Below are 55,368 nucleotides of genomic sequence, written 5' to 3' on the forward strand. Positions count from 1 at the left end.
TTGCCACTTACGGTGCAGTATTAACAAAACCTAAGCACACACTACACGAAGTGCCCCTTCTCATACCCGATGACTCCTGGCCTTGGGCTCTAGGTAAGCCGCTCATAAGGCTTTGGTACAAAGTTCGAAGTTGAGCCTTGACCGTTGCGACACAAGGAAATGCTCAGGAGCCAGAAGCCGGAAACGCAAGGAGAAAAGGAGATTTCTAGTCAGGTCAAGTTCCAACGAAACAAACACCCGCAACCAGGAATTGAACTAGCCGCAAAGTAGAGGCTGAATACCCTGGAGCTTGTGGAAGTGACGTAAGAACCAGCGGCCGGAGGAGGCGGGGCCGCAGAGGGAGGGCACCCTATTGGGGCCCGGGAGAGGCGGGGGTGTGGCAGCGGCGGCAGCGAGGCGGCGGCCAGGGCGCACGGGAGGGCGGGGCCTGGGCGCCCTAAGCGCGCCGCCCGGCTTCTTTCAGGGGTTGGAGGCGTTATTTGTGCTAGGCTGGGGTCCGGAGGCGAGCGAGGGGTCCGTGCGGACGGAGAGGGAGTCCAAAGCCCGCAGCCTCACATTCCTCCCTCAAGCGGCGGCGACTAGGTGGCCGGTAGAGTAACCGCTGCCTTTGTTCCGAGCGCCTGTTCCTCCTGTCACCTCAGCCCCTCACGCCGCCGCGCTCCGGCTGGCCCGCCTTGGTCCCCAAAGCCTCATTCGGCTCGTGCCGCGCGGATGCGGCTGCCGGGCCTGAGTGTGGGCTTTGAGCGGGAGGAGGAGGAGCAGCGGCGCCTGGGCGGCATGCGATGGGGAACTGCTGCTGGACGCAGTGCTTCGGGCTCCTCCGCAAGGAAGCGGGGAGGCTGCAACGTGTAGGAGGCGGTGGAGGGTAAGCCCGCTGGGGGAAGGGCCGGGCTCCTACTGGCTCCTCCTCTCCGGCCCCTTGCGGGGAACCCCCTTCACTGTCTTGGCTGCGACGGCTTGGAGTAGGCCGGGAGCCCCTCTGCCCTCACCACTTAACGGGCGTCGAGCTGGTGGTCATAGTGGAGGCCCTGGTCGAGAGGGGCCTCCCAGGGAAAGAGGTAGGGAAGGGGGCGGGCGTCGCTCTTGTCGCTTCCAGCAAGACTCCCTCCCTCAGGTCGCCCTGTCACGCGGGGTAAGAGTCATGGAAGGCATCATCTCTGGGAAGCATGAGGCACCCTCCCACGAAAGGGCAGTAGAACGGGCTCCACAACAACCCGGACACACCCTACGTTGAGTTTGGGCTTGATGCCAAAGGTTGTAGCTCTGTGTTTGACCCTCCCTTTGGCTCTGACAGAGCCGCTGAGAATCTGGTTCCAAAAAGTTGATGCCTCAGAGGGAATTTTAGTAAAAGTCATTTGGATGTTGTAGTAAAATAAGTAAGGTTCCAGACATTGAATAACTCTTTGACATGTACGAAGACTTGCCGAATTGCTGGGTTTCTAGTGGGCTTTCGGATTCTTGGTATAGATAATAAGAGAAGCAGTGTGTAGCTTTTCCGTATTAATATTTTCGTTATTTCCGGAAAAATGTTGTACTCTGAGTGCTACCCATAAACTCTGTAATACGAGAGAAATAACAGTCCTTCTGAACCTTACTTCTCTTGATTAAAACTGGTGTATGTAAAACTGACATGCATAGGTTTTTCTACTCAGACCACCGATAGAATTATAGAATTTCATAATATTCCATTTTTGTGTTTTTTTTATTTCTTAGGGTATTGAAAAAATTAGAACAAATTCCTTTGAAGTTGGCTTTGTTGTTGTAAAATATTTCCCAGGAAATCAAACTTAGAATAAAAAATCTGAACCAAGCCACTTTATGTACGGAATAAGACTTTTTGCGCTTTATGGAACAGATTGCCAAGCTTTCAGGATCTCTCTCATTTAACCAACATTATCAGGTCATAAGGCGTTCTGAATACATAAACTGAAGCCACATGATTTATAATTTGGATCTCTTGGTGATAGAGATCTTATATATGATTCACTCATTGGTTCATCAGGCAGATTTATTGTTTTCATTGAGTCATCTCTCTGATACAAAGTAGCCAAGATTGTATACTAAGTATCCCTAAATGGAAAAGTAATGAATTAAAGATTTTGTGCCTAGTTTAGTATTTTGATTTCCCTGACTTAAGGACTATTACTGTCAAAGGGGAACATGACAGCTGTTTTTATCATGTCAGAGAGAATCATCTAATTTACTTTTAATTTTTGTGTGCAGGTGCACCTATGTAATCAAGTATGCGTAAATAGGTTTGCCTAAGGACTAGATGCCACAAAGTTCTGGCTTTGCTAATATTTTATTTGTAGTTGTGTTGTAGCATGTTAAATTCTAATTGTAGAAATCGGGTCTTACACTCTAATTGGGTAAGCGAAAATCACTTGTATTTGATTTTGGACTATACTGTGGTATCTGGGATTTTTGTTTTGTTCTTTCATTGTGATTTAAAAACTAATTATGTTTTCCTTTGAGGGTAGCATTCTAATTGTAGATTTTATTCCCGGAGCAAGTGAGGTTGGCAGCACAGGGAAGGGGCTCAGAGAAATCAGTGAGTTAGGGTGTTAATTGTCTATAGATATGCCATAAAAACGTAATAGTTGGATCTGTGTTCTGTTATGGGCAAAACTTGAACAACCAAATCTTGTTGAAGCAATGAATGTCTGTGGGTGTAGACACTGTCATCTAAAACCTTGTAATGGTGATATTGATACTGTTTATTTCAGATGATAAACATAGGTTTGGACAGTTCCCTTACTTGAATATTCTGAATAACTTATTGTTTTACATTAATTTTCACATTGTTTTAGGAGCTTCTAGTGTGCATGCAGAGACAGGTGGATATAGTTAATTGCTATTTACAGAATAAAGTTAAACTTTGCCTCTCATTTTAGTTGCTTTTTTTTTAAATCACCTGGTAATTCTGATTTTCTTTTAAGTGTAGGTCTAGATAATTAACTAATAGTTCATCTAAGGGCAAAAATTTAGGGGTGATCACAAAGACTTGATCTGATTTATATTTGTCACTATAGTGGCCACAGGTAGAATAATCCTGGGCTTTCTTAGACTGTTTTAAGCTGGACATCACAAGGGTGCTTTATGATCTAGGGCCTTAGCCTGATAGATTTCTCAAGGGCATCTCAAAAGTCAGATCACTCAGTTTTCATTATCCAGTTTCAAAACCAGAATTACTAATGTTTTAGTTTATAAAATATTAGCAAATTCTAGATTTTATGTTCTAGAATATCTGTCAATAGTCAAAATATTAATATCAGTGTTGAGATACGTCAGAAACCTTGCTACTAATAAAGTTATTTGGGGATTAAAGCAGAGGGAGTTAACTATCTTTAAGGAATAAAATTTAGACATCCTAATGAGTCATCCTTTTTTTTTTTTTTTTTTTTTTTAACCGTAGGGAGTTTTGTTTACCAGCACATTCTAGAGGGCTCCACCTGCTGGTCGGTTCTTGGGCAGTACTAGAAATCTTTTGTATAGATAATTTTCGTGTTTTTTTCTCAAACTGAAGACCCATTTATGTTTGTTGTGTTGTATATTCCCATTTTTATCTTGCCATATAATTCCACACAGTGGTTCTAGTTAAAATGTACTATAGTTTTATATAAAGGTATGGTCATGTTTTGTATCCTTGATATTTAACATTTGTTGGCTTTTTTGGCTCCAGCAGCGAAGTTGCCTTCAGGCAATAGTTTACGGTGATTTGCTATTTTCTTTCCTAGTAAAAAATATTTTAGTAATAGCTGCCAACATTTGATTACTTCCTATATGTGCTGGCTCTGTTATAAGTACTTTACATTATCCCACTTACTCCTCACCACAATCCTGTGAGGAAGATAAGTACTATTACATACATTACAGATTGAAAACTGACGCATGGAAAGTTTAACTTGTTCAAGGTAGCTGAACTGGCATTGAGCCCAGGTCCCTCGAATGCATAGCCTTTACCCTTAACCACTAATGACTCATGGCTTTTTATTTTGTAGGTAACGTATACATACATCTGAAAAACTTGACTCTATTCTGTGTGATAAAACTGTTCTTTTCTTGAAACTGCACTTGACCTCTGCAACATTACTTTTATTATTTTCCTGTTTCTCTACTGACTAGTTCTTACTCTATCTGCCTATTAAGTACAAAATTTTTCTCTGTCTTGTCTTTGCTTTATTTAGTTCCCTTCATATGTATACCCAACCCTGAGGAAATTTCATCCATTCCTATGATTTCAACTACCATGACTTCCAAATCTCATGTCTTCTAAACAGACCTCTTTTCAAAGGTTTAGCACTGTATTTTCAGTTGCTAACTGAAGGGATACACTTGGATATATAAAGGCTCCTCAAATCAACCTATCTAAAATACCTAACAAATATCTAGAGTAGATATTTCTTTCCCCCAAGATTACTTCTTCCTCTGCTTCAGGTATTCTCTCATTCCCTTAACAGCTGCATTCACAGTTTTCCAAGCTACAAACTCAACTTCATAGTCCTCTCTCTCATCAATTTAGTCTCTTCTTAATACATACTGAACCCGTTTCCTTTGTTGGTACTTGTGCCTTGAACTTTGTCTTTCAAATCGCCAGGTCTCTCCCCTTCTTCTCGACTATTCTCCCCTCTTGTATCTCTCATACTTCAGTCCCATCTTCCCTTTCTGTCATTGGAGCTAGGCTTTCTAAAACTCATACTGGATCATACCATGCCCTTGCTTAACCACTTTCTCTGTGTCCTATTACCTGCAGCTAACTTGCTCAGCCTTTTTCCCTTCTGTGACAGATGATGAGTTGCACCACATTCAGAAGTGCAACATAACATCTATTTGTGTGCTTGGGGTTTTATGCAGTTTCTGCGTTTGGGGGTAAAGAGTGTAATCTTACTCTTTGTTCTCTCATTCAGAAAATCATGTCAGAATACAAATCAGTGAGAATAACATTAAAAGGAAAACAATGAATCTATTCTAATTTCAAAAAACTTATTCATAAACCTTAATATTTTAACTTTTTTGATAAATGATAACCTTCCATTCATTGAGAGTAGTATCAAATTTAAACTCCTGACAAGGGATCCCCGGGTTGCTCAGTCAGTAAGTGTCTGGCTCTTGATTTCAGCTCAGGTCATGATCTCAGAGTCATGGGATAGAACCCCATCTGATTCTTTCTCTCCCTCCAGTCTGTTCCCCCACCCCCTGCATGTGTGGTCTAAATAAATAAATAAACAAACTCCCAACAAGATAACCATAATCCATTTTACCAGCCTAATTGTGTTTTCTAATTATATTTTCCTTAGAGTATACCATTAAAATTGTAGATTTTACTTCCTGCCCACATGAGCTTGGCAGCATAGGCAGGGAAGATCAGTGAAAGTATTCTCTGCCATTCTTTCACTTACCACATCCCCAATATGCTATATACTAGATGGACTATACACATTCCTGTTTTCCTAAAATACAGTGTTCTCTCGTCCTTACCTTTGTGTGTGATATTTCTTCATTTCCTGTTCTTGGTGAGCTTTTACTTATCCTTAAGTATTGTTTTTTCTGTGAAACCTGCTCCAGCACCCTGAGACAATATTATCTCCTTGAGGAAATAATATTTTCTATAGGCTTAAATCTGCTTTATAACAGGGATTGGCAAGCTTTTTCTGTAATGGGACAGATAATATATATTTTAGGCTTTGCAGGCCATTAAGGTTGCAGCTTTGTTGCAACTACTCAACTTTGCTGTATTAGTACAAAAACATAGACAATATGTAAACAAATGCATGTGACTGTTACAATAAAACTTTGCCTTTCAGAAACAGGCATTGGGCCAGATTTGGCCCATGGACCACAGTGCGCTTTTAGTATCTTCCGTGGTATGGGTTGAGAGCTCCTCAAGGGTCAGGGACTATGCTTTATCTTTATCTCTCTCTATTCTCAGTGTCTCATGTTTGTTGAATGAATAGCCAGAGAGTATTATTTTTGAACTTGTAAGATTTAGAAAACAGAGTTTTCTCTTATCCTTCTTTTTCTTTTAGACGATTGTCTAACTTTGGCAAAAACATCACTCCTTCACAGAGTTAAACGCATATCCTACTAGTTTTACGTTGATTTACTTTTTTAAAAAAAATCATATAGAGTACCAATGAGCATTTAATATTTTATCATAACGTATGTTGCTAAAATGGTAATCAGTAGTGTCATTATTGAGAGATTCAGTTTAGTTTTCTGCATGTTTGTCAGCTTTGAAAAATATACAACTATAAAATGTTTCTCTTGTTTCAGAAATTAGGAAGGAAAATAATAGTAGATTTAAATGGATATGAATTTCCTGAATATTCTGTATTTTACCTTAAAGACTCCCCAGGGCCATGTTCTGAACCTCACTCTATTCTTCCTTAATATATTTTTTCTTCTTTAATGTACTTTTCCTGGGTGATGGCATGAAAACACATGGCTTTACCTATTATGTGCATACTAATGAGCCTGGTCATCTCAGTGTTAGCTCTGAAATATCATATTGCCCACCTAGTATTTCCATTTGGGTATCAAACATAACTTCAAAATCAGTTTGCAAAGCCAGCCTCATCTTTCTTTTCTTCTCATAGGCCTTTCCTCATTTTTTTTTTCTTTTGTAAAGCCGCAATCATTTCTGTTACTTTGTGCCCTACCTTGTAAGTGGTAAACAATATATAGTCACCTAAGCCACGAACCTGAGAATCATGTTAAACTCCTTCCTTTCAATCACCCTCCAAATCCAGGTTGTCAAGTTCTGTAGATTATACTGCCTGAATGGCCCCTACATCCTTCCAACTTCTACATCTTCCCTGCCTTAGTACAGACCCTTCCATCTTCTATATATTTGTAGCTCTACCCTCTTGCTGATACCTTTTTGAGCTTATGTCTCTCTAATCTGAAAACCAAAAAGAAAGAAACACTAAACCTTACTTAGACTCCTGCATCTCCCTCTAGCTACTACCCTATTTCCTGTCCTTTTCCTTTAACAACCTAAAGAATTGCCTTGATATCTCCATTTCCTCACTTCTTACTCAGTCTTCAAGGCAAGCTAATGTTCATTATCCCTGCTACTGCTGCCTTTGTTGCCCCCCACCAGCATAATATCAGAATCGCCGTCATAATCCAGTGGATATTAGTAATCCTTACTCTACTTGATCTTTTAGCTGCATTTGATGCTGTTGGCTCTCCCTTCACTCCTGTAATTTCATACTTAACCATATTTTCTATCTACCTCCCTGGGTACTGGATTTATTTTTTTTTTAATTTTTTATTGTTATGTTAATCACCATATATTACATCATTAGTTTTTGATGTAGTGTTCCATGATTCATTGTTTGTGCATAACACCCAATGCTCCATGCAGAATGTGCCCTCTTTAATACCCATCACCAGGCTAACCCATCCCCCTACATTCCTCCCCTCTAGAACCCTGTTTGTTTTTCAGAGTCTTTCGTCTCTCATGGTTCGTCTCCCCGTCCGACTTACTCCCCTTCATTCTTCCCCTCCTGCTATCTTCTTCTTTTTCTTTTTTCTTAACATATGTTACATTATTTGTTTCAGAAGTACAGATCTGATTCAACAGTCTTGAACACTTCACAACGCTCACCTGGGTAGTGGATTTAAATTGACCTATCTTGGGACGCCTGGGTGGCTCAGTCGGTTAAACATCTGCCTTCAGCTCAGGTCATGATCTCAGGGTCCTGGGATTGAGCCCCGCCTCGGGCTCCCCGCTAAGCAGGGAGCCTGCCTCTCCCTCTTCTGCTCCCCCTGCTCTCTCTCTCTCTCTTTATTTATTTATGTGTCACATAAATAAATAAAATCTTAAAAAATATATATTGAACTATCTTCCCTATCTTCTATGAATGTTCATTTTCATCACTTCAGTCAATAAATGTTAGAGTCCTTCAAAACTGAATTAGACTCTTCTACTGTACTTTCCTTAAAGCATAGTATGCATGTAGTCACTAATCCAGGAGCATCTTTGACCCTGTTCCCCATCATCCCACATTTCTTAGTCCATCCCCAAAACCAGATTTTTTTTGTACCTCCTAGTTTTTCAGTCTACCCATTTCTTTCACCACTGCCACTTTAGTCCAGGCTGTCCTCTCATTTCTTGCCTAGATTTCCAATACCCTGTGTTAAAATAACACCCTTCTTCATTCACCATTTTCTGACAGTGCTTTATTCCCTCACAGCACGTACCACTCCATGACTTTATAAACTCTATTTGTTGTCTGTTCCCCTTTAATACGGTATAAATTTCATGAGGCCAGGGACTTTTATTTGTTTATTCCTATATATCCAGTATAGCAACAGTGCTTGCCAATATTAGGCACTCAATAAATATTTGTTGACTGAGTGGGTAGACTACCAGTGGGTCTGCCTACATCTATTCCTGACCTTTTCCAGTTGATCCTGTATTTTGGAGTCAAAGTAATCATAAATGCAAATCTGTGATACAAACACAGCTTAAAATTCTTCAGTGGCTTATTGTACTTTTAGAATAAACACTGAAATCTTTAATGTAGGTTTCAAGGCTTTGCATTATCTCTTCCTTGCCTTCCTTTCTTTTGGGGGGGGGGCGGGTCTTATCTGTGTCACATTCTTCCTTGAATCCATTTCTTCTCTTTTTACTTAGGTAACTCCAACTCATCTTTTAGATGCCAGCTCAAGGATTATTTCCCACAGAAGTCTTCTCAAACCACCTCCTACTCTCAGGGTTTAAGTCCTCACACCATTATGGAATCCTCTTCCTTTTCTTTTGAACACTTTTTCAGGTTTTTTATTATACCTGAAATAGTGTGATGATTTGGTTAATATGTGTTTTCTGCTTTCAATGTAAAGGAGGGAGTCCATGCCTGTTTTTGCTGACCATTGAATACTCAGCTCCAGGTTATATGCCTAATGCGTAGTATTTAGGCAATAAATACTTGTTCACAGAATTAATGTTTCTTAAATGTATGTTGCTCTTTTCATTCCCCCTTGCCTTTGGTACCTGCTGCTCCCTGAAACATTTTTTCTCACTACTTGGGAACTGGCTAATTCCTCCTCCATCTGATTTTGATGCCCCTCATCTGAACATATGGCACTCAGAGCACGGTAGTTGTTAATTTACCTGTGTATCTACCCCATTAGACCCTAAGCCTCTTGGGTACATGGGTCAGTTTTTATTCACTTCTGTATTTTAACTACAAAGCTATATATGTCTGTCATTCAGTAATCCAGGGAACTTCAGTTAGAATTAGAGAGTTCAATATCATAGATACATAAGTAGCAACCGTTTCTAAAAGAAGGTGGTCAACAATTTCAGATGCTGCACACAGATTACAGGTGATGAATGAGAAAGAACCAAAAGACCTCTAAGGTCCCTTCTAGTTCCTAGTTTCCTCTAAATCAGGCCCCTTTTAAACAATAGTGACCTTCATACCATGCATCTTTTTTGGACACAATGCTGTGAAGCTAGAAATCAACCACAAGAAAAAGTCTGGAAAGACCACAAATACATGGAGGTTAAATAACATGCTACTGAACAGTGGATGAGTGAAGCAAGAAATGAAAGACATAAAAAACTACATGGAAACAAATGAAAATGAAACATTACAGTCCAAAACTTATGAGATGCAGCAAAAGCAGTTTTAAGAGAGAAGTTTATAGAAATATAGGCCTACCTCAAGAGCAAGAAAAATCTCAAACAACCTAACCTTGCACCTAAAGGAGCTAGAAAAAGAACAACAAACAAAACCCAAAACCAGCACAAGGAAGGATTAATAAAAATTAGAGCAGAAATAAATGATAGAGAAACTTAAAAAAAATAGAACAGATATCACTGGAACCAGGAGATGGTTCTTTGAAAAAAATCAACAAAATTGATAGGCCTTTAGCTAGACTCATCAAGAAAAAAACAGAAAAGGGGCGCCTGGGTGGCTCAGATGGTGAAGCATCTGCCTTCAGCTCAGGTCATGATCCCAGGGTCCCGGGATTGAGCCCCGCATCGGGCTTCCTGCTTGATGGGGAGCCTGCTTCTCCCTCTCCCTCTACTGTTCCCCCTGCTTGTGCTCTCTCGCTCTCTCTGTCAAATAAATAAAGTCTTAAAAAAAAAAAAGAAAGGACTCAAATAAAATCACAAATGATAGAGAATTAACAGAAGTACAAACAGTTGTAAGAGAATATTATAAAAAATTATATGCCAATAAATTGGACAACCCAGAAGAAATGGATAAGTTTCTGGAAACGTGTAATTTACCAAAGCTGAAGCAGGAAGATAAAGAGAATTTGAACAGACCAATTATCAGGGAAGAAATTAATCAGTAATAAAATGAAACTCCCAATAAACGAAAGTCCAGACGGCTTCACGGGGCAATCCTACCAAACATTTAAAGAAGAGTTAACACAACACCTCTTCTCTAACTAGTCCAAAAAACTAGAAAGGAAGGAAAACTTCCAAATTCATTCTATGAGGCCAGCATTAACCTGATATCAAAACCAGATAAAGGCGCCACCAAAAAAAAGAACTATAGGCCAATATCTCTGATAAACATAGATGCAAAAGCCCTCAACAAAATACTAGCAAACTGAATTCAACAATACATTAAAAAAAAAAAATCATTCACCACAATCAACTGGGATTTATTCCTGGGTTGCAAGGGTGGTTCAGTAGTCACAAATCAATCATTGTGATACATCATATCAGGAGGAGAAATGATAAAAACCATATGGTCATTTCAATAGATGCAGAAAAGGCATTTCACAAAGTATAACATCCATTCATGATAAAAGCCCTTAACAAAGTAGAGTGAGAGGGAACATCAAAATAGTAAAGGCCATATATGAAAAACCCACAGCAAACAACATACTCATTGGGGAGAAACAGAGCTTTTCCCCTATGGTCAGGAACAAGACAAGACCACCTTTATTCAATGTAGTACTGGAAGTCGTAGCCACAGAAGTCAGACAATAAAAAGAAATAGACTCCAAATTGGTAAGGAAGAAGTAAAACTTTCATTATTTGCAGATGACATGATACTATATATAGAAAATCTTAAAGACTCCACCAAAAAAACTAAAACTGATAAATGAATTCAGTAAAGTCTTAGGATACAAAATCAATGTACAGAAATCTCTTGCATTTCTACGTACTAAAAATGAAGCAACAGAAAGATAAATTAAGAAAACAATCTCATTTACAATTGCACCAAAAATAATAAAGTATCTATGAATAACCTTAACCAAAGAGGTGAAAGACCTGTACTCTAAAAACTATAAAACACTGATGAAAGAAATTCAAGAAGAACCAAATAAATGGAAAGATATTCTATGCTCATGGATTGGAAGAACAAATATTGTTAAAATGTCTAGACTACCCAAAGCAATCTACACATTTAATGCAATCACTATCAAAATACCAACAGCATTTTTCACAGAACTGGAGCAAATAATCCTAAACTTTGTATGGAATCACAAAAGACCCTGAATAGCCAAAGCAACCTTGAAAAGCAAAGCTGCGGGCATCACAATTCCAGACCTCATGTTACATTACAAAGCTGTAATCATCAAGACAGTATGGTACTGGCACAAAAACAGACATATAGATCAATGGAACAGAATAGAGAACCCAGAAATGGACCCTCAACTCTAAGGTCAACTAATCTTTGACAAAGCAGGAAAGAATATCCAATGGAAAAAGGACAATCTCTTCAACAAATGATGTTGGGAAAATTAGACAGCCACCTATAGAAGAATGAAAGCAAAAATAGACTACAAAACTACAATGAGATATCACCTCACATGTGTCAGAATGGCTAAAATCAACAACACAAGAAACAACAGGTTAGTGAGGATGTGGGAAAAAAGGAACCCTCGTGCACTGTTGGTAGGAATGCAAACTGGTGCAGCCACCGAGAAAAACAGTATGGAAGTTTCTCAGAAAGTTAAAAATAGAACTACCCTACAATCCAGCACTACTGGGTCACTACTCAAAAAATACAAAAACACTAATTCAAAAAGATGCATGTGCCCCTATGTTTATAGCAGCATTATTCACAATAGCCAAATCACAGAAGCAGCCCAAGTGTCCATCTATAGATGAATGGATAAAGAAGGTGTGGTGTATATATTCAGCTATATAAAAGAATGAAATTTTTCTATTTGCAATGGTATGTGTGGGGTTAGAGAGTATAATACTAAGTGAAATAAGGCAGTCAGAGAAAGACAAATGCCGAAAGATTTCACTCATGTGGAATTTAAGAAACAAGCAAAGGAAAAAAAGAGACAAAGCAAGAAACAGACTCTTAACTATAGAGAACAAACTAACTGATGGTTACCAGAGGGGAAGTGGGGGGGGATGGGTGGCATAGATGATGGGGATTAATAAGGGCACTTGTCCTGATGAGCACTGGGCGATGTATGGAATGTTGAATCACTATATTGTACACCTGAAATTAATATAACACTGTATGTTAACTGTTCTGGAACTAAAAATTTTTTAAAAAGGGCAGTAACCTTTTTTTAACCCATGTTTTCTCTCTTAAACATGTTTAGCAGAAAGAGTTCTCTTTCTTTTTTTTAATTTGATTTTATTGTATTATGTTAATCACCATACATTACATCATTAGTTTTTGATGTAGCGTTCCATGATTCATTGTTTGCGTATAACACCCAGTGCTCCATTCAGTACGTGCCCTCTTTAATACCCATCACCAGGCTAACCCATCCCCCCATCCCCCTCCCCTCTGGAACCCTCAGTTTGTTTCTCAGAGTCCAAGGAGTTGTCTTTCTCTTCCAAGTCATAAAATAAATTTTCTGAACATCCATTCTTCCTAAATATGCCTTCATTAGTGAGGGACTTAATAAACCATGAATATTATTACTTTATTAAAATCACCTATGTTGGGATGCCTGGGTGGCTCAGTCAGTTAAGCGTCTGCCTTCGGCTCAGGTCATGATCCCAGGGTCCTGGGGTCGAGTCCTGCATCAGGCTCCCTGCCCAGCAAGGAGCCTGCTTCTCCTTCCCCCTGCTTGTGCGCTCTCTCTCTGACAAATACATAAATAAAAATCTTTTTTTAAAAAAGATTTTATTTATTTGACAGAAAGAGACACAGCAAGAGCGGGAACACAAGCAGGGGGAGTAGGAGAGGAAGAAGCAAGCTTCCTGCTGAGCAGGGAGCCCAATGCGGGGCTTGATCCCAGTACCCTGGGATCATGACCTGAGCTGAAGGCAGACACTTAACGACTGAGCCACCCAGGTGCCCCAGTAAAAATCTTTAAATAAAAAAAAATCACCTATGTTGATACTATCCCTACCTGGAAAATCTATTGATAGATCATCCCTTCAGATTTGAATTATTAAACCTCCATTGAAATATTTGATAATAATTGAAAAATGATATGTCTATCATCTTTATTGTAATAGTTTTTGTGGGACATCTGATTTATAACCTTTCCAATCTTTTGTTCAGAAAAAAGAAGTCTTGGGAAGCTTTTAATTTTTAATATACTTTGGAACAATTTACCATGGTTCTTCATTATTTATTTATAATGTTAAACAGAAGATGTAAGGAAAAACTATCCTATTTTAACATATAGAAGAGTATGAAAAAAAAGGAACAATACCAACATAGGATTTGTGAAAATTTTCAGTTATCTTTTAGTTAAGTCACTTTGGTGTAAAAGAGTACCTGTAGAAGCATAAAAAACTGCATTTTGGGGAATGAGACTGATTTTATTAATAAAATCTTTATGAGACTTATTAATAAAAGATTATCTTGATATCTGCTTTGATAACATTGATAAATATATATGCAAGAATCTTCACTTCTGGGGTGCCTGAGTGGCTCAGTCGTTAAGTGTCTGCCTTCGGCTCAGGTCATGATCCCAGGGTCCTGGGATAGAGCCCCTCATCGGGCTCCCTGCTCCACGGGAAGCCTGCTTCTCCCTCTCCCACTCCCCCTGCTTGTGTTCCCTCTCTTGCTGTCTCTCTCTCTGTCAAATAAAAAAAAAAAAAAAAAAGAATCTTCACTTGTGTAATACATTTACTTTTAAACTCTTCCAAATCTTTTAAAAAGATTTACTTATTTTGGAGGGAGAGAGCACAGTGGGGAGATGGAGAGAGAATCTCAAGCAGACTCCCTGCTGAGCATGGAGCCTGTCACAGGCCTCGATTCCACGACCCTGAGATTATGACCTGAGCCGAAATCAAGAGTTGGAACCAACTTGACCAACTGAGCCACCCAGGTGCCCTACTCTTCCAAATTTTTTAAGTGCCACCATCATTCAGAGTACGTTAGCCTGTCTTTTCTCCCTCCTTAATGTTCTTTACATGTTTGAGTCCACTTACACATTTTTGACGGTAGTAGAATGAATATACAGAAACTTACTTTAGTTTGTTTAGAGACATAAGGGATATAAGGATTATGTACAAATGAATGTCCATGGATGACCTTGGGGAGCTCTAGACTGTTATGGAAGAAGAAAAATAACCTACTATTTTCTTTAAATCATTGTTTTTGGAGCCACTTTGTTTCAGCTTTCGCCATAATTATACACCTGAATATATATGCTCTTAAATAGAATAGTGGATTGTTGGGCTCCTGGGTGGCTCAGTCATTAGGCGTCTGCCTTCAGCTCAGGTCGTGATCCCGGGATCCTGGGATTGAGTCCTGCGTCGGCTCCTTGGTCCATGGGAGGCCTGCTTCTCCCTCTCCCGCTCCCCCACTTGTGTTCCCTCTCTGGCTGTGTCTCTCTCTGTCAAATAAATAAATGAAATCTTTAAAAAAAAAAGAATATTGGATTGTTGCCCACATTATTTCTAACTTCCCCTTTCCTTCCAGGGCATATGGCTGAACTGATAAAAATTAAATGCACTCATGTTGTGAGTTTTACCATTTTCTTTACAGCACAGCTTCATTTTTTGTGATACTGGTGTATTCCTAGAGGACTCTTCCAGCTTCTCACTTAGTTCTTTATTCTTTTCACCCCTGGCACATAAGTCTTATGCCTTGGATTTGCCACATTTATTTTTTGTCTCTTATACTGGTGTATTCCTAGAGGACTCTTCCAGCTTCTCACTTAGTTCTTTATTCTTTTCACCCCTGGCACATAAGTCTTATGCCTTGGATTTGCCACATTTATTTTTTTTCTCTTGTACCTTCATTCTTGACTCCTGCTTCTTTCATATTATGTCCCCATTAGGATTCTGACTTTCCTCTCCATAATGTCATTTTCCAGTCCGTCCCCCACCCAGATGATTTTTATTTTCTAAATGTTTCTTTATCCATTTCTCTCACTGACTCCACTGTAGTCCAACCTATCATCATTTCTTACCTAGACTCAAATTTAATTGCAAACGTTATTCATGCATTCCCTTATTCTTTCTGCATTTGTCTCCACTCATTTCTCTGGGAGTCACATGGTTCCTGACACTTGCAGGAGCAACTTCTTATGTGGGCCTGAGTTTACCCCTAACTTGAAGGGAAGAGTGGTGTTTTTATTTCCCTGTAGTCACTCTGAATATAGTAAACATTGATTGATTAGTTCTTTGATTGGTTTTTACTTTGATTATTTATTCAAAATTTCCACTTTTATACATGCAGTTCTGGTTCATTCATTCATTTATGCTCCTGTGTAATGTGTCGTATAAATAGGCTATAATTAATTTATCCATTCTCTTGTTGATGGGCATTTAGATTATTTTGAGGTTTTTTTGCTATTACAAACTACTTCAGTTAACGTTCTTATAAATGATTCTTTGTATATGTGTATAAGAGATTCTTTAAAAAAAAAGATTTTATTTATTTGACAGAGAGACACAGCGAGAGAGGGAACACAAGCAGGGGGAGTGGGAGAGGGAGAAGCAGGTTTCCCGTTGAACAGGGAGCCCGATGTGGGGTTTGATCCCAGGACCCTGGGATCATGACCTGAGCCGAAGACAGATGCTTAATGACTGAGCCACCCAGGCACCCCTAAAAATCTTAAGTTGTTCCATACTGATGTACTTCAAGTTTTTTAGGGAGGTTTGTACAACATGACCCACTTACATGCTAACAATAGGTCTAAAAAAGTAGGATGGCTATTCTTTATTTTTAGATTCTTAAGAAGTTAAAGTATTACACCAGATTTTCTTATAATTTTAAATGTCATCAGGTTTATTTACCCCTGATATTTAGTGAAGAATTTTTATGAATAATAAAACAAATGCTTTATGAATAATTCTAAAAGCATATATTGTAAGCAGTGTTACATATAAAATCAATATACTTTTAGATTCCTAAGCTGTACGCATAGTATTGGAACATGCCCATAAGTGTTTTCTTTTTTTTTCCATTTTTTTAAAATTTTGTTATGTTAATCACCATACATTACATCACTAGTTTTTGATGTAGTGTTCCATGATTCATTGTTTGCGTATAACACCCAGTGCTCCATTCAGTACATGCCCTCTTTAATACCTATCACCAGGCTAACCCATTCCCCCACCTCCCTCCCCTCTAGAACCCTCAGTTTGTTTCTCAGAGTCCATTGTCTCTCATGGCTCGTCTCCCCCTCTGGTTTCCCCCCCTTCATTTTTCCCTTCCTACTATCTTCTTTTTTTTTTTTTTTTTAACATATAATGTATTGTTTCAGAGGTACAGGTCTATGATTCAACAGTCTTACACAATTCATAGCGCTCACCATAGCACATACCCTCCCCAATGTCTATCACCCAGCCACCCCATCCCTCCCATCCCCCACCACTCCAGCAACCTTCAGTTTATTTCCTGAGATTACGAATTCCTCATATCAGTGAGATCATATGATACTTGTCTTTCTCTGATTGACTGACTTCACTCAGCATAATATCCTCCAGTTCCATCCACATCATTGCAAATGGCAAGGTTTCATTCCTTTTGATGGCTGCATAATATTCCATTGTGCATACACACACACACACACACACACACACACCACATCTTCTTTATCCATTCATTGTCGTCCCATAAGTGTTTTCAACTGAAGAACTATGATCAATTGAACTTGGAGGGAGGAGGAATTGAGGAAGATCTAAAAGATATGTATGTTTGATCGTGGATATATATTGAAAAGAGCTTAGTTATTGGAGTTAGATCATTTTACTTTTTTTGTTTTGTTTTGTTTTTGGTTTGGTAATGTCTTCAAAATCCAGTGTCTATTTGAAATATTCAGACTGAATTCTTAATTCAGACTAGCCACATTTCAAGTACTCAGTAGCCACACCTGGCTAGTGGCTATCATATTGAACAGTGCAGATTCATAAGATTATAGTACCTCATAGAATTATTGTGGAGAGGAAATGTATGTAAAAATACATATAAAAACTAAGTTCATTTAAAAAAAAAAAAACCCTAAGTTCCTACATACATTGTAATACCTGGCCCATTGTAGGTACTCAATAAATGTAAATCCCTCTTTGCTCTCCATTACAGTAATAGCTTGTTATACTTTGGTTTTTTAACATCATGTATACTAGGAAGCTTCAAGTCAATAAAACACTCTTTTCAAATTGAAGAAAGCAAAATGTTACTTCTCTAAGAACAAAGTAACAGTAATCAAGAGTCAGGCCTTTGGAATAGACATTGCTACTTTTAGTCATTTTGTTTTTTATCTTTCCTTCTAAGATTTAACTTTGATCAAAGGTTGTTGGAAATGTAGTTTAATTAGTTGATACTAAATTTCTGGTTTTAGACTGATCCAGTTTCTTTTTATCTCATTTTCCTCTGTTTGCTTTTAATGGTACCACTTATACACAACTAAAACTTCATTCTTGAGGAAAATATTCTCAACAGGACCTATATACTATAATGAAATATACTGCACAGGACTTGGGAGACCTGAATAAGACAAGTCCTGTGATTTTTCCTATGGCTAGTTTTGTTGTTCCATTAACATATAATAATTTTGTTTGAACAATCACATCAGTGGTTTCTCCTTGTCCCAGGCTCTTGCCCTCAGCTTTATAAACGGTCAAATAGAGAAAACCAGAAGGCATATTTGGCAATTAAAAATGTGAAATATAACTGTCCAGGAACTGCATAGTACTTGTATCTTCAGTTAAGGACATTCTTTCACTGTGAGTGAAGAATAATGGGGTAGAAGTTCTTAGTATAGATTCAGAATAAGTTAGTTAGGCAATTCAAATAACCCATCACCTGGGAGCACTACCTGCCACTGGAGCCAGACAGATCAATTCCTTGAACCAGGGACTCTACAGATAGGCTTTGGATTAACTCTGCTAACATTTGCTTCTGTTTCCCATACTTCCATTTCCTCTACTTTAACATATTCTTTTATTTTTTTTTAAGATTTTATTTATTTATTTGACAGAGAGAGACATAACAAGAGCAGGAACACAAGCAGGGGGAGTGGGAGAGGGAGAAGCAGGCTTCCCGCCAAGCAGGGAGCCTGATGCGGGGCTCAATCCCAGGACCCTGGGATCATGACCTGAGTCAAAGGCAGACACTTAACGACTGAGCCACCCAGGTGCCCCTAACATCTTCTTTTAGGTGTTAACTAATTCTCTTTAAGTCTCAAAACCCAGGAGCCATTCTGTTTCTTTAAGGTAATTTAACTTGTCAAGTTAACAGGTGCATTAATGTTATATTGCTTTTATAGTTTTAATTTTTGTTTCTTGTATTTCCACTTTTTGGGAAATAACTCATTCTTCCTCTCTTTCCCAGGAATAAGCTATACTTCTATTTCTCCATAGTGATTGGAAGTAAAATTCTTAAAAACAATAGCCATGTGTATGTACTAGTAATAACAAGAAGCAGATGTATGGGAGAGGAAAAATTACTGACATTGCATCTTTGTTTACAAGAAACCTTCCTTGAGTTGGGAAAACAAAGATGAATTCCCTGGGTTTTAAGCCAAGAATAAAACTGTGGTGTTCTTAAATATCTGGAATTGAGAAGTATCCCCAGTGTCAATTATAGAAAGTATAAAGGGGTTTTGGCCTGATGTTTATCTTAATGTGCTAGACTTGGAATTTGAATAGAAGACTCTCATCCAGCTTCTTAACTATGTGTGGATGTCTAGCTTAAGGCATCTAAAAACACCAATCCGCTCCTTTCCTAGCCTTTTTCATCTCAGTAAATGGCAACTTCTCACTAGTTGTTCGAGTCAAAAACTTAGGAGACATTCTTGATTCTTCCTTTTTACATACACTCCTACAACTAATTCATTAGCAAATTCTGTCAATATTTTCTTCAGAACTGTTTCTTATAACTTCAACTTGATGATCCAAGCTACCATCATTTCTCTGTTGTACTATTACAAAAGATTCCTAATTGGCCTCTTAAAACTTAGGTTGTCTGTTCAGGATCTTCCAGTGAGGTTCTTATACAGCTAATAAATTCTTTTTTTTTTAAGATTTTATTTATTTATTTGAGAGAGAGAATGAGAGATAGAGAGCACGAGAGGGAAGAGGGTCAGAGAGAGAAGCAGACTCCCTGCTGAACAAGGAGCCCGACATGGGACTCGATCCCGGGACTCCAGGATCATGACCTGAGCCGAAGGCAGTCGCTTAACCAACTGAGCCACCCAGGTGCCCCAGCTAATAAATTCTTAAGGAATGGTAGATTTAGAAAATCATGATTGTGTACCTTCTCATGAAATAATGGAACTAAGCAATGATTAACAGTGGATGCTGAAACCATTTGGTAAAAGGTTGATGGGAAGCTTTATAATGGATGAATTAGGCTGACAATACCTGAACCTACAGATCATTCTTAGCGTCAGTAAAAGAAAGACAAAAATAAAATTCCTCATAATTTAGTTCAATAGCAAGTACCACATATTAAGATTATTGCCTTAAAAAAAAAAAACTGCACTCATTTAAATCAAATTGTCAATACATAGGAAATACAGAGAATAGAGGAAGAAAACAACACCAAGAGGAAAAAAAGTCAGCCAAACCTAGGAACTGAGAAATTCTACAGGACAAATGACACAATTTCTCCAACAAATCAGGGCATGAAAAAAGGTGATGGTGCAGCAAGGAAGGCTGTTATGGACTAAAAGAGACTTATGGAGCCTAACAAGCAAATGCAGTGTGTAGACCTTGTTGGAATCTGATTTGAACAAATCATGTATAAAAAGATAGGGAGATTGAAATATAGACTGACTATTAGATGATATTAAGAAATGATTTTTAATTTTGTTAGGTGGTAATGTGGTTAGGTTGAAAAAAAAAAGGTTATTTTAACAAATAAAGATACTAACTGAGGTAAGGATAAAATAACATGTCTGGATTTGCTTTAAGATACTCTACCAAAACAAAAGAAGGGAGTTGTAGGAATAAGATTGGGAAAATGGTAACTTTTTAAGTAGGGTGATGGGTACAGGGTTTATGATGCTTTCCTCATTACTTTGGTGTGTATTTGAAATTTTTCATAATAAAACCTAAAAAAAAGGTGAATGCCAAAGACTGAAATCTCTTTTGTGAATTCTCAACTATTGAGAATAAACTCCAAACCCTTCCCATGGCCAACAAAGACCCAAAGATCCTGGTTGTTTCTCAGACCTTATCTCTTTCTCCTCCACTCCAGCCAGTCAGGTCCTTCACTTACTTAGAGTATGCCAAGCACAATTTTGCCTCAGAGCTTTTGTGTTTGTCTTTCTTCTGCTCAGAATTCTTTTCCTCCAGTTATCTAGCTAGCTGGCTTTGTCATAGCCTTGGGAGCCTTTGTTCCAATTTTGCTTTAACAGAAAGACCTGCCCTGTCCACCCTATATAAAATAACCTCCCTCCCCTGGTCACTATCTTTGCTTACTCTGAGGTATTTATTTTTTCATAGCATTTCCCACCACGTGATCATTTTTGTACTTGCTTATTGTCATTCATTCCCAAGAATCTTAGCTGCAAGGTGGCAGGTCCTTTACCTGTTTTATTGACAGTTGTATTGCCAGCACTTTAGAGCTGTACCAGGCACTTAGTTAGGTATTCAATAAATATTTATGAAATTAAAATATAAACACTTGATGCCACATTTAATAAACAAGTACTTTTTTACCCTCTCCTCCGTTGTTCTACTGACCTTTCAGTTGTATTCTCATCTATACCTAGAAGTAAGTAGGAGAGGGTTGCCAAGAGCCTCACTCCTTACTCTACTCTACAACTGTGAGGTAGAAAATACAAAACATCAGGGCAGTTTATTACAGGAAACACTGAAAAAGTTAAATTCCAAATTATTAGGATTTTAAGCATCTCATACTATGAAAAGATTTTAGTTTTAATTTCTTTCATTTATTGCTTAAGTAAGAGAGCTCTGTGAAATCTGAAATGCTACTTTCAAACAGCTGGCTTTCTAATTACTTTTAAAATCTGTGTCACAATATTTCTCAACTTCTTTTCAGATAAATCCCAGGATAAAGCTCTTCTAATAAAAAAAAATGTTGCCCCTGAGTTTGCCAAATTGAGTATTTACTTTAATCTATTAATATAATCTTGGCATTTATGATAGTAGGAGCCAATAAATGCCCTTTGTGAATAATAAGATCTCAATCTAATCTATCTAAAAAAGGAAAGCTTAAATATTTTTTTGCTTATTTTGCTTTTCTGTTTACCTTCCATTTTAATTGTTTTGGTTTTCATTTTTTTTCTATTAATTTGCTTTTTTACCATTCTATCATATAGACTTATGTTTATTTATTAATCAGGACTTTGGTTGTGGGGACAGAAACCCAGATCAAACTATTTTAGGCAAAAGGTAGAGTTTCTTATAAGGATACTAGGTTTCTCGACTACTAACCAAACTGTGGGCAAAGTAGGATGTAGCTGGTTCTTAGGAATGACTTCAGCACTTCAGAACATTCATTTGATTGATTTCAATCCTCTCTTAGCAGATTTTCAGAAGCTTAACTCCTAGCACCACCCTAGAGCACTCAGGAAAATATTGTCTCTCTCTTTTTCCATATAACCCTGAATCAATCAAATGAGGTCTGGGGGTTGGCTCTAGTCTAGTTTGGTCAGATAACCAGAGAGTCAGAGTCATGCAAGAGCATGATCATCCTCACTATAGTTAGATGTGGATAAAAGGGACACAAAAGTAAGACATTTACCACAGCCAACAGCTTGGGCTTCTAAGGTTAGGCATGTATCTGTGTATAATTGGAATAGAACCCAGTGCTCTGCCATCTAATGTAAGTACAGTGCAATAATTAACTTCCCTTGGTTTGGACGGTGTACCACTTGGCTTTAGGTTTTGCTTCAGCAGTGAAATCACACTGATGGTTTATACTGAGATAATATTACTGAACTTTATTTCATTATTCAGCTACATCACTCAGTAAACCTGGAAGGAGAAATAGATTAATCAGAGACAGATTCTTCATTCAAGGAAGAGAGTGATGGTTACAGGGAGAGAGCATAGTACTTTAAACATGAATCCTAATGCCAGAACACAGTGCTGTTTGAAGGCTCAACTCATTTCTGTTTTTGTGTGAGAAATTGGGAAAATAGAAGAATGGGACAAATAGATGCTTAGAGAATTAAGGGTATTTTGTTTGTACTGGATATGTTCCATAAAATATTAGATCTGTGAAATGACAGTACTTAAGTCCTTTGTTTTTTACTAATGACCTCTTAATGGGCAATAAAGCTGCTTTGCATCTGTTAGCAAATAAAGATTGTACTAAAAATGGGACCTATGATTTTTGTTCTTTATAATAATAAAAATCTAATCATGATAATATAGCATTCTCTTTCACTAAACCTGTATGCCCCTCCACACATACATATACACATAATACAAAGCATTCTGAACTCTCCCAACCCTGGGATTCTTCTCATGTCTTAAAGAGGTACTTTCTGTCCAAGGATCCTGACACATCAGGAACCCTCAGTGTGACTTTTGATCTCTGTGGAGGCATGGAAGACCTTTCCTCCATCAATTTAAGCAGCTATAACAGGAACCACATTATAAGTTAAAGTCTTATAATCTCCTGGCACTTCCAGTAGTAAAGGAGTTTGGGTGCTTCTGCCCTATAACCAACTTTTATACTATAATAGAGGAGATGTATGTATATCCAGTGTGGACATGTCTTTGGAGCAGCTGTAACAAAGGAGATTCTTATTGATTACATGTAAATTTCACTAATAGGCACAGAAGAGAATGATTAAAATGTGTATGGGCATGGAAAGAATAAAAAGCACCTCATTTTGTATAAACATGGGATTCTACCATCTGGAGATAACCACTCTTAACATATTGGCATATATCTTTTCAGATTTTTATTGTTTTGCATATGTTTAAGAAAATTGGAAACATACTCTTACATATTATTTAACACGTCGGTATTTTAACATGATACTTTCCTTGATACAGTAAAAATAATGAGATAATTTTAAAACTTAATTCTTTTCTGTTCTATGTAGTAAAAATAAATTTATTATTACAGGTTTAGTAAATATTAGTATCAGTAGAAGAATATTGGTTGAATACTTTTAAACTCATAACTTAGTTTGAAACTCTGGAAAATGTTTTTGTGGAAACGTTTTTATCCTTCTATATTGGCTCAGTTTTAGTATTAATTGTGATTTTTTTTTAAAGTTTTTCTGTTTTTCTTCCCAGATCCAAGTATTTTAGAACATGCTCAAGAGGTGAGCACTTAACTATAGAGGTGAGTAGAGTCATGAATCTATTTGGATAAAAGTACCTTCAGGAAGGCAGAAAGGACATTTTTCTTTTCATTAAATTAGTATGGACTTTTTATATTTCAGTATTATTGATGCTAGTGAAGAGGGAAAGAATTGGGGTGATGAGGGGAGGGGTGAACAGGGAAAAGTTTATAGACTAGGTCCTGTTCTTCTAATAGAATTGCTATTTCTATTTAAGAAGTGGTGTTTTTGTTTTTGTCTTTTTTTCACCCTGCACAATTCAGAGGGGGTATGCTTCTAGCAGTTATAATGGCTCAGTAGGCAGTGATTCTAGAGATAGATGGTTGGCCTGGGTCAATAGAGGGGTGTAGCAGAATCAAAGCAGAAAGCTGATTTTAAGCAACTCTACAGTACAAATCACTGAATTGCTTATTCTTTGTATGTAAAATAGATAATAGAATCTATTCAGCTCCTGCTTTATACCACCTACTCCACCATACAGTTTATAAATGTCATCAACATAATTCTTAATACAGTTGTGTTGAATGGGTGGCAGTCATCCCATTTTATGGAAGAGAATCGGAGGCTTAGTTAGACAGGTGATGAAGAGGTTGGGCTTTGTTACATGGCCCCTTAAGTGGTAGAACCTAATTCCAGTCCCAAACTGCCTGGCTTCAAAGATTGAACACTGTACTTCACTGCCTTCTATATTAAATAAAGAAGCATATAAACCAGAAACTAGTTTCTTTAAATCACCAATCAAAAAAAAGTTCAAGATAATAATTTTAAGTCATTTCTTTGAATTCTTATCTTTCTAAACCTTTGAATTCACTGTTTTCTTGATTTTTATAAAACAATGTTAACAATAAAACTTTTCTTCCATGGTTATTTATCAAATTATAGCTAAAATACACATATTTTAGTAATATAATTTAGTAGTAATGACTTTCATCCAGTCATTTTACATAATAGTGTTTATCACATCATCATCAAATTGTTTACATTCCTATCTGTAGAAAGACACTGTGTTTGGGAGTAGTGACTACCATCTGGCAGATTTTCAGTAAATAGTTAAATGAATGAGTAGATGAATAAATATAAATATTATAAGATAAACTCTTATTTGAGTATCTTTGAAGTCCCTGGTTTTTTTTTTTAAGATTTTATTTATTTGAGAGAGAGAGAGAATGAGAGAGAGAACACGAGAGGGGGGAGGGTCAGAGGGAGAAGCAGACTCCCCGCTGAGCAGGGAGCCCGATGTGGGGCTCAATCCTGGGACTCCAGGATCATGACGTGAGCCGAAGGCAGTCGCTTAACCAACTGAGCCACCCAGGTGCCCCGAAGTCCCTGTTTCTTGAGCAAATTCTCCTTCTTATGACATTAAATTTGTTCTGAACTCAAATGGAAACTGGTAATGTGGTTTTAAAACACCCATATGAAATAATTCAGGGGAAAGTTTTAGTTTATAAGTTTTAAAAAGTTTCTGATTTATGAAGAAAATTGCTGTAATTCTCCTTTTTCTCACATAAAATCATAAATAATAGTATATGCTTATCTTAGCTATCTTATCGGAATGTTGGATATATCAAATGAACTAGTGTATAAAGGGACACATGACTCATCTTAAAAATATAAAGGTATAAAGGGGAGGGGGGTGGGGGATGGGTCAGCCTGGTGATGGGTATTAAAGAGGGCACGTTCTGCATGGAGCACTGGGTGTTATACGCAAACAATGAATCATGGAACACTACATCAAAAACTAATGATGTAATGTATGGTGATTAACATAACATAATAAAATTAAAGAAATATAAAGGTATATTATTTTCAAAGTGAAAAAAGTGACAATTTTTTCTGATATATGTACCTTAGACAAATATCCCTCCTAACACTTACTTTCTTGTTCTTCCAGTTTGAGAATCTAGTGGAAAGTGATGAAGTAAGTATTTCCACCATAGTACAAAACCCATATTTATTCTCATGAGTCATTAATTCTAGCAATTATTTTTAAAATTTTTATTTTATTGTCTTTTATTTTAGAATTTTTATCTTCTGGTTTTTATTTTTACTTTTTAGTTTCTTATACTAATTTGCTTATTTATATTAGCATATAATTCAGAATTTTCTCATATATAATGTATATAATACTGTACATATGGTATATAGTTTTGTATATTAGTTTCATGTATTTTATATATATATATACATGTATATGTATCATATTTTAAAGCATGCTGTAGAACTCAAGGAACTTTAAAAAAGGAATATTTCTAACCTCTTGCCATTAGGTAGGTAAGATTCCTCAACAATCCAGGGTAGATCTGTTCTTTAACCATAGTTTTCATAGATTTCTCAGGGTGGAATTTATACATGGTCCATTCTACAATCACTTTATCTGACATTAGCCATTATCTTTTTTAACAGTTATTCTTTTTGTTGATTTTTTGCATTTCATCTCATCTAAAACTTAAATATAAGATGCATTCCAAGTACAGATATATGAAAACAGGGAAAAAAGCAGTTTAGAATTAGTGAAATGCATATTTCCAAGGCACTGGTTGTAGTTAGAAGAGTTTTAGTCTGTGAGCTAAGTTTCAACTTCACTAAACTAATTATATGAGTTTGTACAAGTTACTTAGCCCCCCTTAGGCCTACTTCATACAACTCTAAAATGAGTTCTACTGGAACAACACTGCAAGCTCTGACCTTTTGTAACTTTTTGATTTCCTAAGGAAAGAGGAAAATGTATCAAACAAATTTAAATTATTCTTTAGCCCAACATTTCCCACAGTGTGTACAGAATACTAGTCTCAAGAGTGTAAATTAGCACAATAAGGCTTCTAAGAAGAACTATTAAAGAAACCGTTAAGGAACTGTTAAGAAAATTATTTAAACCTATTCAAGTTAACATTTCCCAAATTAATTTGAGTATAAATCCTTTTTTAAAACAATAATACATATTTATTATCATCTGGTAGAACACATTTGAGAAACTAGCTTACTCTTTTTTTCCCAGTAAAATTTCTGCCAAATATTTAATGTTTCCTAGAACCTAATTTCTTTCCCATTTCAAAGGTTACTTTAATTCCATATATTTTTTTAAAACAAGAGTCTTTTCCTCTTTCCTATCATATTTTGTGTTTGGTTTAGTTGAATATCATCTTGTTTTGTAGTGTTGTTTCCTATCATTCTGAGTTTTATTCCTGCTGTTACTTGGCCATATATTTTAACTATCACATATGAATAGCTTACGTGTCTAAGAAAGATACGTAAATCCCAATCAGGCTTAAAAGTAGTTATGGTTTACTTTGGAGAAAAAAAATATAGGTAATTTCATAACCATGTGAAAAAAAACAAAAACAATTGATTCTCATTGTTTGTGGTAGTTATGTTCTATAAAGTTGCCATAAATGCTGAATTACTGAATACCAACTGGACCATTACTCTCAGGGGGAATAGAAAGTTAGATTCCTGTAAGCTTCTAGTCACAACATTTTCATCAACCAATCAGTAAGTTACCTTGTTTTAGGTGTCTGTTTGACAACTAATTTTAATATATATTATTGATTCATTAACTTTGAACAGCACTATAAGTCATGCCTGAACCGAAGCCTGTCCAACACACACATTTTCTCCCTAAGGCTCGCTCCATCCTCCTTGGAACTAGGAACATTAGACAGCACTTCAACACCACACATGGGAGTCATTTTATTTTTTCTTAAATTTTTTTAAAGATTTTTTAAAATTTATTTATTTGACACAGAGAGAGAGAGCACAAGCAGGGGGAGAGGCAGGCAGAGGGAGAGGAAGAAGCAGGCTCCCTGCTGAGCAAGGAGTCTGATGATCCCAGGAGGCTCAATCCCAGGACCCCGGGACCATGACCCGAGCTGAAGGCAGACACCCAACTGGCTGAGCTACCCAGGCACCCCAGGAGTCATTTTAAACAGTGAAATCACCAACAAAAAAGCACAAACATGAAAAAAAAACCTGGTACTCAATAGACTGTAAAGAGGACAGTATGAAAACTGAAACAAAAAGGCAGAGCATCACCATGTTCTGCTGCCATTGGGAATATGCATTTTGGGTAATTCAGAGTTTTTGTTGTTCTGTGGAAGTCTGTTCATGATTACAAAAGCACAGGAATTATTAGTTTTGATGTTACATAGGTGAATTTACAAATATGGAATCTATAAATAATGAGGATCAACTGTAAATGATGAGGGCATAGAAGATATGTTGTCTAGTACCATCCTGACCCAGAAGTTCATTTGGTGTAGAATATATTTGTTAAAATAAATTAAGAAATGTCCAATAATTAGTTGATACATAATTAAGCTAGATAATAAATTTTGCTTTTGAGAAGTTGTAAAATTTTAAAGCTTTTTGTTTAAGACACTTTAATAATAAAATTTGTTTACTATGATAAAAATAGATAAGCAGAAAATATTTTGATTAAATAAAAATTTTATTGACTTACCTTACATAGAGTTCAGCTAGTGAAGTTTCTTTAATTGTTTAATTTTTGTACAGGGGGAAAGCCCAGGAAGCAGTCATAGGTAAGGCTTTTTTTTTTTTTTTTTTTTAAACAATGTCTGTGTGAACCATGAAAAACTCTCTTAAGAATCAAGGCTCTGTCATTTGCTTGCTTTGAGGCATTGAATAGTTTACATTTCAGGACCTTTGTTTTCTCTTTCTAGAAGTTTGAGGCAAATAATAACATCTCAAAGTATTGTTTTGAACATTAAGGAATTTAATGTACAGTAGTACTAGTGTTCTCCTATTGAACCTAAGTCATGTATTTTTTAGTTTTTAAAAAACTATTTAATATCAATAAATACACTTCCTTGAATTTTTAAAATATCCCCCTTTTCCTTCCTCATGACATTCTAAAACTTGTTTTACTAACAGGTTAACTAGAACCTTGATACTCTTATTTAAGCAGCCTTTTTAGATTCTTTTGAAATTGTATGAGCTACTTGAAGAAGAACTATCTGTCTTTAACTTGAGAGTTCTTAATATCAAGAGAATATTTTCATACACTTTCATGTTTTTAATGCATATTCTTTACCTTTTTTAGTTTAGCAAACATTTATTAGGCAATTATGTGGCACTGTGCTAGGCACTGGAATTAAAAAATCAAACATGTTTCTCTACTTTAGAAGAAAGAATATCCTGGTCTGGGAGGTAGTTTGTGTAAATGACCAATTTCGACATAAGATGGAAAAAGAGATTAAATAGCAGTTATAAAATATGCATGGAAAACCTAAAGGAGAGACCATTTGCCCAAAATGTGTGAGAAGAGGTGTGTCCAGGTAGACTTCGTTAAGGAGATGACACTTAAGTTGATCCTGAAGTGTTGGCTAGTGATAACTATCCAGAGGAGGAGAGCATTTCAGACAGAAGAAATTGCATGAACAAAGTGGGTTGACTGAAAAGAGGCACAAGAGGATTTTTGTGGAGGAATGGATATGTTTGTATCTTGCTTTGTGTGGCAGTTACACAAGTGTATACAATTGTCAAAACTTAATGAACTGAATACTTAAAATTTTTATTTTATTTTATTTAAGTTATACCCCCCCCAAAAAAAAAAAAGCTTTAAAAAAAAGCCCTAGGCAGAAGTTAGGGCTAGAGGAACAGAAGTAGGAGACATTACCTTATACTGGTGGTTAAAACCATTTTAATTATCAAGATCACCTACCTGAGACTGGGAACAGAAGGAAGTGGGGTGCTTGGAGTATAGAGAGAGAGCAGTGGTCTGAGGGTTGAATAGGCAAATACTATAAGAGGATTCTGAAGACAAGCAAGATTCAGTGAACAAAAAGAAGTAAGAGAGCATAGAAAGCCAAGGGAAGACAGAAACAGACTGGCAGACAGATGGAATGGAGAGAACGGCCAACACCGTTTCATCAAACTGAAGTAAGAAGATAAAGACTCAAAAATGACTACTGTATTTGACAACATAGAAGCCACCTTTGCTAGAGTTATTAGGGATGAAAGCAAAGATAGATTGCCATGAGGTAGTGAGAGAATGGGAGGTAAGGACAGAGAAGGTAAGATAAACACAGCAGTTAAGAGCAAGGAGCTAGACTACCTGGATTCAGATCCTAGCTTTGTCACATACTATTTGATTTATTTGGACATAATCTGTCTTCATCTCATTTTCCTTATGTGTATTATCTCTATATCTACCTGATAGTGTTGGTGTGAGGATTAAAATTAGTTAATATATGTAAAGTACATGGAAGAGAGCCTGACACAGTAAGTGCTAGATGCACTATCAGTGTACATTAGTTTCACGAATTTTAGCGGAAATGGGAAGGAGAGAGGGAGTGGCTAAAGATAAATATAGATCACATGAAGGTTTTTCCTTTTTTTCTCCTTTTTTTCTTTCTTCCCTTCTCCCTTCACATGGAAGAGAGGTGAAGACAGATTTTAAAAAGTAGGCTAAGATGTGGGGCACCTGGGTGGCTCAGTTGGTTAAAAGACTGCCTTCGGCTCAGGTCATGATCCTGGAGTCCCAAGATCGAGTCCCACATCGGTCTCCCTGCTCGGCGGGGAGTCTGCTTCTCCCTCTGACCCCTCCCCCTCATGTGCTCTCTCTCTCTCATTCTCTCTCTCAAACAAATAAATAAAATCTTTAAAAAAATAAAATAAAATAAAATAAAAAGTAGGCTAAGATGAAAGAGAGGTGCTAATTGATAGAGCAACGTCCCAGAGAATTCCCTGGAGTAGGGGAGCAAGGGTGGCATCAGTGGTGAATGAATCAAGAGTATAAGTGTAGCAGATGACCTTGAACAAGTTAAGGAATGCCACCTCTTCAGAGGATGGAGGGAAGAATAGAGAGGATAGACTCAACTAAGAGGAGGAGTGGAAAGAAGTTGAAGGAGTTGCTGGTTGGTGCTTCCCATGTCTCAGAGTGGGGTGGAATTGACTTCCAAGAGAAAAGAGTTTGAATGAGGAACTTAAAGAGTACTTGAAGATTTGAAGTAGTTAAGATGTGAGAGGGAGTTGACCATGTCTAAGAAAAGGGTTATTGGTAATGTTAGATTTTCTCTAGCAGCTCTCAGGAGAAAGGGCTAATAATGGAATTGATCCAAGTCAGAAAGTAAGCTGGGTGAATAAGGTATCATGACAGGAGTGCAAGAAGGTGAGTATGTTGGTAAGAAAGTACGTCAGATTTGCCATTGGTGTCCATATTGGTTGTATGTGAAGGTTGGCAAGGTAATTAGGATAGATAGACAGGAGAAAAGGGAGGAAAGGGAAGAGATCAAGACCCTGGAGTAGCCAGAGTGATTGAGCAGGATAAATAGGAGGGTAGTGGGTATGTGAGTTAAGAGTTCCGGAATGGTAAGAGGGCTATCAGAGCGTAGCGTACTGAAGTTTTTACTTTATGATGTACATTTTGGGATATGGTCGGAAGGCTGAAGCAGAGCCAAAGTGAAGGTAAATGGAGTCCACATTTCTTAAAAGTGGTTGTAGTGCTAAAAAATACTCCGATGATATATATCATCCTATTCAACATATATACCAGATTATAGCAAGTGTTAGAATATATGCCTTTTTATTCATAACCATTGAAATTATAGCATCAAATTGTTTTAATACTTTGACAGTACAATTTTAGTATTTCTGTGGTTGATGAGTGTTTTATTTTGACTTGTACTCATCAAAAATATTTTTTCTTTTCTTTCTTTTTTCTCCCTCATTTTTCTCTGTAGGCCTCTTACTGAGGAAGAAATTGTCAACCTAAGAGAGAGGCATTATGATTCTATTGCTGAAAAACAGAAGGATCTTGATATGAAAATTCAAAAAGAGGTAAATAGTCTTTATGTTGCTTAAGTATGTTATCATAAGACCTCTGTTTATACTATAGAGAAAGTTGAGATTAACTAATATGGTGCATATGAATAGTCACTGGATCTATATTTAGATATTATACAGATGAAGATTTTAAAAGTAAGAAAAAATTCTAGTCTATTATAGTTTGTTTTATTTCATTTTAATTTATCAGAAATCATATGCTGCCAAAAATGAAGATAATACATTCTTCTAAAAACTAATTTCTTAATTCACAAGTAGAGACTCTGGCAAGATACATGTATTTTTGTTTTTAAAACCAACTTTTAGAAAGTCTGTTTCACAATAAATGTTTTTTAAGTCTTTTTGTTTGTCTTGGACTTGTTTATTCTTAGTAAGTGAACCATAAACTATAATCATAAATGTTATATTTACTTTAATGTGTTTATGGGAATGGCCTGTAATTATAGTTTTGCTATTCGCTAAATGGAATTAGTCATATTCTATTATAGATTTAAGAATAGTCTTTTAAGTACCAGTTAGTTATTTCAACAGCATTAATTTAAGCTATGCAATAGATGCTAATTATTAGGCTAAAGAAAAAAAAATTGAAATTTTATTTTTAAGTTTGACATGCAATAGATTATCACTAAGGCAGTTTGTATGCTATTATGAATGGCAAAACTTAAATTTGAAAGTAATTTTTGAATAGCTTGATAGCACAATTCAGGACACATATGCATCAATGAGACATGAACTTTGTGAAAGCTTACTTTACTTTGATAGATGGTGAAATGATTGGCCTTAGTTTAAAGACCTTGGACTAATGAAAGCCAAACCTTTAAACTAGTCAGGGTGATAGGCATTGGAACAATTGTTGAGAATGAAGATCACTGCATATTCTAAAGGAAGAAGCAATTTTGTATTTCTGCAAATTAAATGCTACTACTTCATAATTCAACTTCTAAAGAGTTCTATAATATGTTTGATATCATTTGAATTATTTTATAAAAGGAGAAATTGAAATGAGAAATCACAAAAATTTCAATTCTACTATGCTTTGTAGAGATTGTTTATTTTTTAATAATTTATTTTTAATTTTACAAACAAACATTTTATTTTTAGAGCAGTTAGACAGGTTCTGATTTTTGTTAATCCTTATTGTTTTGTTCATATACAGTTAGCCTTACAAGAAGAGAAGTTAAGACTAGAAGAAGAAGCTTTATACGCTGCACAGCGTGAAGCAGCCAGGGCAGCAAAGCAGCGAAAGCTCTTGGAGGTGAGGGGAAAAGACCCCAACATATATTAGGGCTGCTTTTCTCCTGATTTTCTCTGACAAATCTTAGTTGAGACTCTTTCCCCACCCTAGAATCAAGGGCTTCTTATTTAACAACAAATGTATTTATGTATATATTTTTAAGAATTTTAAAGGCAAATTAGCTTGTCTTTAACAACTAGAAAGAACATCAAAGTATATGCTTGATATTGAATATTGTTTAGCTTTAAATTAGCAGAAGCTAATTCTTATTTATCCCAAAGATGAAATGTAGTTTTCTGAAATCCAGTATTCTTTTGGAAAAATAAATATACTCTTAGGTGGAAACATTACAAAACTAGTCTTTAAATATAATTTCTGCAGCATTTTTTAGTTTATTTTTGTATTTTTTTAAACAATTCCTTGAACTGCTGGAATTTCTTATACTTCTTTGAATCTGGTAAGCTGGGCAATTTGCCTCATTTTCAAATATTGTATATTTCTCATCTTTATTCTTGTGTCTTTGGGAGATTTAGAGTTTGAATCTTGAGAAATCTTTGGCATATTATCAGAGAAGGCAACAGATTTATTATATCTCACCATGCTATATGCTAATATGGCATTACTATAAAGCCAGACCACTATTAATAACAGGCATTTATGGTATTACTGTTTTAAATAGTTTACATGTTTTACTTTGTTTAATCCTCACAACAATCCTTGGAGATAGGTAGCGTTTTCAATCCTCATTTTATAGATGAGGAAGCCAAGGGACAGAAATGTTAAATAACTTGCTTAATAAAATCCTACAGTTAATAAATGGTAGAGCCAGCATTCAAGCACAGCAGTGCTTAGCCAGTTATCCTACTTAGTATCTTCCTCCATATTTTGCCTATGTGAACTCTCTACTGTAATATTAACTGAAGTAGTACAAAGATCATGTCACATAATTACTGTAACTTAGAGAAACTGAAAAATCATGTGTCATATTGCTATGAGTTTATATGTGACCTGTGTCCTTTTTCTCTCTCTCTTTCTCCCCCTGCTCCCCTATCATTTTGATTAATCTGTTTCAGCAGACTAATTAGATTATATGGGAGAGTGGGGGGTTTTGTTTTTGTTTTTTCGTAAGTTCTAACTAGTGGAAAGTTTAAAAATTAACTCATCTTCTATAAAGAAATAAAAATATTTTTCTGGCTATAATTTACATAAGTCTTTTTACTATAATAAATTCTCTACTGCTCACCTTTTAAAGACAAAAGCATTCCATATGCAGCATCTATTTGGGTTCTCTGAGCATTTTTCCAGAGTTCTCGGAGTTTTTTCTTCCCTAAATACTGATACAGGAACACGTAGCAGTGTGTACAACATACACTGGCACACAAAGATAACACAGATATATGCAAGTTCATTTGATTTTCACAATAGCCCTATGAGTTTGCTAGAGCAGTATTATAGCCATCTATAATTTACAGATGAAAAAAAACAGAAAGTAAAGGACATGCCATGGACACAAAGCTAGTAACTGTCAGAGCCTTAACTATCTGACAGGTCTTTTAAATCCTTTGTTTTTATTATTTCTGAGTCAGCTCAGCCAGGTCTTCTAGATCGTTTGTTCAATTGCTACTTATTTCAGCCAGAATAGAACTTCATCTACTGTTTTAACTATTTTTTTTCTTACCCTTCATCCTTCCAGTTATTAGAAGTTCTTAGGTGTAATAAGAATGTTCAGTACACCAATATATATATATGTTTTAAAATTTGTTTTTAATAACACTGAATATTCTGACCCCTCAAGGATTATACACTGAAAGATTGAGAGAAATTCCAGCCATAAATAAGAGGATATAGAAATGAACAGTGATACATTTAAGGAAAAAGACTTCAATAGAATAACTTTTAAAGTTTTTTTTTTTTTTAGGAACTAGAAAAAATATCTTTGGGTGTTGTATGAATGATTTTTTAAAGTATAATTTTACAACAGAGTGATTTTGTATTGCATTATGTTTCCAAAGCAAGAAAGTCAGAGAGTTGTGCAGCGATACCATCCTTCAAACAATGGAGAATATCAGAGGTAAATAGTGAAACATACTACTTCCCTTAGTGGTAGAAAATGTATTTTCCAAAGAGCACAGTTCAGCTCTGGGTATTTGTATACATATTATGTATGTGTGTTCCCTAAAAAAAAAAAGACACTATCTTGTAAGAATACTGAGAACATTTGCTTTCTTTACATTGGAAAGTGATCATTATTTATTTGAATTGATTTCATTGCATTTTTAAGAGTGGTCATATCTTCCATATGGAAATGATGCAAAAGAAAAAAAAAGAAACAAAATGATGCAGTAACACACTGAATGCTTTTGGATAAATTGCTTATGTCTTGCCCTGCTTGTTTGTGTTTTCCTTAACACATCTCTTTTTCTTATAATAAAGTTTATGTGTGATCATTTTTTAGAAGACACATTCCAGAGTCATATTTTCCACTCATTCAAAGTATCTTTTTCATGATTCATTATTGTAAATTATGAAGATGGACTTATTACTAAGCTTTGACTTTAATACTAACCAAAATCTTAACCATTTTCAGTTTATTGCTAGCATTAAGAAAATTAAGACCTATTTTCATTAGGTTACTCTAATTGTATAGTAATTATAAATTTGTGTGGGATAGACCTTCAAACTAAAATGCCATAAATTAACTTAAGCATGCATTATGTTGCATCTATTATGAATATATTTCTTTTACTTTAATTACAGTTCAGGACCAGAAGACGACTTTGAATCTTGTTTGAGAAATATAAAGTCACAGTATGAAGTTTTTCGAAGTAGTAGTAAGTCTTTTAAAAAAGATACATACTGGGTGCCTGGGTGGCTCAGTTGGTTAAGCGACTCCCTTCAGCTCAGGTCATGATCCTGGAGTCCCGGGATCGAGTCCCACATCGGGCTCCCTGCTCAGCGGGGAGTCTGCTTCTCCCTCTGACCCTCTTCCCTCTCGTGCTCTCTCTCTCACTCTTTCTCTCAAATAAATAAATAAAATCTTTAAAAAAAAAAAGATACATACTTTTTAACTTTATGCCACAGTAAACAGATAATTGGAGATCTTGGCTCTGTTTCTATAGAACTTTCTGCCCTTTAAATTTATATTTTCCAGATAGGTCAGTTAACTAGTCCTTAATTATACAATTTATCTTTCCTTTTTATTTTTTATTTTATTTTTTTTAAGTAGGCTCCACACCCAGCGTGGAGCACAACATGGGGCCTAAATTCATGACCCAAGATCAAGACCTGAGCTGAGATTAAGAGTTGGACGCACAACCGACTGAGCCACCCAATCACCCCTTATCTTTCCTTTTAAAAAGGAGTTGGAGCAAGGTGCCTGGATGGCTCAGTCCATTAAGCTTCTGCCTTCTGCTCAGGTCATGATCCGAGGGTCCTGGTATCGAGTCCTGCATCAGGCTCCCTGCTTGGTGTGGAGCCTGTTTCTCCCTCTGCCTGCTTCTCCCCCTGCTTGTGCTCTCTCTCTCTCTCTGACAAATAAGTAAATTAAAAAAAAAAAAAAAGGAAGTTGGAGCAAAGAAAAATCTCAGGCTATTACTGTAGATCTGGAAGGAGAGTCAAGCACTCGTTTTTCCATTTCTACTGTGGTGTTACTTCTCCCCCTCCCAGGAAAAGGGAAGGTGGGAAGAAGTAGTACAAAAGTGTACTTATTTTACTTATTACAAATTTATTTATAAGATTAAAGTGTTTTTCTCTAAGTTTCAATAGTCAGAACTCCTGTACTTCCAATAATGGAAGCATAGTAGTGGTTCCTTTTGAAAACAGACTGCTTTCATTTTTATTTTTTCACTTATTTTTTGTCCCTCTTTGTAATTATTATCTAAAGTTCATTGTATTGGAAAAGTTTATAATTCATTTAAATTTTCATGTTTATCATGCTGCATGGCAAAAAAAAAAAGGAAAGGAAAAGGAAAAAAGCCATATGTTGTTCCTAACAAAAACTTACCAATGTGATGATTTCAATAATTGTTTCATATGATGTTGAAAGGAATAATAATATTTGGAGAAAGATAATATTACAAAATAAATGGTTGTGGTAAAAGAGTACAAATGATCACATTATATTTGGTGTATATTCTAGGACTCTCATCAGATGCCACAGTGTTGACGCCAAATACAGAAAGTAGTTGTGATTTAATGACCAAAACTAAATCAACAAGTGGAAATGATGACAGTACATCCCTAGATCTAGAGTGGGAAGATGAAGAAGGTATTGTATATTCACAATTTTACCTAAAAATTTTAATGCATGTTAATCTATAGAAATCTACTTGGTATTTTACTTTAAATTGAAAGGAGTGCAAGGCCTTAAAAAATCATTATAAAAATTTCTTGGTCTCTTACTGTATTAGTGATTATCCCTTGTTGATAAATGGCTTAGAAAGTTGCTTAATTCTTAGTGTTTCCTGAGCTTTAAAAAACAAACGTTAGGGGCACCTGGGTGGCTCAGTCGTTAAGTATCTGCCTTTGGCACAGGTCATGATCCCAGCGTCCCCCATGGGATCAAGCCCCACAGTGGGCTCACTGCTCAGTGGGAAGCCTGCTTCTCCTTCTCCCTCTCCCACTCCCCCTGCTTGTGTTCCCTCTCTCGCTGTGTCTCTCTCTGTCAAATAAATAAATAAAAGCTCTTAAAGAAATAAATAATAAATGTTAGTTTTTCACTTTAAGGTTTCTGTAATCCAGCCCATTTTATATTAGTAAGAAGAATTACTGCCCCCTTGTGGTCAACCTAAAGCCAAAATTTTATTATCTTTTGATTCATTATAAATTAGCCATTTGTTAGGGGGTTTTTTTGTGTAGCACAAAAGCTTTAACATGGACATAGGTTTGAATTTTAGGTATGTCTTCCTAGCTGTAGTACTTTAGGTAGATTTCTTACTCTCTTTAAGCTGCAGTTTGTTCATCATAAAAAGGAAATAATAAACCTACTTTAAAGGATGATTATTCACCATTGTACACTCAGGGTCTAAAAATGCCTGGCACATAATAAGCAGTTAGTAAAAATATTTGAACAAATAAACATATGAATGTTGTGAGGATGAAATGAAACTTATATAAAACACCCAGTACAGGTGTGGCACATAGCAAGGACTCAAAATTGTAGCTAAAATGTGGATTTTTTTTTTCAGGCTATTTCACTGAATAAGGCTCAAGTTTTCATTTTCACTTTAAGAACTACATAATCCATGAAAATGAAGAACCAATTACAGAATGTAGGACTTTAATAAAAATAGTAAGCATTAACTATTTCATAGAATTTTGAGATGGAATGGACCTTAGTCCTCTAGGCGAGTCTTTTATCAATAAAGAAACAATCCATACTATCTGTACGCTAATCAGATTTGTAGATAACATGACTTTTAAGATTATTATTTAAGTCATTAACACAACTAAACTAGATAGAAGACAGAGCCCACCAGAAACCTTCCCTTAACAGCGCCTCCATAGGATTGACTCTTTAGGTAAATTTACAAATCAAGTCTGATTGTTAAACAAAAGCTACATTTTTAAACTGTAAAGTCTTTTAATATAGCCTTTAAAATTTTCACTGAGATTTCCAATAACTTTCCAAATAATAGGAATGAATCGCATGCTTCCAATGAGAGAACGTTCCAAAACAGAGGAAGACATTCTCCGAGCAGCACTTAAGTATAGCAGCAAGAAGACTGGAAGTAATCCTACATCAGCCTCTGATGATTCCAATGGGCTGGAGTGGGAGAATGATTTTGTTAGTGCTGAAATGGATGATAACGGCAATTCCGAGTATTCTGGATTTGTGAATCCTGTATTAGAACTGTCTGATTCCGGCATAAAGCAATCTGATGCAGATCAACAGAAACGATAGGGTAAAATTGTATGACCCTGTTTTATCAGTTGTGACCAAATGTTAAAAACCAACTAGAATGTATAAATAGTTGTGCTGAGCCTTTTTTTAAGAGGGAGATAAGAAACCATGTTGTAAATGCTTATTAGAAAAGAATAGAAATGATAGGCTATATCTGAGTTGCTTCAGAATTAAGTGCAATTTCATCATCTGCCTTCTGCTTTTCAAAAACAATTTAATGGTTCTATCATGTTATCAGTTAAATTTATTTTAACTCTTCTTTATAGCATTCCTGTTTACTATTTGTAGATTTTCACTTTTAAAAATAGTTTGTTTACTTTGAATGCTTTCTTAAGCCTATTTCAGTAGTTAACTGTGAAAATAGTAAGGCATTTTGTGTTAATTCTCAGCAGATGTGAAGGGAGCAGGAGGAGGGACTGCCAGATCAGATTTATAATAGTGTTCCCTTTTCCACCTTTTCCAACATTATTTGTTCCTATAACTTACTTAAATTTTATTATCTAATAGTAAGCACAATTGAGTAGATGACCCTAAAGAAATGCTGAAATATCAGTTTTTTTCTACACTTACTGCATATCCTAGTATAATAATGTTGATTCAGTTGGAACAAAGGATATGTTAAAATAGACTTTCAGAGTTCAGATACTTGAAGCTGGTAATCAAAAGTAATATTTAAGAAAATATATATATTTAGGTTTTTCACTTCCTTTTACATGCAGCCACTATAGATGAATATTGATTTTAAGTTAATTGATAAATTTCTAGATGTCATTTTTTTAAATTCTATATTTCCAATGAATGGTCTTAGAAAGATTTTACACAGAACATACTCTCTGTGCATGATTTAGTAAGAAAGGAAAACCTAAATATGCAATACGGGTATTTCAAAATAAAATCCTTTCTGGTGTGAAAGGATTCATTGATTTTATTAAGCTTTCCTTTGCCTTGTAATACAAGGTGCTTTAATGGGATGGAACTAAGCATATCAGTATAAATAACTGCATTTGTGATATACAATGAACTCTTCTTTTCCTAAAGTTTGTTTCACTTTGAAAGGCCAAGGTTATAAAGCACTCCCTAATTGCTTGTCTTAATTTTGCTGAGGATTGAATATGATTTTGGTAAGCAAACTGTTTTCTGATTTTTCCTTGGTTTTTTTTTTCTTTTTTTCTTGCAGCAGTGACAGTGCATGTTCTCAAAAATATAGGAAGGTCCAGATATAAATAGTAACTTAAAGTTCTTGCTGTACTTAAAAAAAAAAAAATCATGTGGCCCTTTCAATATTTGAACTGCTAGGCAATGACATCAATAGTTTCATCTTTTTTTATCGCATAGAAATAAATATGATACTTTAAATATGTAAATATACTAGGTATGCTATTATTTATGACTGTCTTAACATAATTTAAGTTGTAGCTTTGTCACTGGAAATATTTTAAAGGTAATCTATATTCACATTGCCTGTGTTATGCCTTTTAAAGTTTGTATACATCAGATGTATATTTTTGGTTTGGCATAAGCTACTATTGTAATTTTTCTTGGCATTTTGTTCATAAAAAATTTTTTGAAGGAATGATAACCTCAAGGATTATGAATAAACACATTTTTACATTTAAAAATAATAAATTATTTGATCATTACTAGTTTTACTCTATAAACATGCAATAATTCTGACTCCTGAGGTATAATTACTTTATTAAATCTGCCTTGAAGACAAAAAGGAGTGAATTAGGAAAGCAGGATGGAACTAAATTTGAAAATGTTTGTGTTTTAACTGCTAAGAAAAGATATTAATTTCTTGTTTTGTATGTTTATAAAAAACACTGGAAATAACTTTTTTTATTCAGCAGATATTAGAGAATCTACTGTGTCTGATACAGTGTTAGGGACATAGTAAAAAGACATACAATGCTCAAGCTCTTTTGCCTACATTCTGATGAGAGAGACAAGATAATAACAAGTAAACATATAAATAAGAAAACCACAGATCACAATTAGAAAATATATAAGATGATAGAATACAGGATAGCTGGGGACTAAGTGACTACTTTGGTAGGTCAAGAGAGCCTTCTCTGAGATGACATTTGAGCTGAGACCTAACTGTTGAGCAGGAACCAGCCAAGTAAAAAGCCTGGTGAAGCATGTTTATAAAGCTCCTGAGGTATAGGAGAACATTTGGTATGTTCTGAGAATGAAAAGACCACGGGGACTGAAGCATCATGAGGTAGAGTAATATGAGATGATACTGGAGGGGTATTTAAGGGCCAGATCATGTAAGGTTTTGTAGACCATGGTTAAGAGTTAATTTTATTTGGTGTATAAAGCCACTGACTTTGTGTAAGCCAGAGTAGACAGTGATCAGATTTGCATCTTTTTAAAAATTTCTCTAGTTGCTATGTAGAGAATGGGTTATAAGAGGACAAGAGTGTATGTGTGATACTTGCAATGGGACATGGTGTGACTTGGGTTGATGATGATGATAGGAATGCAGAGCTGATAAACTTCAGATGTAGAATTAACAAGATTTTCTGATGGGTTAGATATGGAGGCAAAAGAAGAGCTAGAATCTAAGACAATGGTAGGATAATGCATCTAGCATGGTGCCCTGGCAACCTTGCTCACTGCACATCTATATAGCAACACTGAACCACACTCCAACCCAAATCTTGACAAAGCTCTGTGAACCTCCCTGGAACATGGCAAGATAGGCAGTCTTCAAGGAGATGTGACAAAGCCATTTATCATCTGCTCCCCTATCTTGCAGAAGGCTGCCATAAGGCAATTTCTCATCTAACTCCCTGGTTCTAATGAAGCAGGGATTTCTACCTCACTCCCATTCACTACAGATGTAGGCTAATAAAACTGCTTGGCTAGAGTTTGGAGTTGGCTCTTCAACAACAGAGCTGCCCTCCATTTATGTGTCATCTGGCCTCCCTGGTCCAATGTCCAAGGGACATCCCTAGGGATCAGGGATGTGGAACACTGACCCCATGCTGATCTTGCTTTTGCTGTCTGTGTAAGTAATAAACTAAGTCTATTTGAGCTCATTGTTTCCCCGCCGGTTAAATCTATGGAAATGGACAGCCAACCTAGCAGTTACAACTACACTTGACAATAACTTTTTGGTTTCTAACTTGACAAATATAGTGGGAGGAACAAATTTAAGAAGGTGAAGGAAATTAAGAGTTCTGTTTTGGAAGTTAAATTTGAGGTGTTTATGAGAAATTTATGGGAAGACATCAAGAAGATGATAATATATATATATATATATATATATATCTGTAGTTCAGAGAAGAGGTCGAGGTACAAGTTTAGAAGTCATTAGTAGGTAAAAGGTATTTTAAGTCCTTATACTAGGTAAGATCACCCTGGGGAAGCATATAGGCAGAGAAGCCCAACTAAGTGTTGATATTTAGAGGTCAGGGGTAGAGAAACTGCCAAAAGAAGCAGATTTAAGAGGGACACAGGAAACCAAAGAATGTGGTATCACAGGAACTACTGGTGGCCATGTGCCACCACGCAGAGTGAGGAACTTGGAGAATTGGAGCCAATATGCATTGAGGGGCAGGGCTAGAGGAATCTTAATCTCCAGCCCAGCCTCTCCCTCAGGCTTATGGCACTCCTCCTTTAGAGTAAGCAGTCTACTGATCAGCACGGGAGAGTAAGCAGTCTAAGAACTTTCTTTTCCTCAGAAAGTTCTTTCTTCAGAAAGAGTCTCAAAGAACATGGTTACAGAATTAAACTTTGACTTTATTATATGCATGGAAGCTGTTAAAATTTTGAATTCATGGAGTTTAAAAATGTATGGTATATAAAAGTTAATATTTGGTAAGAAAACTGAAAAAGAATTCTAAACATAGCAATGGTTCATTAAAATGTCCAAAATACTGGTTTTAAATGCTAAATATACACAAGGAGAACTGTATTTTTGGAAATAAACACTATTATTCTACAGAAAGGAAATCATAGAAAAGGTATTATTGCTCAAATAGGGCTTCCTATATAAAAACCACAATGCTGCATTGGCACTATTCCAAAACACATTATGTTAGTACTCTAGTACTGCAAGTACCAACAGGCTACACCACCAGTAACAAGCTGCTCATAATCTTGACCTTGAAAACAAATGGCTGCTTGTGAAATATGACCAAACCAAGAGATGGTTCCTTACAAAACAAAACATAGGACTAAAAGCAAGCCTAAGAAGAAAATAATATATCCTTATTGAGAACACTATTCCTTCATCACCACGGGTACTTCTTGTACATTAACCCTCACAGATGTACACTTAATTCTTAATAATACACTTAATAATTCCTAAATACATCTAGGAATGCAACAGATGACTAAATTGATGACTAATACAATTTGAAGACTTTCAAAATGATAATAGATCCCAAATTTGACAACAGATGACAGTAATACACCAATAAACCGAAGTATCCATAAAATGTCTACAGATTTCTTCATCCTTCATGACTCCTCTTAGCCCCTCTGTGTTCACAGTTCATTTTCATCCATTTCTGTAGGAGAAGTGTTTTGGGTGGAACAGGATGAGTAACTGCCATCCTCAGGTATGGGCTTCTGTAGTGGCCAGTTGTTTTCTTGCAAGAGTGATCTTGGAGACAAAATAAATTGAGTCTCAAAAATTTCTAAGGACTCTCCATCTTCCTTCTCTATCAGGAACTGATACTCACCAAATCTGACCATGCACTTATAAGGCAGGTCTGTTTTATTTAGGTAGCCCAGCTCCTTGTTGTCCACAAGGAGACTGGTCTTCTTACTCATATTTTTTATTTCAAAAGAGAGAACTGAACTATCAAACTTTTTAAACAGCTGCAGAGAAAACTGAACTCGGGAAACCTGTTTATCCTGAAAGGTATAATGACAGATGTTGGAATTTCGGCCAAATTTCACCACTTCGCTGGAGCAAAGTTTTTCTCGGTTATAAAACCTTATTGATTGGAATATTCCACTTTGCAGCTGGCCAGGATGGTAAACAGTTATCTGGAGACAAGTCACGGTCTCTTCCGTATCAGCATCTTCGAAACTGGTCATGATGTGTCTCAGAATCTGACCTGCCTGCAACAATCAAACCAGCATTTAGTTCACTCCCATTTTTCAGGCATTGAAATCTTTAATTCTAATATTTTGATGAAAATCTTCTGATAGGTGATTTATTTAGACTTTAAGACAACAATACACAGAATACTCAACTAGCACATATGTGAAATTTTACAGCAAGTCCCATGAGATCTGGTGTATTACTTTTTTCCATCTCTATTTTTCACTTCTAGTTTGACAATAAAACCATACACACAATCTAGACAATAACAAGGAACGCTTGTCGATAATAAAGTGATCTGGCAGGGGCGTAAATAAACTTCAGTTCCTTTCTCATTTAAATAGAGTGACTTGGCCCAGAGAAAATATGACAGCTATATTTTAGAAATCAGGATAAATAATCCCCTTGGTTTGAATGCCCTCAGAGGATATACACATAAAGAAAACCTACAGTTTATTAACTAAATTATAATTAGATGTATTATGAATTGTAAAACCTGATTAAAGAAATTTAAAAATTATAAACAAATAATTGCAACATTTATTCTTTACATCCTCACTTAGATTTCTAGTAGGTAAAGGGTTAAATATAATAAATGCTTAGCTACGATAGGGAAGCAAGCTAAGTGTCCATCGATAGATGAACAGGTAAAGATGTGATACACACACACACACACACACACACACACACACACACACACACACGAATATTATGCAGCCATAAAAAGGAACGAGATTGCGCCATTTGTAATCTAGGATGAACCTAGAAGGTATTATGCTAAATGAAATTAAGTCATACTGAGAAAGACAAATACCATATGATTATACTCATTTGTGGAATCTAAAAACAAATGAATAGACAAAAAGCAGAATATGACCTGCAAATACAGAGAACAAATTGATGATTGCCAGAGGGGAGAGTGGGTGTTGGGCAAAATGAGTGAAGGGGAGTGGGAGATACAGGCTTCCAGTTACAAAATGAGTAAATCATAGGAATAAAAGGCACAGCATAGGCAATACAGTCAATGATACTGTAATAGTATTGTATTGTGACAGATGGTGGCTACACTTGTGATGAGCATAAGTATAGAGAAGTTGAATCACTGTTGTATACCTGAAACTAATGTAACATTGTACATCAACTATACTAAAAAAAAATAGTGCTTTAAAAGTTTTATACCTGTAAAATTAGACATTACATAAGTCAGTCCTAATTATCATAGTCTGTACTCCTACTGGAATTATTTATCAATTGTTCCTAATGACTGAACAAACTGTCATTAAGCACATTCTGTCATTAAGTGAAAAACAAACTGAGGGTTCTAGAGGGGAGGAGGGTAGGGGGATGGGTTAGCCTGGTGATGGGTATTAAAGAGGGCACATTCTGCATGGAGCACTGGGTGTTATGAACAAACAATGAATCATGGAACACTACACCAAAACAAATTATGTAATATATGGTGATTAACACAACAATAAAAAAATTTAAAAAAAAAGAAAAAAAAAAGAAAAAGAAAATGGTATCTAATTGCAATTAAAAAAAAAAAAAAAGAGTTAATAACATCCCTCTAGAGCTCTCGGCCCTGTGGTGCCCTCCACCTACACGTGCCTACATGCACCTTTAATAATCAGTGGAGTAAAGCAGTATAACAGGATAGGAGAATTAATTACCAAAGTCTTGGAGAGATTATTCTGACACAGAACTGCCATTTTAAAACTAATTTATTTTAAAAGAATTAAGTGCACACAATTTAAAATTTGATACAGCAAAAAATGATTTTTAAAAAAAGTATCTTCACCCCAATCCTTCTAGAGTCAACCACTGTAAAAGTTGCTTTTATCCTTACAGAAATTTTCTTTATACAAAAAGCATAACTATGTGTGTGCTCATAGACACAAACACCTGTTTCTACACATAGAGAAAAATTTTTCTTATACAAACAGGAACATATTATATTTAATTCTAGGCCTTGCATTCTTAAATTAATAATATAAATGGGTGATTTGTTTCCATATCCACACATATACATATACCTTATATTTGAAAGGCTACACAGAATTCCTTTAATCTAGCATGGTGATAAATTATACCAATAAAGTGAGGCTGAGTGTTCCCTGCATTCCTTAAAAACTGTTTAGGGTTTGGAAATCAAGAATCTTAAGTGAAATTGATTTGTGGTTTTTTGTTTGCCATCTATATTAGATGTTGGTATCAGAATTATTATGCTGGTTTAAAAAAAAATCAGAATGCTTTCTTTTTCTTTCTACACTTGCTGCTATTTATTTTTAAAATACAATCTTTCCTCCTGTTTTGCAGTTATGGTGCTATTTTTTCCTTTTATTAAATTCTTTATTTAAATTCAATTTAGTTAACATATACTGTATTATTAGTTTCAAGGATAGAATTTAGTGATTCATCATTTCATATAACACCCGGTGCTCACTTATATCAAGTGCCCTCCTTAATGCCTATCACCTAATTATCCCTTTCCCCCACCCACCTCCCCTCCAGCAACCCTCAGTTTGTTTCCTAGAATTCAGCGTTTCTTATGCCTCTCTTATTTTTGCCTCCCTATTTTCATCTGATTTTATTTTTCCTTCCCTTCCCCTATGTTCATCTGTTTTGCTTCTTAAATTCCACATATGAATGAGTGCTAAAAATCAAACTCTCAATTTATTCAATTTTTCAATAAATGATATGGCTAAGCAAAATTTCTTTTTTATTGATTTGGAAATATATCTTTAATTTTAAAATTACTTGTCATATATTGTTTTTGGACATTATTACATCATATCACATTACCCAAGCAGACAGGACATGCCCAGCTATAAGCAGCAAAGTGAGAGGAACCCTCAAAATCATGGGCCAAGGATGGTCAAAATTACTATGAAACCAACACAGCGAGAATTAACACACAATGGGTAGAATTGTGATTTGAAGACACCTTAATTATAATAAAGTCACATTATTCAAGAAGCTGACAGCATTAAAGAGAATAATTATAACAAATCATCAGATGATACAATTAGTGGTTGACAAGAAAAGAATTAGCAGTTAACAAGTAAAGAACCTAAAAAGGAGGGGCAAGAATCTGTCAGTGATCTCAGCCTTGTCTAGGATACACTGCCATCATTCTAGTTCATTCTTGGACTTTGTACAATAACAGTTCCAAAAGGAGAACTGGATTAAAAACATGGTGTATTCTGTATACAGTCTTTTGGTAACACCCAAATTTTGTTTTGTGTTCTTCCTATAACCAATTAGTTTAAAATTCATTCTTTTGAGCAAATCTACCACCAAGAAAAGTTTGCCCCACACAAGCTCTTATGCCTAATTCTCAGGGTAGATATATTATTCACTGCAAGGGGAAAAAATAGGCATTCTTGTTTATCAATCAGTGGCTACAAGTGTCTTGGTGTGAATCAACTCTCAGGGTTTGACAAACTTTTGGGATCATAATTTTGACTCTCCAAAAACACTGAGGTTGACTGTACTACTGTCAAATATTTACTGCCCTTCCCTACGAGGAGCCTTGCTCCTTTAGAGAGATGATACTTCTTACTGTATCATGACAACCACGTCAATGAAACATGAATGGAAGCGACATAGAAGCTTATTTCCAAGCAGAAGCTTTGAAAGCCACCATGTACTTCCACCAATCCTCTTGGCCTCTGCCACATCAGCAGTCCCCAAAAGCAGCTCAGCCTCCATCCCAGAGGGAAGGGCCAAAGACAGAGTCAAAAAGGACATGTAATATGAGCAATAAATCAAACGTTTTTTTAAGTCATTTGTTCCTGAGCCCTAACATATCCTGGGCTGACATGCATCCACCTATCCAACCAAGGTACGAAATGACCTCAAACCCTGACAGTTAACAGGGTTACTACTTAACTGTACGCCCTTCACGTGCCAGGTACAGTGCTAGCCATTTACACATATTGTCTCATCTTCAGAATAACCCTATGAATCATCCTTCACAGAGGAGAGAGATATGTCTCAGAGGGTTTAGCTAAGTAGCCCAGGTCACAAAGCCAGTATCAAAGGCAAGATTCAAACAGAAAAAAAATACATACCCACAACAAAAACTGCTCTCTGTTGCCAGTTACTCCACAAGAGATAGCAGTTAATCTGTAGAGAGGAGGGCCATGGAAGTGTACTAAAACCAGCAAGACACCAACCTAGAATCTAGTGTTGGGGCAGGAAATACACTGTTACTCCTGCCTCATAAGAGAAAGAGGCTCTGAAGCAGCAGGTTACTGTGAGTATAAGTTATCCCTAAGTCTGCATGTATGGATGGATATTAGCATGGACCCAGTACTCACTAGTAATTGTGGTAGGTTGTTTGGGGAGCTCCAAAGTTGAATAAATCATGGTCTCTGATCTCAAGGAATTGAGAAAGTAATCTATTTGTTAATTTCTAGAGCTGCAAGTTCTCTCTACAAAGTGGCCTGAATCTCTGCCATTTCTGAGTGGTCAGTAGAAAGACAGGAAAGACTGAAACTAATAAAAACCCTAAAATGAACTAAAATTGGTAGGTTTTTTTTTTAAAGATTTTATTTATTTGAGAGAGAGAGAACGAGTGAGAGAGAGAGCACGAGCAGGGGAAGGGGCAGGAGAAAGAGAAGCAGTCGCCCTGCTGAGCAGGGAGCCCAATGTGGGACTTGATCCCACGACCCCGGGATCATGACCTGAGGGGAAGGCAGATGCTTAAACTGCTTAACCGACTGAGCCACCCAGGTGCCCTGGAAGATCTTTAAAATAAAAAAAATAAAAATAAAAATATCACTAGTGTGCAAATGCTCAAAAGCAGCTTTTTGAAATGTCTGACATAAGTTATCAAAGATAGAAGAACAATGAGCTTATATAGCAGTAACAGTGGTTACCTCTGGAGAGGGAACCTGGGGTCAGGGGTGGAAAGGAGACTTTTCATTGCACATTCTATACCTTCGAAATTGTATACCATGTGTACTTAATATCTAATCAAACACTTAACAAATATTTTCTTTACAAAATTACAAACCATCTGATTTTTATGGAATTAAATGGAGGTGGAGATTAGCTAAGTATGAAAGGGGTAAACTATGATATCTTTTTTTTCCTTTGTTTTTTTTTAATTTTTTTATTGTTATGTTAATCACCATATATTACATCATTAGTTTTTGGTGCAGTGTTCCACGATTGTTTGTTCATAACACCCAGTGCTCCATGCAGAACGTGCCCTCCTCAATACCCATCACCAGGCTAACCCATCCCCCTACCCCCCTCCCCTCTAGAACCCTCAGTTTGTTTTTCAGAGTCCATCATCTCTCTTGGTTCGTCTCCCCCTCTGACATACTCCCCTTTTCTTCCTCTCCTGTTATCTTCTTCTTCTTTTTTCTTAAAATATGTTGCGTTATTTGTTTCAGAAGTACAGAACTGTGATTCAACAGTCTTGCACAATTCACAGCGCTCACCATAGCACATACCCTCCCCAATGTCTATCACCCAGCCACCCCATCCCTCCCACCCCCAACCACTCCAGTAACACTCAGTTTCTTTCCTGAGATTAAGAATTCCTCATATCAGTGAGGTCATGTGATACATGTCTTTCTCTGATTGACTTATTTCACTCAGCATAACACCCTCCAGTTCCATCCACGTTGTTGCAAATGGCAAGATCTCATTCCTTTTGATGGCTGCATAATATTCCATTGTGTATATATACCACATCTTCTTTATCCATTCATCTTAAACTATGATATCTGACATAAAAAAACTATAAAACATGGTTCGCCTGGCTGGCTCACTCAGTAGAGCATGCAACTCCTGACCTCAGGGTCGGGAGTTCTAGCTCCACGATGGGTATAGAGCTTACTTAAAGAAAAAGTTGTAAAACACTGTGGTGATATCTGATACACAATAATATCTATATTCACAAATGAACTACAATAAATAGATAAATATATAGAAATGAAACTGAGCAAATGAGCCCTGCTATCAAGAACTTTATCACAGAAAGCATAATACAAAAGGTGAGTGCTCCATTCTTGAGTGTCAGAAGAAGAGTAAACCTCTCCTTTGCTGGACACCAGGAAGTAAGTACACACTTACCTGGGAGTCTTAGAGCTGGCAAGAGAAAGGTTAGACTCAGGTTGCCTTCTAACTCCTCTCAAAGGAAATAAGGTGCTATGTGCAAAATTATGCTCTCTACGCCTGCTCACACTCCCCCCCCCCCCACAGACACATACACCAGTTACCCCTCCCAAAGTTGGGCAAAGCCAGTAAAGAGACCTACTACCCTGACCCTGCAAAAAGGCTGTTTGGACCTCAACTGTCATGAACAAAAAGACGGATATTTTTGCTCAAAGGAGGAGCCAGGTGTCCAAGCAGTTTAACAGAAAGTTTGGTGCCCCTGGGTGGTCATGCATGCCAAGAGGATTCTCATGCTAAGATCTACTGAAATAATGGAGCTTGTTCTGGGCCTTGTGTTAAGGAAGGTATTCTGAAGGTTTACTTTCATCCCTCCTCAGCTCCCACCCTATGGATAATCTCAAGAGAAAGTATGTCTTTGCCTTGTTCCAAGTAGCCTTTTTTCAAAGGCTTTCTCCCTGACCAACACCCAACACTGAGCTAACAGGAGGGAAGAGAAACGTGAAGCATAGCAAAAGACAGGGTTATCCTCCTGACTAACGTCCCTCGCCGGTCATCAGCCCCAGTGTGGCTTCGAAGACACCTGTGAACTCTACTACTGGTCAGCAGAATCAATTCTTAAATAATAGGTTTCGCAGAAGGAGTCGTGAAAACCAAAAAGAGCAAGAGGAGAACCTTAAGAGAGCTCACTTTTTCTTCAGAGACAGTGTCTTCTTTCTCCCACTCTACCTGATTAACCTGTACCCAATCTGATCCGCAGAGTCCAGCTTCTTGGTGGCTGCGGACATCCGCTATGAGGTAGAGCGTGGGTTCCGGCTTCCGGAGGATTTGGGAAATTCTTCTTTTCAATCTGAAAGCTGGGGAAAGTCCCAGAAAACAGCAGATTACTGTATTTTCCCAATATATATAATTTTCCTGAGGCAAGGAGGGCGGGTCCGGAGAACCCTCAGTAGAGAAGGGAGCCCGAGGCCCCGCAGAAAAGTCTCCTGGGGGACGCCGAGGGGGTTCACGCCCAATTGCTCTGTGAACTACCCTTGATAAATGGAATTCTTTTGTGTTCTCTGATTAGGAGAAAAAAAAACAAAAACAAAAAACTGCAAAGCACGGAAAATTATAAAGAAAACACACCCTATCTCTGGTATTTCCTTTCAGTATTCCCCCCTCGCATTTACAAATATTCCGAAGGTTTATAAAGTTGGGGCCGTGCCGTATCTAATTGTTGGCGCGCTCCGCGCGCTGAGCCGGCAGGAGCAGTTGGGTGTGACTTTGTACAAGAGCACCGCGAAGGACTCCTTGACAAAGCTTCCCTCTCGGGGCGATAAACAAACAAGACACACTCCCCACTTCAGCCCCAGCCCGCCGCCCGCCAGGTACCTTAGGGCCGGGGAGTCGGTGAACTAACTTCCCAGAGCGGCTTCGCTTTCCGGGCTCCACACGAGACTAACGGAGGCCACCCCGCGGAGGCTGGCGTCGGCGGACGGTCACCGCCCACCGCCGCCCAGCGCCCTCAACCACACGAGGAAGCGCCAGCCCGCCCCGCCGCAGCTCCTGGGGGAGGGAGAGGGCGGGTGTGAGCCAAGGGGGGCGGGGCCGAGTTGGGGGTGGAGGGGGGACAGACGCGACCGAACCCGGGGAGTGGGCGGCTGCGGGTCACTGGTCCTCGGGCGCGCGCCACCCCTCCTCCTCCTCCCGGCCGGCCGCGCCCCCCCCCCCCCCCCAGCCAGCCCGCAAAGCCTTTACGAAGACTGGACGAAAGCGCCGAGGTTCTCAGGCCCCGCCCGCACGCGCGCCGGCACCCTCCCTCCTCCGCCGGGCGTCTGCGGCTGCTGTCGCCCGAGCGACACGAAGCCCAGGCCCCTGACCCCTTCGCTGAGCTTCCAGGCCACGTTTGAGGCGCAGTAAACTGGTAGGGACCTCACCTCCCCAGACAAGTGGCCCCTCCGAAGAGGATGTGGCTAGTGAGCTAGATTTTGAAAAGGGAACAGAAGCACTTCAACATTAAGGGCCACTCACCTCTCCCTGCCCTTCCGCCGCCCCACCTCAAGTGTTGGCCTGGGACCGGGTAGGGATAGGCAGAGAGTTGAACTTACTCCCTAAACAAGCCATGTGCACGGCTTGTATTATCTCATTTAATCCTCACAGTGGGGGGAGAGTAGGTCCCCCTTAGAGGTGAGTAAACGGCCGCCCTGAGAGTGGCTAAGTGTCACGTTGAGCGAGAACAGAGGCGGGATTTGAACGTGCCCCCAGAGCTCCAAATCAGCCTGCGGCTACCCACGATGCCCTCACCTTACACCAGGCCGGTCCAGGGGCTTCCTCTCCCGCGCCATCCGCCTGAAGGGATCCCTCACTCGACATCCGGGGTCTGGGGTTCCACGAATACAGGCTGGTACATGGTGCATTGAGAAACACTTGACCTCCCAGGAGTCCTTTATAGTCGCCAGTGAAATGAACTAAAGGTGGAGAGAACCTAAAGGCAGTAGGTGTCTAGAGCCGGGTGGGAGTGAGACTCTATAGAAGGAGTAGAAGAGGAGAGAGAACCAAAGATGAGTCAAGTCCAGGCTGTGGTATAAAGGCCGGAGGAAACACCTGAACATGTGGAATCCCAATGCCGGGCAGCCAGGACCAAATCCATATCCCGCTAACGTTGGGTACCCTGAAGGTTCCAATCCTTCCCATCCACCACCTGTAAATCCTGCCTATCCTCCAGGCCCCTTTCCAACTCCCCCAGGAGTTCCCCAGGGGAATCCAGCTTTACCCCCAGGTGGGCCCCCTCATCCTGTGCCACAACCAGGGTCTCCAGGATGCCAACCCCTAGGTCCCTACCCACCTCCCTACCCACCACCTGCTCCTGGCATGCCTCTTGTGAATCCCGTGGCACCCGGCATGGTAGGACCGGGAATGGTGATGGACAAGAAGATGCGGAAGAAGATGAAGAAAGCTCATAAAAAGATGCACAAACACCACAAGCATGGCAAGCATTCCTCCTCCTCCTCCTCCTCCTCCTCTTCCAGCAGTGACTCTGACTGAATACAGGGCCTGGACCCTTCCCTCAAGCCTCTCCAGTTCTGCTCTCCCATCAAGCTTCAGATGCCATCTTGTACTGGGGAAAATTAGCCCTTGTGCCCCTTCTCCCTCATCCCCCAATCTGAGCCTTACTCTGCTGTTCAGCCCTAACCAGCTAGGGAGAATGGGAAAAGAATTGCCGTGGCTAGCAAAGACCGTCTTCTCACTACTTGGGTAGAACTTTTAGCTGATGAGTTTAGCAGGAGAACTATTTTTTGAGGATGGTGAGACCTTGGAGCTGAATGCCAAAGATGAGTTTAAGATCTGTAAAATGTGATTTTTTAAAACTTTCTTTTGTAATACTTGTAGTTGGGAGGTGTGGAAATTTAATTATGGAAAAAAAGAAACTGTGCCGTTTTTGTAATGGTGGCTGGCACACTTTGGTGATTTAGTGGCAAATAGATTTCCCAGCAGCCTTTATTGATTGTACTAACTGTAAGGCTGCTGGGAGGTGGAGTCCATTTGGCTGATAAGCTCTGCTTGCCATTTTGGTATCTCACTGCTTAGTTCAATAGACTGGCTTAGGTCCTTCTCATTCTCCACCTCTCAGTCCAAATAAAGCTTTTTTTCCTGGAAAAAAAAAAAAAAGAAGGAGTAGAAGACAGAGAAGAGAGGAGGGAGGACCAAGCTAGCAGTGACTGAGGTCAAACTGGCCCACTTACTTCAGAGCTTGGAAATCTACCTGCCAATTCTGGTAGGTGTCAGATGGAAGCCACTTATCTGTCTGGATTCTGACCCTGAATGGCAGGACAGTTGCTCATTTGCAGGTCAGTTTCATTGACAATAAAATGACATTAATACTTGCTGCTTTCCCGTCTGATAAAGAGATACTGTGAGGGATTAAATTTTGACCTCTCAGAGTTAGTCAGGTATAATCAGGAACTGTAAGCCTGGGGAACGAAGAGTACAACTACATGTGAGGCCGATTCCTGTAAGGCTGCAATTTGGTTTGTTAATCATCAACATTTATTATCTCTTCTCTGGAGTGGAGGTAGCCAGAGTATCTTCTTTCAGCTGAAGAACATTAGACCGTGTGGAAGGTAAGATATGTAACTTGACCATACCAATAAACCTATACAATAAAATTATATTATCAGAATTGGCTTGGAGTTTCTGATCTCCGGCCTGTAAAATTAACTAAGATTTGAAAATGCTTTATAAGCTGCAAAGGACTAGATGTCATTAACAACTCTAATAAAGAAAATGCAACAATTGCCAAAATTTATGATGCTGAGTATTATTTCATTTTTCAGTTCCCTTTAAGTATTCCTAGGCTACCGATTTAGGAAGAGATTAAAAGGAACCCTTCAGAGAAACGGACACCCAAAAGTCAGGCTAGAATTGTTTTATCAAGACAAAACATAAGAAAACATAGGCAGGTATGTTGTTGATACAGAAAAGAGGGATTTACTATTTGAAATATCAGTGATGAATTATTTAATGTGAAAATAACATAAAATGTCCCCAATCTAATATATTTTTCCATGGGAAGATTCTCAAAAATAGTTTTTAGATACTTTCAGTAGCCTGTAATTAAGCAGATATACCTGTAAGCCTATTGTATTTAAGATCAAAAATAGAGGAAGCTAATTTGTGGTAATACAATCACAACTTATAGGAAAAAAAATGTTGCTTGTTTGTGTTGCTTGCTAGTTATTGGGTCATATGAAATCCACCTTCTGTTCAATGCACTCTAAGCCCCTTGGATACACACTCATTTACGCTCCACTGCCCAGCTCAGATGCTCAGATTTGGGGTAACTCAGCTCAGGAGTGCCTCATTTCACGACTGATGCTTTCTATCAACCCGTGAAAATACTCAGAATTACTTGAGATATCTCATTTAACTCTTTTTCCATTATTCTCTAAATGGGAGACAAGTGGAAGCCTGAAGTGTTGGGATTGGGACAAAGGAAAGCTAGTGTGGACTTCTCTTCCTCCTCCCTATTGCTGGAGTCAAGTGACTGCAATTAAAATGAACAACTTAGATTTATGTGGAAAGATCTGCCAGATGCACTACTAAAGAAAAAACCAAAGTGCTGAACAAAGATGCTGCCATTTGTAGAAAAAACAAAAACAAAAACCCTGTCTGTAAATGAATGAAAAGAAATCCAATTAATCTAACGATTAATCTGAGAAAAAGAATTTGGGAGAGAGAATGCAGAAGATCCATGTCGGGAGATATTTTTCATTATGTACTTTTTCAAATGTTTGAATTTTGTCTCATTTGCAGGCATTGTAGTTACACACACACACCCCCCAAAAAAAACAGCTTTTAAAAGAAGAGCCAAGTAAGAGAAGTCTCCCAAGAGTCAGGCTTCAGTGCCCTAATGCCTCTATTTCTCATAAGATGGGAGACTGCAATAGAATTCAGGTTCCCAAGAGAGTGGTCAGATGGTGAGGTGAATATTAGAGCCTGCGAAGGCAGGGCACGGGAAGGTAGAGGAGGAGGAGGAGTCAACCTATTTGGGGCCATCTGCTCTGGCCCTCCCTGGAGGCAGTTGTGGGAAAGTTCTGTGGTAGCAGAATTCTAAGATAGCCCACA

The 55,368-nt window shown here is 37.5% G+C and overlaps 3 protein-coding genes across 6 annotated transcripts; 2 read left to right on the top strand and 1 right to left on the bottom strand.

Annotated features, from left to right (window-relative positions):
• Nucleotides 1–319: 319 nt before the first annotated feature.
• Nucleotides 320–40,207, top strand: AP1AR (adaptor related protein complex 1 associated regulatory protein). 2 transcript variants are annotated; one of them, XM_027599346.2, is made up of 10 exons: nt 327–865; nt 23,585–23,633; nt 25,523–25,549; nt 28,141–28,166; nt 31,329–31,425; nt 32,588–32,686; nt 34,678–34,736; nt 35,423–35,496; nt 36,804–36,932; nt 38,302–40,207. In XM_027599346.2, exons 1-10 carry the CDS (start codon nt 783–785, stop codon nt 38,565–38,567), a joined length of 909 nt encoding a protein of 302 aa, XP_027455147.1. In that variant the 5' UTR covers nt 327–782; the 3' UTR covers nt 38,568–40,207. The 2 variants fall into 2 exon arrangements, with proteins under 2 accessions (XP_027455148.1, XP_027455147.1); XM_027599347.2 differs by lacking the exon at nt 32,588–32,686 and having other exon boundaries at nt 320–865.
• Nucleotides 40,208–42,296: 2,089 nt separating this feature from the next.
• On the bottom strand, nt 42,297–51,291 carry TIFA (TRAF interacting protein with forkhead associated domain). 3 transcript variants are annotated; one of them, XM_027599349.2, is made up of 3 exons: nt 51,136–51,291; nt 50,437–50,618; nt 42,297–43,649 (listed from the first exon to the last, which is right to left on the bottom strand). In XM_027599349.2, exon 3 carries the CDS (start codon nt 43,623–43,625, stop codon nt 43,068–43,070), a length of 558 nt encoding a protein of 185 aa, XP_027455150.1. In that variant the 5' UTR covers nt 43,626–43,649; nt 50,437–50,618; nt 51,136–51,291; the 3' UTR covers nt 42,297–43,067. The 3 variants fall into 3 exon arrangements, with proteins under 3 accessions (XP_027455150.1, XP_027455151.1, XP_027455149.1); XM_027599350.2 differs by having other exon boundaries at nt 50,491–50,618; nt 51,136–51,290; XM_027599348.2 differs by having other exon boundaries at nt 50,452–50,618; nt 51,136–51,289.
• A 1,017-nt stretch (nt 51,292–52,308) lies between these two features.
• On the top strand, nt 52,309–53,418 carry LOC113924897 (proline-rich protein 13-like). The gene has a single exon (XM_035726220.1). The coding sequence runs from the start codon at nt 52,354–52,356 to the stop codon at nt 52,786–52,788; it is 435 nt and encodes a 144-aa protein (XP_035582113.1). The 5' UTR covers nt 52,309–52,353; the 3' UTR covers nt 52,789–53,418.
• The last annotated feature ends 1,950 nt before the right edge of the window (nt 53,419–55,368 follow it).

The sequence above is a fragment of the Zalophus californianus genome, chromosome 2 (assembly GCF_009762305.2).
Source record: "Zalophus californianus isolate mZalCal1 chromosome 2, mZalCal1.pri.v2, whole genome shotgun sequence".
NCBI lineage: Eukaryota > Metazoa > Chordata > Mammalia > Carnivora > Otariidae > Zalophus > Zalophus californianus.

Bases quoted from the DNA above. Each gene is read 5' to 3' on its own strand.
- LOC113924897 (XM_035726220.1), top strand. From the start codon at position 52,354: ATGTGGAATCCCAATGCCGGGCAGCCAGGACCAAATCCATATCCCGCT.
- AP1AR (XM_027599346.2), top strand. From the start codon at position 783: ATGGGGAACTGCTGCTGGACGCAGTGCTTCGGGCTCCTCCGCAAGGAA. The intron at 23,634-25,522 runs GTGAGTAGAGTC...TTGTTCTTCCAG, and splicing joins GTGAGCACTTAACTATAGAG to TTTGAGAATCTAGTGGAAAG. The intron at 36,933-38,301 runs GTATTGTATATT...TCCAAATAATAG, and splicing joins AGAGTGGGAAGATGAAGAAG to GAATGAATCGCATGCTTCCA.
- TIFA (XM_027599349.2), bottom strand. From the start codon at position 43,625: ATGACCAGTTTCGAAGATGCTGATACGGAAGAGACCGTGACTTGTCTC.